This window comes from Telopea speciosissima, chromosome 3 (assembly GCF_018873765.1).
Source record: "Telopea speciosissima isolate NSW1024214 ecotype Mountain lineage chromosome 3, Tspe_v1, whole genome shotgun sequence".
Taxonomy (NCBI): domain Eukaryota; kingdom Viridiplantae; phylum Streptophyta; class Magnoliopsida; order Proteales; family Proteaceae; genus Telopea; species Telopea speciosissima.
In genome coordinates this window covers 4,427,626-4,499,714 of record NC_057918.1, presented here as the reverse complement: position 1 = coordinate 4,499,714, position 72,089 = coordinate 4,427,626, and the positions used below count along the sequence as shown (strand labels likewise).

Here is a 72,089-nt window from a genome sequence, read left to right as displayed (position 1 = left end):
AGCGCATTTCATGATCAACCGTCACGATCTTCTGACGGTCGTTAGCAAACAACATCTCTTCGATTGGAATCTGATCGTGGGGTTTCACAACTGAAATCGGACCGTCGATCAATTCTTCAACTTCAACCCTGATTGGACAGTGTACTTCAGTTTGATCGTCACTATCGTTGTCCACATTTTCTTAATCTGATCTGACTTCTAATGATTGTATCATGCTAGACATCTTATCACAGAAGTTGTTAATATTGGCAAGCTCCCAAAAACCTGTCTTCAAATTAGAAAGCTCTGTCTGCAGTCTATGGAACCCATCACTAATCAAAAGGATTAAATCGTATTAATCAACCTCCATGATGTAGTGGGTTTATGATAACAATGGCAGAATTGTAATTTATTGGGCTGCAAACTAAAGAGAAAAAAAAAGGCTAGTATAACATATTGGTGGGGAGTGGTAAACTTGGAAGAAAATAAAAAGAAAGACAAAATAGAATAAGAATTGAAGGGAGGAGGCAATTCTTGGAAAAAAAAATAGAATGACAAGTAACTAATGAATAAGTGGGAGAGGGGGTTAATTCTGGAAATAGAGAAAATAGGTTATATTAGAGTAAGGGGGAAAAAAAGGGGGGCGCTAAATCAAAGAAATATGACACAAGGTAACTAAGATGTAAGGAAGGGAGGACGGGCAAACTTGGAACAAAACAAAACTAAAGCAGAAAAGGAGATAAGAGAGGAAGTCGGGCATTTTGGGAAATTAAAGAAAGCAAAACAAGAAAAAACTGAAGTAGTGAGTGGGCTGGGTGGGTACCGTAGTCGACTTGAAAATCAGCAAGGTTTAAAGTTCGCAGAGTTTTTTTTTTCCATGCGATTTCTGTGGAGAATATGATGGAAGACTCGGAGCAAGGAATTCAAGTCGGACAAGGTTGGGGAGTTCGCCTTTCACTTGGATATGAAACCAGCAAGGATGTCGGCGAAGGAAAACCCTGCGAGTAAGATGTGTTGAAGCCGACCGGCAAAGACCAAGTTCGAGTTCAAAAAGGAACCAGCAGCTGGAGATGGAGTTCTAGCGCAACCCAGGTATGATTTCTATCTCTTTGTTGCTCGGTGTCTCTCGTTCTCTTCTTTTCTCTCTCACTTTTTTTTTATTGCTGGCGGACCACTGGGCCGAAGGGGGAAGTTGATTGCAGTTGTTGGGAAAAGAAAGGAGGTGATGGGGTTTTCTACTTGTCTCTGGAAATTGTGGAAGGGGTCGAAGAGTGTATGTTTGCAATAGGTTTGGGGTTTCAGCGGTTGCAGTGGGTTGGGAAAGGTTCTTCTTTTTCTTCTTTTTTTTTTTTTGATAGTTGGATGTGAGAAGGGAAGGAGATGGATCCTTCGGCTCTGATACCAAGTTGGTGGAGGGCCAGTACGAAGAAGGGAAAACCCTAAGAAGAAATCAGAGTTGCAGGGTAGAGAGGAGATCGCAATAGAAAGGGGGGGGGAAGATCATACACGCACACAGCCACGCAGGCTCTTCAAAAACACTTTTTTATTTCATTCTTCAAATCTGTGATTTCATCCTAATACAAGCTATTTAAAAGAAAAAAACCCAACTAGCAAAGGAAACCTAGTAAACTTGAAAACAAACTTTAACAAAGAAACAAAATCCTAAGATTCCTAACCAACTCTAACACTTGCAAACGTATCCCACTTTCTAAAATTGACTGTATAAAATATTATCTACCTAAATAAAATAAATTCCTAATATCCTACAAGACCCAAGACTCGAACTGGACCCAGTTCATCTTGGTCTGGGTTCTCAAACAGGTTCGGGTCAATCCATGGGAGTGCACCTGCATCACCCAAAACCAAAAGTGACAAAATAATAATGGATGCCTAAGTAATTTCCATCTTGGAAGACGCAGAAATTCAAAGTAGCAACCATAGATAATGAGAACACAAATGAAATGAATGGACGATGCAGTTGCTCTAGCTTGGTTGGACAAACTTGAACCACTTTGGAAGCCCAAACCAAGGACTGGTTCTAAACCAGTTTTCTGGTCTGGCAAGGGCTGGTAGTTTAATTAGGATGCAATCTTTTATTTTATTTTATTTGGATGGGTAGATACGTAGGGGATTTTTGCTTGGGGTTATTTAGTTTCTATTTCAGTTAGTTTCTTCTTTTAGTTGGTTTCCAATTTATTTAGATTTCTATTTTTATGCAAGAGTCTTCTTTTTAGTCACTGTAATACATAGGAGAACACAGACTAGAAAATTGAATGAAAATGAGATTGATTGGATTTGCTCAGAGCGTTGAGTGTTTGCATGCTTTGCTGGTCGAATTGGTCGATCATTGATAACCCTCCTTTCTCCATTCTTCTCCTTTTACCTCTGGTTTTATTTTCCCCAATCCCGAGTTCTGGCATGTACAAACAGCCCTCACGTTTGTGGGTTGTTGTCTCTCATCTCCTCCTATTTCTTCCTAATATGTTGGTCATGGATTGTCTATCCATAGGCGCCATCACAGATCCGAAATCTTTCCCTGTGGTGAAATATCAAACTGCGATCAAATCTGATCTATGTTCCATTGGCTGGCTTGGTTTCAGCAGCCCTTTACCTCCTTCATAGTTGCTGCTTGAGTTGTTGTTGGTATGTATTCAAGAGAGTTCATCAGTATCGACTACCCCTTGAGGCAGCAGACTCAACTGAAGCATATAGAAGTAGTTCCCTCCTTGCAAGCTGTTGGATTTCTGCCTTTCCAGTTCCTTCCCAAGGTAGAAGACGATACTCTTTTTTTTCCCCTTTTAATTAAACCGTTTTATAGCTCAAGTTCCAAAATTACCCATCCTTTGTTCTTATTCAAACCTCTAACCCTTTAATTTCTTTTCTTCCAAGTTAGTCATTAATCTATAAATCAAATACCTTTTGTGTCCTCTCGTTGTACCTACCCAATAGCCTTTAAAATTCTGTTTAATTACAATTCTGCCACTCCCTTATGGACTTCAACTTATTTACAGAATTGCCACCCTTTTGTAAACATTGAATTATTTACTGTTTTGCCATTTAACATTGGATTTGAATGTTTCCTTGCTTGGGTGGGCCCACAAGCAACCCAATAAGAGTTATTCCAACCCAGGTTTGCACCAATGGACACCAAACATGGGTGCAAATTGCAACGTGCAATCACAACAAGCACATGCCAAAAGGCAGCTCTATGACAACAATCAACTAATTTGTCAAATAATAGGCAACAGTTTGCCCAGTTTAATAAAAGATTTATATAAGGTGACAGCTAACGAATGCACCAGTAAGACAACAAAACAAAAAAGTTTGCTGCATGCAACAATTTAATAATTCCAAAAGCTAACACGCGATACATGGCAACAAATTAAGTGATTATGTACCAGATAAAGCAACTGCTTATTAACGCATTGTAGACCATGAATCCAACATCTGAGAATTTTCGCTATGTCAACAGTGGGGTGGGGATATGGAACCTGAGAACTCTGATCCATAGCAGCAAGCAAGGATGAACCAGAAATGCGGTACCTGGTAAGGAATATTATTTATAAGAGTAAAGTACATAAATGGTATTATTGAAAGGATGGATACCAGGAGGGAAGGAGGATTACCTATGCTCACGATGGGCAATCAGATCCTCAATTGGGCCTGATGCAAGAACTTCATGTTGACCCGTAAACAGCAGCAGTAAAAGTTAAAAGATGATTAGCCAATAAAGTGTTAAAATCTGAAAAATCATAGAAAGATACCACTATATTTGAGAAATATTTCTGGTAAGGTGCCTATCATTTTAAGAGGTGCAAAGGATATTTGGATAGTTGACATTCTAAAAAGAAGACATAAACATCCCAATATTGGATTAATGAGAGGTATGACATGAAACAAGATACAGATCAAACACTTCAGGTCTAAGTACCTCAATTAAGAATGCCATAGGTGATTAGCAGTCAACATGACCATGTCAGAAATTTGTCGATCAGTCCCGGAGCTGATATCATTCTCCGGAAAGTATCTGGACGTGTTCAGACTGACCAATCCACACAACGGACCCTCCAATTCAATGAGCAGAAGCCCAATATTGCCAGTTGATTGGCCAATTCACCGTGTATGATAGATTGGATTAGCTCCATTCGGAACCAATCAAAAAGGGGACCAGGAAATACCTCATTCCACAGAATTTTATCTTATTTAAACAAAGACTTGTAATAAAAAATTTACTCAAAAGTAAGTTTCTCCAAGTATTTATGGCGATATGATTATAAACCACAAAGGACACTCATAACCACAGAGAAGTATTTGTGCCATGCATTGCAACTTCTCTTGGCTCAGTCAGACGATGTTTTACCTAGAAATTATCCCACGTATCAAAGAATGACTTAAAACATGCTTTTTATTTAGCTAGAGATAGAAGAAGATCCCTAAACCCTCTATATGAGATGTTACATTCATTAAAGAAAGATTATTATGATGTCTAGACCCTCTTATAGGTCCTGTAATCTGGAGTTTTCGTCATAGAGAACTGAAATCATTTGGCAATGTTTCCGAACAAATTCTAATCATTTGACAGGGCCATCCATAGTAAATTTTCATTGGAAATCCTCAAATAAATTATATTTTAAAATTGGAAATTCCAAAATATAAATTAAAAACATTAAAAACCAACCCAGGCTGTTGCATACAGCCCTTCTCTTTTTACGATGAAAACAGGAACTTTTCAATTCAATTGCTCTAGCCTTAACAAAGGCAAACTATTCCTCCACAGCAAACAAAAGCTTGACTTGTCCACATCATCATCTCAGTTCTAAAGCATTCTGCCATGTGGCAATATATTCTTAAAATAGTTGAAAAGACAATTTCGCAGAGAAAGGTTTGGCGACTGCATAAAAAAGGGGAAGTTTAACACATGGTGGACCATGCAGCTGAGATGGGACTCAAAAATTGTCACGTGGCTATTTCAGAGAATAACATAACTATCAAACAATAAAATGGTCATAATGGCTCTCCTTGTGGCCTAAACAAGTGCATCATGAATGCTTGCAAAGTGGAAGGACAACTATAAAATTGGGATTGATAGGTGTTTTCTTTATCAAATTCTTCTAAGACCCATTTATAAAACCCTTCAAAATTGCAACCATCATCAATTACTAACCAATCACTGGGAAACCAAAATCAATCAACCTACAAGAACCCAAGATAAATCGATCTCTGTATGACAACCACCTATTTTGACTCTTAATCAGATTCTGGCCTTTTAGACATTTTCTTGATACCCTAATGACTTAACCTACCATAGTGATTTTTCCATCTAACAACCATAAACATCTGAATTCATAAAACAACCAATGTCTGAACCCTGTCCCTCAAACCAAATTACACCATAAATCCCTAATTACTTTGAATATTAAAGATCCTAGATCACATCCCTAGCCAAAGGAGATGATTGTCTAGGAGACAAAGTCCCTAGCCAATGTTTTCTTGCAGATACAAAATACTAACGTATCAACCTATATTGAAAGATCGTTGCTTTAACGTTTATACGGATAGTTTCCAAAACAATGCTTTCTTCAATCACCATTCATGCAGCCACATGGAACATATGCAAATCCATACAAATTAACCCATTTACCAGGCCTCACCAAAGTGATCAACTTCACAAGCCACCAATCACACAAGCAAAGGATCAATATCATATCAAAGAGATTATTTAATCTCGGGTCTGCAAGGTAGACTAAATCCATATTGATATAGTGATGTTCAAATAATAAGCTAAGGAATCAAGGATATGAAAAACAAACAGTGGACAAAGAGCAATGGATTTGCACACTTACTCTTACAAGCTAATAAGGACTCCCATAGGCGAGTTGCCTTAGAAACTAAATGTGAGATCTGACCCAATGGGCTAGAGACACAGTCATCCCATAGTTCCCCGTCCAACTTTGCTTTATTTATCAAATCCTGCAGTTTTTCCAGCTCTTGCTGCAAATAAGCCTGACTTGCAGGATTGCAGGAAAATGTAAGAACCGATATATCCAAAAACATGCTGAAAAGCTTGTACCTCTAAAACTTTAGTTCCTCAAAGGAATATGAACAAGTTACCCTCTACCTTTTCAGCACAAAGACCGCGAAACTCAGCAGTCATTTCATGGGCCAAGTTTGACCACATGGTTTTTCTATGGACATCTGTTTCTGCTTTCTTAAGAAACTTCCTTCGTTCAAGCGCTATCCTAGCCTGTTTGACATAAGAGAGTCAATGCAAACTAATTCGTGTTCACAGAGGTTCGTTAACAATAAGCCCATGAGGATATTAAATAAATATAAGGAATCATTGAAGGAAACAGCAGAATATGCAGCACAACACTCTTCCCCCTCCCCACCACTCTTTCTTCTGAATCATGCTCTGATCACTACAACAGCATGCAAGCAGGGAAACCATACAATCGGAATGAAAATACAAATCTGAAACAATCAGTCATTTGTACATTATCTTAGAAGGCACTCAACTTAAAACTAAACGGGAAAAGTTTTGGAGAGGAATAGCTCAAAAGTTCCAGCAAAACCAATGAATCCGTAACCACCGTAAAATGATTTTTTTTTTTTTAAATAACACGAATAGTACCTACGTCACCGGAAGTAATGTAGCTGCATGTGAAAATGCTACATCTGTCAACGAAGCAGGCAGAGGGTTAGAAGCTACATCAGCCCCAAAAGTTCTTATGTGAACCTCTCGTAGAGCATGCAAAGAAAGTTGCCATAAAAGTTCAACAAATCTGCAATAGCGGTATTAAAAAAGTGCTTCAGTTCCTCGCTAATCACCATTCCTCATACAAAAATTAGAACTTGGATTGTCTGTGTTATTAAACAGAAAAATACATCAAATGACCAAGGGAAACATTTTCATGTATTAGTAATAATGCAATCTTACAGCACAAAAATTCAAAAAAACAAGAGGCAAAGGTGTATATGAACACAAGGGTAATATATATATATATAGATAACAATTGGTCACAGCCTGTAATAGAAACTTTAACATGGAATTTCTGTTTAATTTATATATTGTGAATACTCGCGACAAACCTTTGGCATAGGGAGGGAAAAAAGTGATTGGGGGGAGGAAATATTCATCCACTCTAAAAGATGAAAGAAATCAGAGCTCTTTAGCACACCCTCAAAATCAGAGCTCTTTATCCTTCTCTTGGAGTAGGCATCTCAATGATTTTCACTGAACAGATGGAAATCATGAAAAGTGTCACTGAAAGCCCTGATGAATAAAAGAATAAAAATGAGGTATCAATGATGTTGCGGTGTGCACTTAAATGTGTGACACTGAAATCCACATCCACTCTTGAACCCAGGAGAATGAAGAAAAATTTAGACGTTATTTGTTACACAGCCGGGGTTTCCATTGCTGCAAGTATTGTATAACATCTTATTTGCATGGTGCAAGAGAAGCATTCCTGTCAATCCAAGTTGAAAATAGAAAGCAACAAATGTAGGCAGCCCTAAGCTCAGAGTTCGATGATCAGTTGAGAACCTTATGACATCCTCACATGACTGATCAGAAACCCTAAGGCAGTTTCCTAGCGTGCAGTTATTTCTAGTAACAGAAATACCTGGATACTTGAAAGATGAGACTCAACTAGTAAAGGGTTACTCTGGGGTTCCAAAGGACAAATGCAAGATGAACTTTCATATAGCATATGGCAGAGGTCCAGCTCCATAACTATACACAGATACTTTCAAACAACACCTAATGATCCTGAAACAGGCCTCAACTCTCATTCTGAACCAACAAGATTTTACTGGTTTCCAGAGTAGTACAAATGTCTCTTACATAACTCGAGGAACGTCTATGATGAACTATATAGTATACAATATTAATAGTTTCACCTACACCAAAGCTATTTAAACGATTGGCGAATTGGGGAAGAAAGAGAAAGAAAAACATAAATTGAAACACAATTGAAATGAAATTGAAGATAGCACCAACCTTGGCCCGCAACAAGTCGCAAGGGAAGAAACCCTTGAATGGCTTCTCGGGAGCGCCCCTTGCGATTCGAGCTCATTTATGATTCCCTGGACAACCTAGAAAAGCATAGAGAGAGAGAGAGAGGGGGGGGGAAATAAATGAGAAAATCACCTAATCGAAAAGAGAGGGGATGAAATTCGACATCATTCAAATCAATCAAGAGACAGATAAAAATCAGCAGGACTCATCTTACAACAATAATATTTGAATTTACCTTCCGGAAGTCGCGGGACTGTGCAGAATCGAAGATCGGCCAAACCTTATCAAAATCCTGCGATGTCTTGGTCATTTCAGAAGAGCATGAATCCAACAAAAAATGAACAAAGAAGAGGGGGATAATATGTGATCCGCAGGAACATGAATGTGACCTTTGCAGATTGAATTGGGCCTCTAAGAGAAGATAAGATGAAGTAAAGAAGCTGTTCGCCTAACTTCGGATTTGAATGGCGAAAAAACCCGAGTCGAAGGGCACCATTGTTGCCTCCGACGCCAATAACCGATGGATCAAACCCTAGAAACAAGCAGTTTGTGTACATTGCGCTCTCAAGCTCAAACTCTCTCTCCTTCTCTCTGTCCATTGTCATCTTTCTCTCTCAATTCTCCCCCTCCCTGTGCTTCTTCTTCTTTCACCGGCTGTGGAGTCTGTGTGAACGCTGTTTAGTTTTTTTACTTTCTTATCTTTCCCGGTTACAGTCGCTGCTAGTTGTTTATGTTATTTTATACTTGGTTCAAGCCTTCAAGGGTTTCAAATTTCATCATTTCATATAGGCCCTTAGAGAAACACCAAATCACAACATGGCCCACAACAGTAAGGACCGATATATAAATTGAACGGTACTGGAGTGGCACGAAACAAATTATTCACGTTTGGCAACCAAAGAATTTGAAATCGAAAGAGGGAAGCGGATACCAACGTGCAGGCGTCAGACTCTCGACGTTGTAGACTACGACGTGCTGACGATGCTAAGGCTACGTTTGGTAAATGTCTGAACAAAGAACGGGCGTTCTTGACTAAGAACGTTCTTTTGCGTTCTTTGTTTAGAACGGCGTTCTGAGACAAAAAATGACTGTTTGGTAACGGTCTCAAGAACGCTGTTCAGAACGAAAATGGTGTTTGGTAAAACCTGTTCTTCCCTATTTGATGTTAATTACAAAATTGCCATTTCCTTCTAAATTACACCAATAAATACTTGTAAAATTCTTTTCTCTCTTACCTACCTTGGCATAAAATTAAAATATCTCATTAACATAACCAAAGTAATTATAAAAATATACCAAATTTAGAAAATGCCATTAAAATTGGGTTCTTATGTGGATTAGTGTCATAATTGACAATGCTATGAACAGTTGAATAAAAATTGGGCCTTGGTGGATTGAACCACATCCCCTTGGAACATGGTCATGTTCCAAGTGCTCTACCAATTTGAGCTAAAGACCCATCAAGTACTCATTGATTAGGGGACACGGGATAAAGTATTGTTAATTAATTTCTTGTGTTCTTCCCATGAGTACTTCCAGCTATTTTTTTGTGGTAAGGTGGTACTTCCCAGCTAGGACCACCAGTCTATACATGCAAAAAACATACAATCTGGTCGGCTTGTAACAGAATGGATCCATCACAACCCTATAATTCAGAAATCACTAATGATGGTGGCACTGCTGTCTACAGAATGGATCCATCACAGCCCTATAATTCAAAAATCATCTATTAGGCAAGGAAGGAAAGATAATAAGGATTTCATACTAGTATAGTAATGAGATGAGCTTATAGCAATTTATTATACTGAATTTTATGAAGCAGACCAACATAAACCCATGCACAGTAAGTTTACTTTTCATATCCAACGAGTTCATCAAAACAAGCAAGGAAAGATAATACAATGTAATATCCAACCTGAAACTCCATGAATTCCACTGAACAACAGAGACCCACAATCTCAACTTACAACATAATCAAGAGATCATCTGCTCAAAAAATTTAAATGTTCTTTTTTTTTTTTTTGAAGAAATAAAAAAGCAAATAGAGAAGAACACGACTCTGCATTACCATAGAAGGATAAAATCATAAGGAAGAAAATCATATACAAAATTTATTCAAAATCAAGAATACAAAGCAATTTCTATTCGGGTAAATAGAGAAAACAAAAAAAAAAACCCAACTAAATCGAGTAAACAGCCATTACAAAGAGAGAGAAGAGAGCTACAGATCTGCTACCTAGAGAGAGTGGGAGAGAGAGAGTCACCTTCACACTGCGGTTGCGACAGGGTCGTGGTAGAGAGGATCACGCAGAATCCTTCAAGTTGTTGCTCCAAATCTGAGACAAAAAACTGAAGTGAGGGAAAGAACGAGACAGAGAGATAATAAAATCATCACGAGAGAAGGAAAGAAGAAAGAAGCGCAAAGCAAAGCAATGGAATGACTCAAAGATAATAAAATCCCCAAAATCCATTATACCCATAACATCCATACCTAAAAAACAAACCAGAAAATTCACATTATGTATGAATAAAATCCCCAAAATCCCTAACATCCATTCCTAAAAATCCAGACCTAAAATCAATTTTCTCAACAAATCCATAATCATACCTTTCGGCTGAATCCTTCAAATTTTAGGGAATTCGGACCGGTGGATCATCACAAAATAACGATCGAGAGAGAGAGGGGCGAGAGAGAGCAGAGAGATAGCGAGATAGAGAGTGAGAGAGGGAGAGAGAGCGAGACACAGAGAGAGTGAGAGAGAGAGCGAGATAAAGGGTGAGAGAGGAAGCGATAGAGAGAATGGAAGAGAGAGCGTGAGGGAGAGAGCGAGAGAGAGATAGAGGGCATGGTACCTCGCAGTTCTCTTATGGGGTGGTCTCCTTCGTTTCCCCTTCTCTTCCCCTCCTCTTCGCAAGTTTCTTTCTCAAGCATCCGACGATTCACGGGTTTTGCTCGATATTTGCTCAAGCTTTCGTTCTTTGTTCTTTGACTGCGTCTCCAAGACGGTCAGAAGAACGCTTCTTTGGCAAAAATCCACCGGTTCGTTCTACAAAGAACAAAAAACGACCGGCAAGCCAAACATAAAATGGCGTTTTTTTGTTCTTTTTGAACAAAAGAACTGTTCAGAACACTGTTCTGAACGTTACCAAACGCACTCTAAGTCGTTAGAGTGAAGTGCCAGTGTCGTCCACGTGTCCTAAAACATCAAGCCTTGTCACCAAACCGAATTCAATCTTAAAAGACTAGCATGGCCCATTTTCAAAGGGCCAGTTACTATCACTATCCTACACTTAGTCTCTATATGTATTAAAACGGTCCTACTTCAAACTTTTTTTCTGGAACTACCCTGCTTTTAAACTTTTATATCTCGTTCTACAATTCTATCCTCATGTTTTTAAATACGCAGATTGCCCTTCCTTTTCACCTGGTACCCTACTAATCTATTTAACCTATCATTCTTTTTCTATTTTTTATTATTTTTGTCATTAAAATGTAAAAAATGAAAGCACCTATCTATTTCTTCTCTCTCCCATTTTTACTCCATTATTTTTTTTTCCCTTCAATTTTTCTATTTAATTAATTTTTTATTCAACATTTCATCCTCATCGTTCTTCTTCGAGTTCTAAGTATCGACGATACGTACCAGTTTTGCTAGTCACCGATATCGTGTCGATATCGTATCAGTACCACGATACAGAAAAGGGGTAAAATGACCAGAAAACTCATTTTTTAAGGAGATTCAAGGGTAATTTTGTCTGATATAGCCAATATCATATCGGTATCGTATCGGTTTTGCAGTTCCGATATCGTGAACAAAAACCATGGAACAGATCGGCTCTCTTCAAAGCACCCGACTTCTTCTCTCTTCCACTTTTTATTCAATTTGTCTTTTCGAGTTTTTTATTTTTTATTAACCTAGAATGCGATTCTCAAGTCGTCGCTCTTCTTCTCCATCTTCTTATTCGCAGAAGTAGAAGGCAACCCTCCCTCTCTATTACAATTGATCTCTACACGACCATCTTCATCTCTCCTCAACCTCACAGTCATGGGATAGAACGATACAAGATCAATCATCGGATTGTCTCTACCTTCTTGGCGATTTCAGTTGAGAATCCATGAAAGATGGATCGTTTTCAGAGAAGGGAATGCACCAATAACGGAGACGAAGGAGAAGAACTAGATCACGATCAGGATCAGGTTGATCTGTTCGTAGAAGAACGGTGAGAATGAAATGTTGAATAGCAAATTAATTAAATAGAAAAATTGAAGAAAAAACAAAAAAAATATTGAATGGAGTAAAAAATAGGAGAGAGAAGAAGCAGGTGGGTGCTTTTCATTTTTACTATTTTAATGACAAAAATAATAAAAAATAAAAGAAGAATGGTATGTTAAATAGATTAGCAGGTTACTAGGTGAAAAGGAAGGGCAATCTGGGTATTTAAAAACATGAGAGTAGAAAGAGATGTAAAGTTTAAAAGCAGGGTATTTTCAAAAAAATAGTTTATGACAGGATAGTTTTAGCAAATATAGACTAAGTGTAGGATAGTGATAGTAATTGAACCATTTTCATGGACGATTAAGTTCATGTTTGGTCTGTGTAGTACCTTAACCGGCCAAATCTTTTATGCTATTATGTTTGGAAGTCAAGAAAAGAAAATTTAAAAAAATTAATAAGGTAAAAATATGATGATGTAATAATTGATTTATGTGTTTTTTTTTTATTCAAATTCAAATTTTGTTCTTTTCTTTTCTTAGCTTCCAAGCATAACTTGGGGTCTAAATTCGATTTTTTATTTTAATGGATATATCCAACACAAATATGAGTATAAAATAAGGAAAAATAACCTTAACTAGTGTCGTGGTTCATGTGCCTAGACATAGGACAGACTAAAAATTCCTATTCGATCAAATGTTCTTGCACCAACTCTTATTGGCTCCTGTTTTCTTGCTCATAACAATAATACCCTAAATCTGTAATTTGGATCCTCTATTGTCGTATGCCCGTCCTGCAGGGATGTAATGACCGCCATACCCACTGCCCAAGTGCCCTGCCCAGGCGGGGTAGGGCCGTCATTGTGCCCCAAATTAGAATTCCCAAATAAGTGTCTGCTATGCACTGTCTCTACGGATTGGACAATAGATCTTATTAGGTTGAGTCCTAAAGAAGGATAGTGGAAGGGAGATATTAAAACCTTAGAAGTAGATAAGGAAAGAGAGGTAATTGGGGAAATAAATGAAAATTTTACTTAGGCTTGATTTGGTATGATTTATGTTCCAATTTCATTGGGTGATTTCTATTTCGGAAATTGTTTTGTTTGATTTTTACACCTTATTTCAGTGAAATATAAATCAAATGTAATAGAAATTATGAACCATCTCGTTCATAAATTTTATTAAATTTGATTTCTATCTTGCTTTTTAATGAGCATACATAATTTATCTCTCTATTCTTCTCGTTTTCTTTTATTTTATTTTATCTCCAGATTATTTTACACGTATCACCCAAAGAGTCAGAAACTTCTCCAACTGAAGAGGAATCCTCTCCAATGGCCCTCTCCTAAGTCCATGTTTCATATCAATTCACAGAGACTTACCTCCGTCTTCCCTTTTTTGTTTCACCTATCTTTTTTAGATTACCAGAAAAACCTTCTCTTTTTTAGGAATCATTGAGTTCAAAATTCAAATAAGTAATTAATATTATTACCTTAAAAAAACAGGTAATTAAGATAGGAACGTTTAAATCATGTCCAGCCGTTACGTACTTTACCTACAATTCATTAAAGTTTAATTTGAAATTTGGGGAATTATTAACGTGGTCTGTTATTTATCCAAACATAACAAGACATCTACTACCCTCTTAAAACTACAATTAACGATACAGTTGAACATAAATTTATAAGGATAATTGGGTGAAATCAGATTCATTGCTGAAAAATCGAAAAAACCCTGGAATTTTAACTAGATTTTGTTAACAAGGGTTAAAATGTAATTGTGCACCACACATTTTCCCCAAAATCATCTCTACAACATCTATCGTCTCCTCCGACCATGAACCAACCCAACCTGTTCCTCTCTTGTTTCCGGCGGAAAAAAACCAAAAACTCAAATAAGATTTAGTAACCTTTCCCCAAAATAATCTACCAGCATCTCTCGTATCTGCCGGTTGTGGAAACTACTGAAGGTAACGTCTCCTTCCCATCCCTCTCTCATGCCAAATTTATGATTTACCAGATCGATGCTATATATCTCGAAGCCAAATATTTGATATGGTGACTTTCTCATTGAAGGAATACAGAGCGCACAAGGAATTAATGGTGGAGAAGGTGGTCCAACTTTGGATTCGTTTCTAAGAGGATCGGTTCAAGTCCCCTGTACCATGTTCCCCAACAACGCTGATGCTTCTATTGATGACATTGCAAGTTGATCAATCTCAGGCTCAATGCTGCTGCTACTTCTTCGAAGGGCTGGTCATGCTGCCGTCGAAATATGAGTTGGACATGTTCCTTCAAGCCTTTTAACCTCCCTCTCCCACTCTGACGGCACCCCAAAATGAAGGGTTGATCATCAATGTCATGGAGTTGCAACTCTCCTCCCTTCTCTTTCTTAATTTGTAAACAAAAATTAAAATTCAGGTTTGAGTTGCCCGATTCGCAGAGTATCAACAAACTTACAATAAAGAATTGAGAATCAGCAATCAATTATAGAACCAAACATTTATCTAGTGAAGTGGATAATCTCTCTTACGGTCTTACTGCTTAGTACTGTGATAGGGCAGATCTTTCCAAAGAAGAGATTAAAAGAACCAGCAATAACAGAGCCCAACAGAAAGAAATCAGAAAACCTAGTAAAGTATAAAGGGTTCCAACCCTTTTACAGATCAGTGGAAGAAATTTCTACATTAGGCGAAAGACCCTGCCTTGTACATACATCTAAATATGTAAGTGAATAAGACCCTTCATAGTGGAACAACCAAAGAATAGTGGGGCTGAGAGGAAACCAACGTATGTTAAAAAAAAAAGAAAAAAAGAATAATGTTACCTGAAGAATAATCCGAAACCAAATCAATTCCGGTCCGTGCGATTTCTGTTGGTATGGCTTTTGGTGGATGTTCCATCTCTTTTATGAGAAGAAAAAAAACTGCCCAAATCCAAAGACACAACCAGACATCCACGATCCACAAAGCGAACAAACCGGAATGTTTAGAAGAGGGATGACTTTGACATTTGCAGAATAAGATCTTTCCATTCCTCTGTGCTTAATCCTCAGACTGCCATTGAAGCTGCTCGGGGTATGTTATGAAATGTCAAAAATGCCATTTTAAATATCAAATAATAATACAATCATGAGATGAAATGTCTAGTTTAGCCCCACCCAATTGATATTTTTATGTCCCCATTACTCGTTTCTTATTGGTCTTTTCACTATTTTGTTATTTTTTCAAATGTAACCCACCTTGTTACATGAATAACAATCCTTGAAATTTTTAAGAAGACTGTTTAACATGGTCGGAGGTCTTATTGCATCTTCCTTAATACATATATATCTATATAGCCATGGTTTGAGGTATCGTTATCATATCGCTCGTATCGGGGCGATATGTAACGATTTCGGTTGTGGCTGATCCCGATATTGTGCTAATATTGTATCAATGATACGGTACGGACAAGGAGTAAAATAGTCAAATATCCTCTTTTAAAGGGAAATTAGGGGCAATTTTGTCAGATACGACCGATCCTTGTCAATACCGTAGCAGTATTATATTGGTTTTGCAAATGACTGATGCCTGATCCAATACCATGCACTAAAACCTTGGGTTTTGGTTTTAGTAATCGATATCAGTCTCTAAGGATCCAGATCGGTATTTAAATTTTTATCCTTATTTGTATTGGTCCACCGAGACGGGATTGGCCAAGAGTCAGTATTGGGCTCAACCCTCAATTGATATTGATGCGAATCGGTCAATCCAAAACCGATTCTTCAAACCATGATCCCGATATTGTGTCGATACCGTATTAGTGAAATGGTACAGACAAAGGGTAAAATAATAAAAAACCTATTTTTTTAAAAAAATCAGGGGATAAACTTATCTATACAACCGATCAGTGTTGATGCCATATCAATACCCAATCCGATTCAAGTGACCAACACCAGATCCGATACTGTGCACTGACTTTCAGCATTAATAAGCACTCCAACAATAATTTCCTCACCACCCTGCAAGACCAAATCGAGAGAGGGAGAGAGATTTGAGTCTCATAAAAATAAAAAAAAAGAGAGATATTTGAGATTAGATTCCTAAAAATAATTACCTCACTGAAGTCATTCACGTTTTATGGATCCCTGAAAAAAAAGGAAAGAGAGGGCAAACAAAAATTAAAAAAAATACGGAGTTTGATCTCCGTGAATTGATATGAAACGTGACCTTAGGAGGTCATTGGAGAGGATTCAGACTCCTAGCTGATAGCTGATTAGTTAGGTCCCGGTTCTTCTTCATCTATATAATTCATTCTCTCACTTCATCACTTCAGTCTTGTGGACCATCAACCGATCTTGAGTATCCAAACAAATATGGAAACTCAAGATCGGTACATATTCTGTAATATTTTCCGGTTTAACAAGGACTATTAAAGAGGGTAGGAGGTGTTCCCGGCTATATCGATCTTCTTCTCATTCTGCCGGATTCACTCGATCACTGATGAGTAGCGGATTCAGCCGTCCTCAGTTCCTAGTTGCTGTTGCTACACTACTCTGATCAACAACAACAACAACAACATGCGTAGCAACAGCAGTAATGAAGACAATGATGTCACTGCGGAAGATGAATTGGGACGTTGCCATGATGACATTCTCATGGAGATTCTAATTCGCTTGCCACTCAAATTGATCTTTAGATCCAAGTGCGTATCAAAGAGGTGGCACCGCCTTATCTCCCACCCTTCTTTCCGTAACACAATAAGAAACAGCAGGAGGAAGAGCAGCAATATCTGCGGCGGCAACTTCTTTTTTCATATATTTAGTAGATCTATTCGGACATTCTTGACAACACCACCATCAAAAGTGTCATGTTCTGCAACTAATTCGAGTTGTCCTCCTCCTCATGACAAACTTGAAGATGAAGAAAAAGCAGATATCATCAACAGTTTGGAATCATCATTTCATAAAAAATTTCTTAAACGGTTTTTTCAATATCACTTTATCTCATATTTCAATGGTCTTTTTCTCTGCGGTCGTGAATTCTTTAATACGACATGTTACATCTTGATGAACCCTCTCTCTAGGGATTGGTACCAACTCCCTCCTTCTCCTAAGCAGCATCAATGGTTCAATCAATCGCCACGGCAACCGTGCATGGGTCTCGTTGTTACCACTGGTTATTATGATAGATACAAAGTGGTGCGTGCAGAAGCTGTATTGGCCGAACACACCCATTCTCATCCTCTTCGATCCAATAACAAGAAGAAGAATAAGAATATTATTGAGATTGAGATTTTCTCCTCCGAGACAGGAGGGTGGGGGTTATCCACCGTGGTTGTCAATGTTGACACGTATAACCACTTCTTAAAGTTAAACCTCGCTAATCAGAAGGTCACTGTGATAAGAGGAACCATTCACTGGATGAATCGTTTTGATCTTACCGGAGGCATCATGGTGTATGATCTCTATAATAATACAATAGAGATGATTAAACCTCCTCCTCCATGCAAGGATAGCAGCTTAGGCTACCTCGTCATCATAGGGGAATCTACGGATGGTCTACTCCAGATGGCAACAGCGTTTGATAAATATCCTCCTCCGGTGCCACACATTGAGGTATGGGTTTTTCATTCAAACTGTTGCGAATGGTCATTGAGATGTGGCCTACAGCTACAGCTACCGCCGCTACGGCCATATTTTGAACCTCCAATGACGACTTTAGTGGCCTTCCATCCTCATAATCCTGAAGCTGTGTTTATCAATTTCAATGGTTATATCTTCCTTTATCACCTCAACACTACTACTCCAATGAAACGAGTACTCGTACATCAGTTCCGGTACAATGACCAGCCAGGCTACGATATTGGCCTACAACCATACTTGCTCCCACTTTGGCCAATCTCTCCTCTCCCACTACCACTGCTACTAGCAGAAAGATATACATAACTAGCTAGACTACACAATTTGAGAGAGTTTCCCTTATAGCAAGATTCAAGCGAGATTTCATTATGTAGATTTAGACCTTAATTCTGCAGTCCCATCGACTACTACGTACTTCTGTATCTTCTTTCTGTTATATTAACCTTTGTATTGTAAATGTATGGCTTGTATTATGGTATGAAATTTTGGTGCTACCTAAGATCACAGCCAAAGAAATGGAATCTCAATGGGTATATTTGAAAAATACCAAAGAGGAATTGCATTATTTTATTTTATTTCTTTGGTTTAGTGAGATATATAGCAGGAAAGCTCAATCTTTTGAATGTAATTTTGATATATACAGGCATAAATTAAGATTCACTAATACAGGTCGCATAAGACCTTAGGAAATGTCCCAAACACATTATTATATCAAAATTGGGACCGATTCACATGGCAGATTCTAAGTCAAGTGTAGCAACATAAATGCAAGCATATATGGTATCAGCTGGTGCTTTTTGGTTATGGTAGTTTATCACAAATTTTGAAGTGTTCCATCAATTGATAGTTAGTTCTATTTAGGTATTATGTGATAATACTGCGACAGTGAGGATAATAAAAATATTTGACATCATCGATTTGAAATTGATCAATTTTAAATAGTTGAAATATGTGGTTCGATCATATGATACTCAAAGTCACATTTAAGAGATTATGCAATATACAGTTTTAATTATGACTATGAAAAAGCCTTCTACCATTTAGTTTTTGTTATCATTATTTTCACATTTAAGAGATTATGCAATATACAGTTTTAATTATGACTATGAAAAAGCCTTCTACCATTTAGTTTTTGTTATCATTATTTATATATTTAATGATCACATTAAAATGTACGTGTAATGACTGATCCCTACAAAGTTGTAGGGTAATTTTAGTTGGACCTTGAATTGACTATTGAGCTGATTTAATAAAGTCATCAACCACATTAAGGTTTGCTTTGAGAAGAACAATCCATTGTGTGGTTTGAAGTACCTTCAAACATTTTGATGCTCCATTTTAAAATAATTCTTTATGGTCATATATTGGTTTGAACATATAGGTGACATCAAGTGGGAGAATGAGAGCTAATGCAGCCTATTCATGCCACGTAAACATTTATTAATAGTGGCGTTGAGAATAACTACCCGATAACCATCTTGATGGGAGAGGTCATCGGATAAGAAATATAAAAAGTGACCACCACCGACTCGCCACCGTCATCATCGGAAAAGAAGAACCCAAATTTGAATTGGACTACCTTTCGATCCTGAACGGAGGTAAGTCCACAACCTCCATTTAGTTTTACAGGTTCATTAGAGGGATAGAGGGATGATAGGTGATTATTATCGGTCTTTACGAGGGAGCTGATTAGGAGGGTGGCCAATAGGGCAGACATAGTTGAAGAAGTTCAAGTTAAATTCATAAATTTATCTCATAAACTTATCATCATCATATCTCTCTCTTAAAGCATTCTTCAATTCTTCTAGCCGAATAATTATCACCTCTATTTTCTCCAATTCTTATAATAGAGGGGAGTGGACCCCATTTTGGAGCAATGTTTTTAGACAGGGGTAGGATGGTCATTTCTACCGTGTGAGGAATTGGAGAAATTGGAGGGAGCAGCGAATTGGAGGGGATATAGGTTCAATGATTCAATCTCTTAAGAAAGAAGAAAAAATTAAGATTTGTCACATAGTTGTTATAAATAGGGTAATTGGTGAGTAATTTCACTTTGGGAAAAACTCTTAAAACAGACGAGAAAGGATTGAGGGAGACGTAACTATCATATACACCAACTAAATGGAGTCGGTTACATGGATCTGAAGAGACTATGATAGTAAAAGAAATAAGAGAAATAAAAAAAGTACAAGAAATAAAAGAGAGAAGAATTCTCTCTTTCTCTTTTTTAGAAAATTCTTCCCTCTTTTAAAAGTACAAGAAGTAAATGGAGAGATATTCCAAGAGTCAAAAAGAAAGATTTTAAGAGCTGATAGACGAAGTGAGAGATACGATAGGATAGTGGATACGGCCCAAGGTAAGTTTATTTTGGGAAGTATCATAAGATACGGCCATAGATAAGTTTATGTTTTATTTTAGTTTTCCAGCGTTAATAAATTCTAATAGTAGTGGAGAATGGAGAGAGAGAATGATTAGATTAATTAGGAAACTAACGATTTAATTGTTAATAGAGATTTAATTAAAATAGAAAATCTATAGTTTAAGATATTTGACTAGGAAATAAAGTAATAGCGGAATATTAAACTTTAGAAATAGATAAGGGGAGGAACGAGAGAGAGAGAAATTTCGCAAAGAGAGTTACCGGACTTGTTCTGGTTGGGTTCATCCCTAGTTAATAGCTTATTAGCTATCTGCTTGACCCTGTTTATTCTTCTTCTTGTATCCCTCTCCATCACTTCAGTCTTATTATTGAGTACTCTTGAGGAGGAGGTGGTGTTCCCGGCCATCTCGATCTTTTTCTCATTCTAGTCTCTCGTGTTTGAACTGAAATCTGCCAAGATCGACTTACTCACTGATGATGAGTAGCAGCAGTAGTGAAGACGGTGACGTAGCCGTGGATGAAATGGGACGTTGCAGTGATGACATTCTTATGGAGATTCTAATTCGCTTGCCACTCAAATTAATCTTCAGATCCAAGTGTGTATCAAAGAGGTGTGGCACCACCTTATCCCACACCCTTCTTTCCGTAACACAATAAGAAGCATCAGTAGCAGCAGGAGCCGCAATGGCGGCGACGACGGCCTCTTGGGCTTCTTCCAATACCGGACATTAATCCACTTTCATATGGTATATGAAAGTAGATCTGTTTGGACATTCTTGGCAACACAATGTTTTGCAACTAATTCCAGTCTTCTTAAATTTCTAGAAGAAGAAGAAGAAGATCGAAAAAGCAGTTATCAGTTCATGGAAAATTTCTTGAAAGGTTTTTTCACTACTACTTCATCTGTTATTCCAATGGTCTTTTTCTCTGCGGTCGTGACTTCTTGGATACGACATATTACATGTTGATGAATCCTTTCTCCAGGGAATGGTACCACCTCCCTCCTTTTCCTAAACACCGTGCTGATGCGCAACAACCGTCTTCATCCTCCTCTATCCAATAAGAAGAAGGAGAATATTATTAAGATTGAGATTTTCTCTTCTGAGACGGGAAGATGGGAGTTATGTACCGTGGCTGTCACCATTGACACGTATAACCACTTCTTATGGTTAAACCTAACGAGAAATCAAAGGGTTACTGTGACTGTGATAAGAGGACTGATCCACTGGACCAGTTGTTTTGAACCTACCAGTGGCATCATGGTGTATGATTCATACAATAATATAATGGAGACGATTAAAGCTCCTCCCTCTTTGTACCGCTTCTATGGCGACCCGACCCTATCAACATAGGGAAGTCTACTGATGGTCTACTCCAGGTGGCAGCGTTTGATAGATTTACGCTAAGACCGCACATTGAGGTATGGGTTTTCCATTCAAACTGTTGCGAATGGTCTTTGATTCAGACATCATTTTTATCAAAAAAATAAAATAAAATTGTCATTGAGACATCGTCTTCAGCTACTGCCATTTTTTGAACCTCGAATAACTGTAGTGGCCTTCCATCCTCATAATCCAGACATTGTGTTTATCAATTTCACCGGTTGCATCTTCCATTATTACCTCAACACAACTCCTCCAGTGAAACCCGAAACCACAGGCCGGTACTAGTTCTTCGGCTCCCTGACCAACAAGTACTTGGGTTCACCGACCGTGCCAGCAACGTTATTGGCCTACAACCATACTTGCTCCCACTTTGGCCAATCTCTCCTCTCCCACTACCACTACTATTAGCAAAAAGATCATAATTCTAAGTCAAGTGTAGCAACATAAATGCAAGTATGATATGAGGTTGTCTCTCATACTTTTTGGTTATATTTGAAATCATCAATTAGAAATTGATCAATTTTAGATAGTTGGAATATGTGGTTCATGATACTCAGAAGTCACATTTAAGACATTGTGCAATCTACTGGTAGTGATACTTAAGATCATACTTATCATTGCTCTATACAGTTTTATGATTATGAAAAAAGCCTTCTACCATTTAGTTTTTGTTGTCATTACTTATGTATTTAATGATCACATTAAAATGTGTAATGATTGTTGAACCTTGAATTGATTATTGGGTTGATTCAATAAAGTCTTGTCTACCACGTTAAGGTGTGTTTTGAGAAGAACAATCCATTGTGTGGGTTGAAGTCACTACGAACATTTTGATGTTCCCTCTTAAAATAAGTTCTTTATGGTCATATATTCAGTTTGAATTTATACGTGACACCATAGCCATGTGGGAGAATGAGAGCTAATGTGGCCTATACATGCCATGTAAGCATTTAATAGTGCTGTTGGTAAGGATCCAATTCCTCTACTTCTGCCTGTGTACTGTCGTTCGCCTTCACATACAAGCACAACGGAAAGTATTGGCAAGGAAGGCGCTCGGGCAGGGGGATAAGGTGGTACATTCCGCCTTACTTGTGTGTGGGCGGCAATAGGGGCAGGCGGAAGTAGGGGAGTCGAATTGTATTGGTTATAACTAGCCGATAACCACCTTGATGAGAGGAGTTATTGAATAAAAAATATAATAAGTGATAGGTCAGGTAATCCAAGGCATACACTCATAGAGCAGCCATTCAAAAAACCTTAGGAACCAGAAGCACCAAAATCACCACCACCGCCCTGCCACCGTCATCGTTGAAGAAGAAGAAGAAGAAGAAGGCAAAGAAGAATTGGACTACCTTTCGATCCTGAACGGAGGTAAGTCCATAACCTCCATTTAGTTTATAGCAGTTCACTGGAGGTGATTATTATCAGTCTTACGAGGAAGCTGATTAGGAGGTGGCCAAAAAGGGCAGACATTGATCATCATCATCTCTCTCTATCTCTCGCTCGATCTGTTACGAAACAAGCAAAAAATTAGGATTTGTCAAATGGGATAGGAATTTCACTTGGGAAAACCTCTTAAAACAGATATTGAGAGAGACGTTACTACCATATAAGGATAGATATTCTAGGAGAAGGGAAGGAGAGATTATTGGAGCTGATAGAGGAAGTGAGAGATATGATAGGGCCATAGATAGGAGAATTGGGTTGGGAAGGAAAGATTCTGGGAGCCGATCCGGACTCGAGACGTGACAGAGTGGAGGGAGAGGGAGAGGATGATTAGATTAATTAGGAAACTAACGATTTACTTGTTAAAAAAAACCCTGTAAGAGTGTGGGGAAAAGGAAAAAACAAAGTGAGAGAGAAATGGGGGAACTAAAATTTTAGATAGAACTTTTATGTATGTCTCGAATTCTTGGACCCGTTTCGAAGAATAACCCGCTCTGATATTTTTGGTGGCGACCCAAATGGAACTTTTTCTGAGATCTGTGATGGTAGTAGAGGGCTTGGGCCGATCCATCCGATGGAGGAGTATTTATGTTCCTTACCCGCTTTATTGTAAAGAGAGAGGAAGATTTTGGAGTTTTCGTTCTAGAGTTTCTGAGAGAGAGCAGCAGCACCGATTTGGGTGTTCTTGAGAGTTTCCATTGTAATTTTTCTCCGATTTGCTTAGTGAATCATTTTCGTCTTCGCCCGTGGATGTAGCACACCATACTGGTGTGTGAACCACGTTAAATCTCTGTATTCTTTTGCTTGGTTCTTGTTTCTTTTCGTGATTTTGTTGGTGTTTGCTATAACAAGAACTAAAATAAATTTTAGAGAATTTTCTCGGTTGGAATCCGCCAGACTCACTCGATCACTGATGAGTAGCAAATTCCACCACTCTCATAGCAACTGCTGCTGCACTACTCTGATCAGCAACGACAACAACAACAACAACATGCGTAGCAACAACAGCAGTAATGAAGACGACGATGTCGCCGCCGCAGATGATTTGGGACGTTGCAGTAATGATATTCTCATGGAGATTCTAATTCGCTTGCCATTTAAATTAATCTTTAGATCCGAATGTGTATCAAAGAGGTGGCACCGTCTTATCTCACACTCTTCTTTCCATAAAACAAATAAAACAATAAGAAGCACCAAGAGCAGCAATATCGGCAGCGACGGTGGTCTCTTGGGCTTCTTCCAATACCGGATATTAGACGACCCCTTTCCTATATTTAATAGACGGAGCGGGGAAAAAGCAAAACAACTCATCCAATGAATAACAGATGAAAATGGATGCATTTGTGACTCGAACAATTTAATCAATAACACCAAAAAGTGACAAGATGAGGGACAGTTAGGACCAGGTAGGGTGGATGGAGCTTTTATATATTCGTTGGTGCTGTGGCTTCAGGTCCATTTCTTGTAGGAGACACTGTTCCAACCTATGAACTCTTTGTGTTTGGAAAGTGTTTTGAAAGGAATAACAATAAAAAAAAATGCTAGACTATTCTATGAGATACTGGTTAGACAATCCACTGCAATAAGCTTGATACGTATGCAGAAGAAATGAGTTCAATGCAAATATGTTGTTGAACTTCTTTAGTATAGTTGAAGGAATTTATTTATCTATAAATGAAGACTAAAGGGTTTGTGGTTGTGAAACAAGAAAATCCATATGATTAAACAGACCATGTACAGTCAATGCCAGGTGGGGCAATTTTGGTGATTACAGACTGGAATTTTATGTATATAGGAAAAAAAACCACTCCTACCCCATGAGCAAAGGTGCACTAGTTGCCAGAACTGTCTTGTAAAGTTGTACTTGGGCTTCACTCTCAATTAATCATCTTCGCGGTGAGCAAATCTACAATTTGTATGGCATGTACATCTATTCACATACCAATGACGGTATATCAGTTTCACAGAATATTGCAAAAGAAATAAGAAAGAAAATAACATAAATAGAGAAATAAGCCTACAATGTATTACCTCTCCTCGCAACAACAGTAAGATAGAACATCTTAAACAAAAAATGTAAAATACGCAATACAAAAGAAACTTACCCGTTGCACAAACAAGCAACCTCGGTGTTCCGCCGCCATAGGATAGGTACACTTTAGTGTGAACCCGCTAATCTAGGGTAGCGTTGCAGGGAAACTTGGAAAAGAAAGAAAGAAGAAGAAGAACTGTTGCATGCAAGAAAATAGGTACGCTTCAGTGTGTACCCACTAATCAAAGGTAATGCTGCAGGGAAACTTGGAAAAGAAAAAAGGAGGAGGAGAAAGACGAAAGAAGAATATATTCCAGTTTGGCTTCTCTACTTTTTGGCACTATCAATTGGCTCAACCGGTTTGGGTTGAATTTGACACCCTTGTGTAGAGTAGACTCGAAGCCCGATATCAATACAGATTGAATGGATTGATCAAAATGTGGATGAGACTGGAAAAAGATCTTGTCCAGCACTCTGCCCAGGTTGCATGTGCAGCGTAGCCAGGACAGAATGCTGCACAGGAGCCAGGTCCGGATTAGACCAGCCAAATCTGCCCCGATATAGGCCCGATTCCACTCATTACAGCCACTGTGTGATTGTTTCAAGTTAAAAAATTTCCCCCTAAGATGTGTGTAAGGTCCTCCACCATATTGATACAAACCACATCCATCTATGTGAACCATGCGATGTTTGTGATAAAATCTGTGTATCACCAATTAACTATGAGATATACATAATAGTTATGCATGGCCGCGCATGTACACGGTTTGCATTAAGTAACGTTAGATAGGCATAAATGCTCATCCAAATTACTATAAACCCCCACCCCCTATTGAATGGATTGATGCACATAATCTACCGTGCACGAAAACCTTCCCCAAAATTCAACTAAAGCCTTAAGCTATGTTAAATGGGAATACCCAAGGAAGTGAGGAACCCAACCATCTAGGAACTCTTAAGCCATATTCAACAACTTAAAATAAAGGGTATAGGTTAGGCATGCTGGCGTTGTGCTTAGCCTCTCTCTCTCTCTCTTTCTCTGTGGAAATGACCCCCTATCCTACTCATCCCACCCTCTCAATTGGGCATAGCCGCTAACTCTAAGAAAGCCATCAACATCCTCAACCCTCTCCCAAATTTTTTGGAAAAAGAACACTACGTGGTCACAGAACCTACGTCCATCCAAACACAAGAAGAGAGTGTGAAATTATCGTCCTACCCCATATAAAATAAAAAAAAATCTCATTCATGTTGATACTCGGCCTTGAGCACACAACCAAACAATAATCTCTTCCCATAAAATTTTTATTAAAAAATCAATGTAGTGTTAAAATGAGCTAATGAAATAATTGATACAATGAGGTGCAATGCAATTGGATAAGTTCGCTGGCTTGAGGTCCTATAGAATTTTTATTTTTTTTGATGAAAGCATAATCACACAAACCACACACCAATCCCAAAAGGTTAACCTGCATATAGTAAATAAAAGATGAAAAAACAATGAGAAAAATAGTAAAAATTCAGTTTTTATCACGTCTATATATAATCGTGCCTTTCAACCGGTGGGTAGGAGACTGGGAGTGGAGAAAGGGGGTGGGGGCAGAAATGTTATAACACATTCCTCTCTCCCCCATCCAATGGTTGAGGCACAATCACGTACACACAGGGCTATACATAAAATCTTTTGTCAAAAGGAAATGAAAATGGTGTTTCATGGTCTCCACTTACATGGTCCACTTTAAATATTTAAAAAATGGTATAAAATCAAATACATATCAATTTTTTTTTTTTAATTTATGGGAAAAAGAACGGTCACGTGGTTTTTGCGGCTATGAATTTATCGTCCCACCCCCTATGAAATAAAAAAATCCATTCATATTGATGCCTTTGTGTGCGCTCTCATTTGCCCCCAACATATGAAACCAAGTATAATTAAAATAAATAAAAAATATAGCAAAGAAAATTATCAAAAAATAAAATAAGTCATAATTACAAAAATATCATCAAAACCTAAATGCATAATAATACTTACATGTTTGTTAGTTTCCTCCAATATGTCAAAATTGTTCAATTTTCCATATCCATAGAACTCTATGATATCTATATTTTAATATCCATACGAGATCATCCTGCTTTTGTTCGACACCGACAAAATTCTCAACTGAGGGTGAGTGAAGGAATGTGCTGGTAAGGGTGTAGGAAACTCTCCTTGGGACGTGAAATGCGGGTTCTGATGGTGCTGGTTTCGATCGAAGGAGGATAAAATTGGGAATAACTTTCTCTTCTATTTATATAATCTACACATAGATGGCTCCTTTTAGAGGATTTAATAAGTAGTACTCCGGTTTGGGATGGATGAATTAATACTTGGAAATCAAATATGTGTGTTTGGGGAACGAACATGGATTGTGCATGATATAAACAAAATGTACATTATGTCCATAGGTGAGGAACATATGTTAGTTAGAATTTCTTGATGAGGAATGCAACAAGGATGTTCCTGATAAGAATTTGGTAGATCGCAACTATGAATTCAAATCTGTCTGAAACTAACCGAATACGAATATGATAATCCCCCTATCCGATCGATTATTATTCGATTCGTCTAGCAATCCGATAGTAGTAAAATATTTGAAATATATCTCTGTGTTAGTCTATCCTTTTAAGTTATCTTATTGGATTTTGTTATCTTAGTTTTATAAATTTATAAGTAAAGATAATGTGATTATTTTTCTAGATTTGCTATTGCTTTATATATATTGTTTTATGCAATGTGATACATGGAATCAAATATCTATTAAAATAAACATAAGATAGAATCAAAAGTAAAAGAACATAAGAAATTAAAGACTAAAAAAAGAGTATAAAAAATGATAGTTGTTGAACTGTCAAGTTTCAATCTTAACCCTCATCATAAAAATGGAAAAGATGTCAATGGATAGTAGAAATTCGTATTCGATCCATCTTAATATCTATTTACGAGAATCTGTATTCAAAAAATTACTATTCGGAAATTGTCCGAATCCATCCGAAAATCAATATGATATTGTCAGAATTTGTCAGAATAACATCGGATACGAATATGATAATGCCACTATCCGACCGAATTCGATCTGTTTACATCCCTACTTGGGAGAAAAAAGCCTCAACATTGTTTCAAGAATTAGGAATCGGATCAACGAATTGGCTGATTTAGATTGGAATCAATTGAAACCAATCCCGATACAACAAGATTCCTTAGAATCGACGAGTTTTCAGATCAAATGGTCGATTCCGGTTTAATGTCGGGATCGGGTTGGTGACGTTTGTCCGTACAGTTGCCAATTGACGCATCTTCCGGTCTATGCACTTAGAAATAGTTATGGCTGAAGAGGGGTAAAAGAGAGAGCAGACGCGCAAGTGGGGGGCTGGGGTGAGAAGGGAGAAGGCAGAAGGGAGCGTGGCGTTGCAGGTTGCAATTCATAGCATTCGAAGGTAGTTGTCTCACGGGCACTGAAGCTCGCATCTAGCAAATCCATGGCCCCGAAAACGAAGGAGAAACCTAAGCCTTCGTCTTCATCTCCATTGCATGCACCCGCTGCTATCGAAGATCTCTTCTCCTCTCTGAATCGCCATATTCAACGATCGGAGTTTGAATTGGCCGTAAAAGTTGCCGATCAAGGTTCGCACATTTCCCCTGATGTTCCATTTCCTATTGTCGTATTGTGTTATTTCGGCAAAACTTTACTCGCTTTTTTATCCCTGAAACTTGTTTTATAGTCCTCGCAATCGACTCCGGCGACGAGGATGCACTTCGTTGCAAAATTGTGGCATTGATCAAAGCCGATAGCATTGATCTTGCGCTTTCCACAATTCAAGCTTCCGAGAAGGCGAAGCTCCTGACTGATTTTGGTTTCTTCAAGGTAACATACAAAAATCACAGTGACATCTTCGTTTAGTTTTGGACATCAGAGGATGTACTGCATTTTAAATTCGTTTTCTTATTGAAGTACTTGTTGATTAAGCTCGACTATTATGTTGCACATTTCACTTCTACTTTTGTTACCATAAATTACAACATCAACTTCTAATTTATGAAGAATCCACAAAACAGCGGGGAGGGGCCTTTACCATTTGCCTTAGTTCCGTGTTGTACATTATCAGATGGAGAAAAGAGGGTCATTTTAACGTCGAGCAGTTTAACCGATTGAATCAGTGTTATTAAGCGGACATCTTGCTTGGGCAAGAAGTGCACCAATAGCGCTTACCAAGGCGTCCACTTTGTACACCACCGTTTGCCTTTTCTGTATTTGTTCTTATTAATGGCTAGGGCCGCTTTATTCAAGCAAATGAAGCATAACCATTGTTAACCATCACAGTCATAGTGACTGTTCTGCTTGAGTAAATAAGGCCCACTATAATTTTAAAAGATTTAGGTTATATATTTTATACTTTGTCATCTTTTACATTGGTTATGTATCTGTCATTAACTACTTGTAATGTTATACAGTTTTTTGATTTTATTGTCATAGTCTGTTATTCTAGTAAGTTATTTCATATTTTCTTTGTAATGTGAGTTTCCCTTGCATTTTACTGTTGTCATGCTTTAACCATGGTTGTATCTTTTGACAAGGCGTCTCTCATTTATTTTACATGTAGGCATATTGCTTATATAGACAAAACCAGTTAGAAGAAGCTTTGGACTCATTGAAAAGCCAGGAAAGGAATTCCACTACTATGCTTCTAGAATCACAGATTCTGTATCGGTTAGGAAGAATGGATGCTTGTATGGATGTTTATCAGAAGCTTCGAAAGTTCAAGATTGAATCACTAGAGATAAATATTGTTGCTGGTTTGATTTTGGCTGGAAGGGCTTCTGAAGTCCAAGGTACAATGGATGCGCTCAAGGTGAAAGCAACTAGCAGTTTTGAGCTGGCATACAATACTGCTTGTTCTCTGATAGAAAATAAACAATACACAGATGCAGAACATTACTTACTCTCAGCCCGAAGGTAACTTGCATAGTTGGAAGCTGGAACCTACTAAGATTTTTTTCCCAATTGCCTGTAGTTGGCTATATAAATCCTGTTGACTTGACTGCCATTCCACTCTACTTTGGGCATATTAGCAGCTTTGTCTTTCCTGTCACATTCAATGATGCTTTTGCCATCTTATTCCTAATGCAAAATTTATTTGCTAAGATTTTGGTGTGGAGAATGTTTCACACAAGTTTTTCCTGCTAAATCATATTCAACTGCGAATTATTTGTTCTTGCTAGATACATGCATTTCCTGTATTCATTTCGTGGTTGTTTATTCTGACATAGAAGTCATGGGTATTTGTGTCTTCATGAAAATTTGATGTCGGGATTGACTTAGAGAAAGCACATGCTAAGATTCTTATAGAGGTCATCTGGTGGGTTATGGAAAGTTGGGTCTCAAATACACAACACAGATCAAAATGCAAGATCATTTCCCTTAACATTTAATCTTCAATTTCCTCATTTTGTTTTGATCCAACGTTGGGAGGACATGTCGCATGGAGAAAGAGCTATGGATGAGATGTATGTATGCATCTAATCTTTATGATGCAGGAGTGTGAAATCAAGAATTTTGCATAATAGAAGTCTCACCAATACATTATCTATATTAACAGAATCTCCCATAAACAGACGATTCTATCTGTTTGAGATTTTTTTCTTTCAAATTCTGTTTGTATTATTTTTATTAAATTCTCTTATCTACTTCTTTTAGTTAATTGCAATTTGCCACTTTCATGAATACCAATTTTCACTCTTTGTAGTAAGCTTAAAGTAATTTTTTTCGGTAATTCCTATTTTATTGTTGTGACAAAGTTTTCTTATTTAGGTTAGATTACGTGCTAGTTGAGTCTAAAAGTTGAGCACACATATGTGCTTGAAATGAGAAAAGGAACATTGAATCAGATGAACAAAATTTGATTTATCTTGTTTGGTGTCTTTTCCCTCTATACTCCGTGCTACAAAGACTTGGCCATAAGTTTCTGTTTGCTGCTTTATTTACTGGTTTATTTTCATGCTTTTCCCTATTCCCTTACTTCAAAACCTTAAGGTAGTTCCCACTCTTAATTAGGCCCATCGCTTAGAATATTAGGTGTTTGATTGCCCATTTTCATTCTTGAATCATATTAACATAGTTAAGGAGGCAGATGCACAATGGAGCTGTATTTGGTTTGATAACAGTTGAGGGTAGACGGGTGATATTGGTATAAGCATACCAAAAAAGATGGAATGACAAAAAGTCTTTTTTTGCTTCTATATTTCTATTCCTTTAACCTGCATTATACAGATATTTCTTGATTCCAGCTCAACCATAGGAGGTATGAATCCTCATTCGTCTAAAAGAAAAAAAAGGGGTTTTCTCTTGGGATTCCTCTTCTCTATATTCTTCCACATTCTTATTCTGCTCCTTATCTTGTTATCCTATATTTCTATTCCTTTAATATGCTGTAAACAAATATTTATTTTCCCATCTTTACCATCCCTAAAATCCCAATAACTACAGCTGATACCAATAAGATTTCTATTTGCTGCACCTTGGTCAAGTCATGATAATCCTTATCTATTTATGGTGGCAATGGGACGAGCATAGTTGTCAAGGTATCGCCTAGGTGTCCAGGCGCTTTGGCCGCATTGGTTGCCGAGGCGAGGGCCCTGGATCGTCTAGATGCCATGACAATTATGGGATGAGTTATACGGGTGAGTCAGTGACTCACCTACCCCTTTGGTGTGTGTTTGGTTGACCTTTTCAGGATTTGGGTCATGTTTTTGGGTCAATATCGTCACGCCTCATTAATTTCATTGAAAGTGTTTCGGTAAATTTTTGCCATGAATTGCTCTTTTTGTGATTTGGGTGGGTAGCAGTTGTGGTTAGCATCACTGTCAGGCTGTCAGCCAAAGCATGTTTGGATTGCCCGTGCTAAAACAACCCTTCTCCATTCCTATAGCCTATAGGTGTATTTGCGAGGGCCTTCTTTACCCAGAAGTCCAAGAGGCACTTATGTGCTGATTCCATAAGCATGTAAATTCGAGAATCTCTGGAATGTGGTTTCGTGTACATGTAGGAGATTGCCATCACAAGTAGCTACAGAAAGCTGGAGAATATCATCCTGGACCAAGGCAGGGGCAATATGCTAGACCTTGCATCTCAATGTCAGTAGTCACTTGGCTTTAACAAACACAGAATAACCTACTTAGTTGCTACAACTTTAGAATTTCTTTAATTAGCTTTGTCTGAATCTTCAATTTTTTTTTCTGGTCCGTTGTTACTTCTTGGGGCTTATGTTGCCATTATCATTTTCCTGCCTTCTGAATTTCCTTTTTTATGAATGACGGTATATTATCTAGCTATGGAAGTCACATGATATTAGTTTCAGTAAACATCCAGCTTATTTATGCATTTAGTGGTTTCGTTCTTGTGAAATGAATTGCTGTGATATGCTTCATTTGCAACTTTCATTGCCACAAACTCCTCTAAATGGACAAGTGATTGCTGACATACCCTTCTTGACACGACATGGCAAGGCCAGGGCTACATCTTCTGGCAGTCAGTATCTGCTCACCACTATCGCTGTAAGAAGAAAAGGAAATATAAGAAAATAGAAAAAGAGGAATAAGTAAAGGTATTTACCTGGTCACTGGTGCTTGCCAGTTGTGATTGTCGTTGCAAGAAGAAACATGAAAAGAAGAGAAGAGGAACTGGTTGGCTGTGCCTCCGCAAGACAAAGGCCATGCTCCTCGCCTTGAGCAAACACAAGCCCTAATTTTGGGCTCTTTCAATGCATTACTTTGTACTTCAAAAATTTTATATTTGGATATTGCATTTTTTGTTTTATCATGCAATTTAGAACCCTTATATCACAATATGTTTATTACTTTAACTATAAATGATTAAACATATTTACACTCATAAACACGCAACACATGCTAGTACCCATGTCCTAGTTGATGGGATTCTGGTGGAGTCGACACCCGGACACTTACCAGTAATGGTCACTTGTATTTTATTTTATTTTTTGGGTGCAATGGTCACTTGTATTTAAATCCATGTAACATTGCCCATATAAGTAAATGTGGGTCTGAAAATAATTGTGTTATTTTGCAGTGCATTAGAGTTTAGAACCATAAACAAGGTTAGGTGATGAGAAGCTATTGTTGCTATCTCTCTGGTTCAGTTCCGATATGCTTTATTTTATTCTTAGTGCTAGTTGGTGATATTGAATAAATTGTTTGTCTTTTGTGATGTTTCTCTTCTTGTCTTTGAGGCATCTGCTATAAAACCTCTCCATTTAGAAAATCAAATTCAGCAAAACCCATGAAGCATGCATTTCTTTCGACAGAATTGGTCAGGAAACACTAATGGAGGACAACTGGGCTGATGATGAGATTGAGGTTGAACTTGCTCCGATTTCTGTCCAGCTGGCATATGTTCGGCAGGTTTGTCTTATGGTTTTAAAAATTTTCTTTTAGGCAATATCCATTGAACTGCCTGTAATACAAATTGCTTCTTTGCTTCAGCTACTTGGACACACACAAGAAGCCGTTGAAGCTTACAAAGACATTGTAAACAAAAATCTGGCTGATGACTCATCACTTGCAGTGGCAATAAACAACCTTATTGCATTAAAGGGTCCGAAGGATGTCTCTGATGGTCTTAGGAAACTTGATCGGCTAATAGAGAAAGGTAGTGAGGGTCAGATCTTCCAGCTTTCTCGTGGACTGGACTTGAAGCTTTCATCAAAACAAAGGGAAGCATTATACACTAATCGAGTGCTTCTACTTCTCCATGCAAATAGGTTGGATCAGGTCTGTGCTTGTGATCTTACATATCTCTTTCAAATCACGTAGGCAAGATTAGGTGATAGACCTCCTAGTCTCTTGGGAACAGGACAGGCCAAGCTTCGGCCCATTTTTTCTTGATTGCTTCTATAGTTAAGTTTATATCAAAATATGACACCTACAAGGCACAGAACAATCTATGTGAAGAATCTGATGGGTAGAGCTTGTGGCTTGTATACCACATGATGTGGGTTCAAGTCCTACAGAGCAAAAGAGAAATCTCTCTCTCTACCGTCTACCCCCAAATCTAACTAAAAACCCAAAATTCATGCAACATTAAGCCACTGGTAAACTCACAAATCACAATTCACATCCACAAAATATATGAGTTGAAGATCTGGATTTTAAAATCTTAACTTATCTCTTTGATTAGTTTCTAGAAGCCCTAAGGTTTTAAGACCAGAAACACAATAGTAGACCAGAAGTGTTCGGCTCAGGTTCTCGTATGAGAACAGAGGCAAGCCATCAAGATGGAATCCAGAGGAGAAGTGGATTCCATCTGGATGGCTTGCCTCTGTTCTCGTATGTTCTCGTACGAGAACCTGAGCCGAACCCCACAACGAATAACTAATGACCAGAATTCAAGAATATTTAATAACAGTAGATCAGAAACTCAGATGGATGCAATATTCTGATATGAAGTTGATTACATGGCAAGAAACAACTCTTCAGAAGATGGGTTCGATCCTATGGTTGGATCTCAAGAATTAGCACTGTTACAGAATTAGTAATTTAAGATCCTAAAAACCAGGAACTCAAATATCTCAGCAAACAATGAACTGATAGAGATAAGATTCTGGTCAACAGAAGTTCTTAGGCTATCAAACAAGATAATAAACTATCAAGTAAATCCGATGGCTAGATTAGGAGTTGTGAATTTATCTTACTTGAGTATTGATGGAGAAGGAAGAATGAAGAAGAAGAAGAAGAAGAAGATATGACTAAGCATCCCACCTAGCTTCAACTGGAATCCCACCAGCCACTAATGGTATCCCACCACATAGCACTGCATCTCATAGCAAATCTGAATCTCACCTGAGCATCCCACCTAGCATCCCACCTAGAAGAAGATATGACTAAGTATCCCACCTAGCTTCAACTGCAATCCCACCAACCACTAATGGTATCCCACCACATAGCACTACATCTCATAGCAAATCTGAATCTCACAGAATAAAGAAAAGGCTCAAGCCAAAATCTCAGTAATCAAATTCGTGTACAAGTCTGGACCCCCTTACAAACTTATATAGAAGACTCAAAAACAGATTCAAAACACTAAAAAGGGAAAGCCTAAACCAAATTCTTAACTAATAAGGTAACATTTTTATTTTCAGCTAACGAGGGAGGCTGGACCTTCGGCCCAACTAGTCCCCCGAGCCCGCACATACGCCCCTAGACACACACACCAGGTCAGCACTGGATTCCTTGAGAACCATTGAAGCCGTGGGGCTGGTAAGGGGAGTTGAATTCAGGACACATGTCGATTTAGGCACGCTCCCTTGCTAACTAAGCTACACCCATGGGTTTACCGTTTACTAATAAGGTAACATAAATTGACTCGGAAATTAAAATAATGAAGGAAACTAACTCAAAACAGGACTAAACTTATAGAATCCTAATTCAACCTAACTAAAACACATACAATTAAAATAAAGAAATAAAGACACTTACTTAACTAATCCCATATACCTATCCTCTGCCCGTATTATAGGCCCATTAAGGTGGCCCTTTACAATGAAAACACATTGGTCGAAGGCCCAACACATACATAATAACCCAACCAAAAGTTTATTTCTAATAAAATAAGCCCCATTAGATGATTTAACTGCACCACTCTTTTTCAACATTAAATCCATAAAAAATAAATAAATAAATCTATATGCCCATACAAGCAGTCCTTTGACTATATAAAAAAACTCAATACATAAAAGCAGTATTAGTCCAAAGAAATAAACTAAAAGTCCTCAATCTTCATTAGGTTTTGAACTTTAATTCTGTCTCTAGTATTTTTATTCATTATGGCTTACTGGGCGGTTTACCTAGCCAGAAATAGAGCCTAGGCACATGCAGTTGCCCAGGTGGCCACCTGGAAGTCTAGGCGCATGCCTAGCTCAACCTCGCTTGGGCAAAGCTGGCCTGGACCTGCATTCGTTTCCCAGTTGTTAGGCATCACACGAGCATTGACATCACTGCTTGTAAGATTGGTAAATGATACCAACTACAACCCCCCCCCCCCCCAAATAAAAAAAAAAAGGTGGGGGGGGAGGGATAACTAAATAGTTGGATAGAGGGGTGCATTTTCCAAAAAAATGTTCTGTTTGAAGAATCATTTGTGGCATGGTAACTAAAATTTTCAGTGGGATGAAATTTACTGAAAATTTGGTACTGGGTCTTTCATGTGAAGTAGCAGATATCATTGTTGATGTTGTATTATGAATTCATCAGCTTGATGCTCTCTAAATTTCGTGCCACTTTTGTTTATTTTCGTTTTTTAAAAATTTTGAGAGATTGTCTTTTGATTATAGAAAAAACTGTTGTTCCTAAATGCGACTGCTCAAAGTTTACAACTCTTCAGTAATCTGTTTCATGCTGGTGTATCGTACAGGCTAGGGAACTTGTGGCTGCACTTCCAGGCATGTTCCCAAGTAGTGTTATGCCCATGCTGCTTCAAGCTGCTGTTCTAGTGAGAGAGAACAAGGCTGGAAAGGCCGAGGAGATCCTTGGGCAGTTCGCTGGCAGGTTCCCTGAGAAATCCAAGATGGCCCTTCTTGCACGAGCACAAGTTGCTGCTGCTGCGAGCCACCCACAGATTGCTGCAGAGTCCTTGGTGAGGATCCCAGATATACAACACATGCCAGCCACTGTTGCCACCCTTGTCGCCCTTAAAATGCGTGCTGGGGACATTGATGGTGCAGCTGCAGTGCTTGATTCAGCAATCAATTGGTGGTCCAATGCCATGAGTGAAGACAACAAGCTCAACATCATCATGCATGAGGCTGCATCCTTTAAGCTCAAGCATGGGCGTGAGGAAGAGGCTGCAAGCCTGTATGAGGAGCTAGTGAAAAGTCATCAGAGTGTTGAGGCTTTGGTTGGGCTGGTAACTACGGCTGCTAGGGTGGATGTCGTGAAGGCTGAGGCATATGAGAAACAGCTGAAGCCTCTGGCAGGGTTGAAGGGGGTTGATGTGGACAGCTTGGAGAGGACATCTGGTGCATCACGTGTGGAAGGTGGGGGCCGTGTAGTGAATGTAGAAGCAGCTTATGAGGAGGCAAAGGGTAAGGTGAAAGCAAAGAAGAAGAGGAAGAGAAAACCAAAGTATCCAAAAGGGTTTGATCCTGCTAACCCAGGTCCACCACCAGATCCAGAAAGATGGCTGCCCAAGAGGGAAAGGTCTAGTTACAGGCCGAAGAGGAAGGACAAGAGGGCAGCTCAGGTAAGAGGTTCTCAAGGTGCAGTAGTGAGAGAGAAACATGAAGCTAGTGCTGTCAATACTATCAGCAACAGTTCAAATTCAAAGTCAAGCCAACCCGTGGCGGCTTCTTCAAAAGGGTCATCACATAATGCGAGCTCAGAGCAATCAAAGCCTTCTTCATCCAAGTCATCTAAAAAGAAATCCAGAAATAACTAGGCAAGAAGTCAAAATTTTGGTCGAAGAATTTTGAATTCTTTCAAATTTAAACATCTTTTCTGTAGCTTCTCACAGGGTTTTTTTTTTTTAAAAATTTTTTTTTTAGTAATATCTCTGAGGCTTATTTTGAAGGGTGTTTTTGCTTATTTTTCTGTCTTTTGGCCCTCTGTTAGCGAGATTTATTGAATTTGATACACTTCAGATCTATTGTATTTTCATCTTGTGTAACATTCTTTATACATTTTTAGATTCCAGGGAATTGACTCGGTAGGTGGTAACAGGCTTTGGCCTTTGTGCAAGGTATTCTAATGGCATTGTTGGTTGATACTATAGGCTGTTGCAGTGGATCCTTCGTTTTGAATGCAAAAGATGCGTGTGCTTGCCTAGTTATCAAGATACCAGAGCACAACTACCCTGATCACATCAAAGGTGTTCTCCCCCTCTCTCTCAATTATGGAAAAATAAAGACGAAGTATGCTTTGGCTAGCCATTTCCGACCACTGGTTGAGGTTGGTTTTCCAAGAACGCAACCTAGCCAGACTGAGTTTCCTAACCCCACGGTCATCCCCGCCACCCCCTCCTCCCCCCCCCCCCCCCCCTAATACTTGTATAAATATGATGGCAAGCATAGCTTGACTAGTGGAAGAGTTAAAAATTCACGTTTCTTGTGTTTTAAAGCAACAGACATGGACCTTTATCGCCTACGGTTCCCTGTCCGTATAGTTCCTATAATTCTCTAACAAAGGGAGGCGAAATGACCATTCCACCCCTTGACCAAACATACTATCGGGGTGGAGTCCACCCCCCTCTTGTTAGAGGATTGTAGGAACCGTACCGGGCAAGGAATCGTAAACAATAAAAATTCTACAAATAAGATATTGAAAGCTTGCTAGCTGGCTATTTTTTTTTACCAAAAAACAAGCCTGCTAGTTTTTTGTAAATTTCCTTTTTCCTAAAAGATACTATTTGCATTAAGGGAAGAGGGTTCTCTGAACAAGCATTATTTCATGTGAAGAGAGAGAGGGTGCTAGAGCACCTTCCCAGTCGGCTCAGGAACCTTGCATTAATTTATAGTGAAAGGTCTCATCGGATAATACTTGAAAACAAATTTCCAATGATGTATGACCCGCCTTCTTCCATCTCCAATTCAAGCTGCATAGCCTTGGCCATTGTAATTTTAGTGGGTCATATATCATTGGAAAAAGTATCTCCTCCAGTTTTCAGCCTGGCCTAGCTCCCCAGTTGAGGGCCCATAGGCCAACTACGATCTACAACTAAGTGGGGGGGGGGGGGGGAGGGGGCGAGGGGGAGAAAGGTGCCTTTTTTGCACAAATGCAAACCAGGAGAGTTGAACTCAGGACTTCCTTGGGGGCATGCTCCAACTAGCAATACCACCAGCCAACCGAGCTAGCGGTTGTTTGCTTGCCCTTGGTTTTTACTATAAACAGTAAACCCCTCAAAACACAATTTAAGAAAATCAGAAAATCCAGAGAAAAACCCTTGAGAAAAGAAAAAAACACCTAAAAATCATTTAAATATCCAAAATACCCCTGGGGTTGGGATTCCACCGAGAATTCAATGAGTAACACAGAGAACGCCGACCCAATAAAATATCGAAAGGCGAAAAAATCTCACCCAATGATGCCAATACATGTGCTCTTTCTAACCCCGCACGCGTAGAGGCCACGCTCTCCCACAGGGAACTCCGACCCAATTATACAGGGAGATTTTGCCAGCATGAGAATTGAGAAGGAACTTCACAGAAAAGCATTACGATTCTAATCATCTTCTTGAAAAATAAAATTTATTTCTAAAACCCTTTTATTCAAGAACTGCTGTAGCGATTCTCCAATATGAGTTGGTATTAGAGTCGTAGTGCTCCTCCGTGAAGTTTGTCGGTGCCGCTTGCAAAACCCTTACGAAATTGTGTCTTTTATGTAACCTGCGCGTTACCGTGGGAGACTGGCCGACTGGGAGTCGTAATGGGAGAGACAAATAAAGAAATTCGTTTCTTTTTACAACGGGAAATTGTTTGAATGAATATATTCCTTTTGTAGGAAGCAAAGGTCAGTGCTTCATAGCTCTGATATTCGCTCATGAGAGTTGATGGTTTGATAGATTGTTCCTTGAAGAGAAGAAGATTGATGAGCTTTGATCCCATGGATGATGCAGATATAGCCAAGGTCATCCATCATCTTTAGTTTCTTTATTTCTTTCGCCATGAGTTAGGTTTTTATTTTTGGTTTTTTGTTGGTAACCTCTCTGTTTTTGTTCAATTCAGTTCATGTGATTTTGGGGAATTCGTAGATGCGGCATTTTATAATCTTAATCTTGTGATTTTGGTAATCGGTGTATGGGTTTTTCTTTTCCCCCCTTCCAATATTTAGAATTTTGATGCTATCTTTTCCATTTCTTGATATGGCTTTATTTGATTGAAGAACAATGTGTTCATCTATGTAATCGTGGTTAGTTTGCATGGACTTCGATAGGAACGCAGACTTGTTAGGAAATTTATGGAATATTGATGTTTTTCTATGGACAAGTACCTCTGAGCTTAAATTCCCTCCGTCCTTTTTCCTGGAGAATTTGTGCAATCGAGTTGTATAGGTGTTCGAGCTAGGAATCCTGTAGACTGTCCATACAGTAACCAACTTGGACTTTGATATCGATGGATTCCAATTAGCACTAGTATCGAATTACTGGTTACGAACTCCAGTTGTCTTTCATGGACGGATTTTTTTCCCCCCATGTTTAGTAATTTCATTGGCTGAGTTGTTACTGGAGAAGCGATGTCAAAATCTCAGTCTACATTGGCTACAGGAACTCCATTGAGGGGTTTGCTGGTGCTTGGAAACTGGGATAGAATGGAACTATTGAGCAAGTTTTGATAGTGCGTGAAATTGGATCACTGCGGACTCCACAAGATTTTATGGTGCGGTTCCTCCCTCTCAGTGATAATAGCAGACTTGAGAAAACCATGGAAAGATGCTGGAAATTTTGTACTACAGAGTGCATTTTAGGATGATTGATTTGAGCTAGAGATTAGGAATTACCCAATAGTTACAATTATTTAAAGTTTCTGTATGAGTAGTTTGCACTTTGCAAACTAGAAGTTCACTGGCAAGATGACAGAAGATTGGGGCTCTATTACCAGGATGCATAGTTGGTCTAGTCATTGTCTATTGGATTGTGGTCTCTAATCACTAGGATGCTTTTGAAGGAAAATTTTAGTGTGCTTTTCTTTATCTACCTCATACCCCATATTGGTGTTGTAAGCTAGTTTACGGGTTTTATTGGAGTTAGCAATCCGGAGGGTGGGGTGGGGGGAACAAATTTATTTGAGTTAATATACTATCTGGTATTTTATGCTCTTGTAAATTTTTTTTGTCTGAAAATGTTTCCTCAAGTTCACTTAAATATTTGGGGACAGCAGTTGAAATAACTCAATTTAGGTGATATTATATATTTTGGTTGGTGTTGCTTTACAATGCTCTGGTAGCATTTAGTTAACCATTTAGAGCCACAGTTGTTTCAATCCTTCTCTTAAATGCTAGTTGGTCAACATTGTCACCCCTTTGTCTCAAGTCTCAATGATAGGCATGAGCATGCAAATTTTTGCTTGACCAACTACTAGTGCCTGGTTAGACTCTCTTCCAAAACTTTACCCCATTCTAGTTTTGAAGTTGTTTTTCACAAAATATAACCCTTGTTGGTCAAATTCGCATGAAAATTCGTTAACATATAAACGTTATCTATTTCTGTGAATTGCTTTAAATGACAAGTGAAGATTAGTGTCTTATACATGACAAGTGAGGATCAGTGACTTTTCTTTTGCTTCTTTTCTAGCGGCTCTGTTGTAAATGACATTGTTCATTTAAATACTCGGCTAAATGTTTAGCAGTTGGAATTGTTTTTCACAAACATTCTTTCTTTTTTATCCTTCGGCCACTAGATAAGATGGATTTTATTATGTTAACTGTATCTTCAACTAAATGTCATGTGCTAGCTGGTGAACCTCTGTTATTCAATCCCTTTCCTTTCTTTCTGGTAGACCAAATTTGCAGCTATGGCAGAAGAACTTGGACGAGAAATTCGTGTATTTGAAACATCACCAACTTCTCTTGATGGATCTGTGACCATGACATCCAGTGAAGGTAAGCACCGCTTAACTTGCGCGATATCTTGAAACTTGAATAGCGGCATTCTATTTTTATTCAATCCTTTTGGCTGTACATCACTTCTCTATCTGATGATCCTTTCAGGATTTGTGCATTCCTGTATCATCTTTTGTATGGATTGGTATTGGATATTACTCTTTGTTTTGGCAGATGAGCCTGATGATTTCTATGAGTTCACAGCAGAGGATTATTTCCGGCTTTTGGCAACCAAAAAGGAAGGTACACTAGAAGCTGTCCCATCTTTAATTAAGACTCTTACAATTGATTAGTTGTCTCTGTTCATTGTTCTTGGATTTTATGTACTGGGTAGAACATTTTTTTGAAGGAAAATTCTATTGTTATCATCAGTGCCACTTTGTATGCCACACCTACTGTTCTTGTGGTTTGTTCTTCTTTATTAGAAGATTAAGCAGCCCCTAGGGTAATTTTTTTTTTTTTGGGGTAGCAATCAGATCAAGACTCTCAATTACAAAGGAAGTTGTCCTCGAGTTAATGTTACACATTCACTTCTACTGTGTTCCCGGGAGACCATTGGATGGAACCGCCATAAAACGTTTCTGGGAGTCATCTGATTGAAGGATAATCATCTTAATCGTAGAATCTTGCTTGAAGATCTCCTTTGTGGGAGTAACTTCTATGATGGTACCCTGAAGGTGCATTACTATATCATTTATGAAAGGCTGACAGTTTCTTCTTCTTCTTCCTCTCATTCTTCTTACGCCAGCTGCTCCTTTTGCCTTATGTTGATCGTTGTTAAAAATAAACTTTGATGAATTAAAAAGACTTTCACCTTTGGGAATCAGTACATAAAATGAAAAAAAAACCTGTATGGTTATATATGAATCTAAGGCATGATATACATAAAACCTCCTTCAAGGACTTTTCCTTGGCTAATTATGTTCACTATAGAATGCTGGATCTTGATGGCTAGGCCTCCTATGTAATGGGATATTCATAAATGACACAAGCTCTAGCAGACTGAATGTACTGAATACAGCTAACAGTTGCCATCCGGTCACCCTCTCTCTCTATATAAGATCACTGCTAACAAGTCCAATGGATGAAGCTTAATTTGGTAATCTTTTGAGGACATGTATTGGCACTGGTTTCACTTTGACCATATTTATTGGGTCATAAATAATGAGTGGAACCTTATCTGGAACATTCTTTCTTCTCTTTGACTATGTGTTCACAGCAAAGGATACATCTTGGATGTGTCAAATATTCCATTTCCTGCATCCTTATTAGCTTCTTAGTGCCTTCCCCCCCCCCACTCCGGTGCGATCCCGAGGATTGGACACCCTATTTGGGTCATGTATGGGCCCCTCCAAGTAGTAGAAGGCTCCAATCAAGAGCTTAGTAGCACAAACAGTAATTATGTGAAGATTATAAGAGCAATGGCAGAGTTGTAAGTGAATAGAAATTTATGATGAGTGGCAGTACCGTAATTTGCCAAAGCTTCAAGTTATAAAGAAGAGCAAAGGAAGTGGAATACAATGTATAAGGGAAAAGAGCAGACTTGGAAGAGAAGACAAAATTAGGATAAAATTGAATTAACCTGAAGAAGGAGGGTGAGTTTGGAAATTTAGGCTTAATAGGAGGATGAATAAAAGTAAAGAAACTAGGGGTCGGCTCCTACCTTCAGACGAGATTACCGAGAACCAGATTGGTGGCTGAACTCTTGAGGAAGTGAAATCCCACCCTAACAAGCTTCGATTGATCCAAAATTTCAGGTGAAGGGTTGCAGCTCAAAGCCCTAACGACTCCAACCCATGACAACCCCAGCGAGTCAATACCAATCTGCAGTCAATGTGCTGAAACTAGATCCAGTGACAAGAGAGAAGGCCTGGACTGAGTGCCAGTCGCAACTCCTTAAACATGCAGGTCTTCGAACTAAGGTTTTGCAGAAAAGGGTCGCCCTAAGGTGAGGATTCAAGCTGTCAGATTTGAAACTGGTAGGAGGCGTATTGAAGGCAATCTAGTTTTCTTTTGATGCTTCGATTTATCGCTAGAGACTAGAGTAGGGTAAAACAGTAGTAGCAGTAACCAAAAGAAAGGAAAGAAGAAAAAGGAAATAAAGAGATGGAGAAGACAGACGTTATCTGAGATGGGGGAGGGAATTTCAGAGAGGAGAAGAGAGAGATGCGCACACAACTCTTGGCAGCCAACGATAAACTAAGGCCAGATTTGGTATGATTTCTGTTTTTAATTTCGGATTGATTTCATGAAATAGTCAACAAATAGATTTTTGGTCAAAAAATTGAAATTGTTTTCCTTGTATCAATATGAAATATCCATTTGGTAGTTCAATTTCTGAGAATAGATTCTTGATATTTCTTCGGGAAGGGTGGTGGTGGTGGCTACGGGCTAGTGGCGGTGGTGAAACCATTAAGAGAAGAAGAAGGGTGTTGTTTTATTTTTAACATGAAATTACTACTTTGCTCATCAAATTAACCATCTGCCATTAAAGAGCAAGAGTGAAACCAAATGAAATAGAAATTCTGAAACAGCTCCTCAGCTATTTCAGAATTTCTATTCCACTTGATTGCTATTTCACTGAGATAAGGTGCAAAAATCAAACCAAACAATTTCCAAAATAGAAATCACCCCCTGAAATTGAAATAGAAATCATACCAAATCAGGCCTAAAATTTCATTCAATTTCAAAATTCTCCATACAATGGTGACACAAGAGTATTTAAAACCTCAACAGCCACAATCCTTGTTGAATTCTGAATCAGAATTCGACACTATCTGGTTAATAATGCACTTCAATTAGCATTCCAAGACTAATTCAAGTTGAAGCATCAATTCATTAATTTGCTTGCTGATTTCTTATGGCTTCTCCTGATCTTCCTCTTTGACAATTCTTCAAAAAACATCTTTATTTGACTTTGGTATTTTCTTCAATCTTTCTTGAAGCTGGTTGCATCTTAGGGACAGACAGGGAAGGTATTTTCTTGTTCTGCAAATTATTGGATTTTAGGCAATTTCAAGTTTCAACACCATTCAAGCCCTTAATTTAAGGCTTCCTTAATAAGATACTATTTGTTGCTGTCAGAACAATTGTGCACACTAGGCCCATTCCTGCATCACCCATAAAAACCGGTAGATTGTTACATTGATAGTTACTCAACGTTCCACCAATACCAGATTGTTCAGATTAACCACGGAACTCCCTCAGAGAAGTTTAGCATACAAGAGGCTATGAGAGGCAAAAGGTGGCCCCAGAGTCCACTGCAAAGCAGAATGGATGAGAAAAATGGTTGGTTGATTTGCGATTAAAAAATTAAATTCAACTTTTGATGGAGTGGGGATCCTATTTCTCCTTTTCTCTTTTGGGTGTTGACTTTTGTATGGTTTACTTCCTGAGCATGAGCCTTATTCAGTTACACCTATTTTTTTTTGTTGTGTGGGGGGGGGGGGGGGTTGGTTGTTGCAAGTTACCTTTGAAGGATGGAGGAGTTGGGGCTTGGTTGTGGTTAGACTCGCCCTTCATGTTCTGTTCAAGTTCATGAAATAAAAGCATCCTCCAGGCAACCACTTAATGAGGTCATTTCTTATAACTCAACTTGCCTGAAATCCCTCCAAAGTTCCACCCTAGGCCTTTTTGTGGAACTATTAGAGACTCATCTAATGGCCTTTCCTTTAGAACTCAGTGGAGAATAAGGTGGTGGACATCAATAAATTGTGTAGTTCCTCTCCATTAAAGGCGGCCTGTGGCCTCACCATAGTTCAAGAACTCACTGAGATCTCGGTAATATATCGTTTTTTTCAAAAACAGAGACGACACCAACTCGGTCGAGTCGAGATCTCAGTTCGAGATTTTGGTTCGACCGAGATTTGGACCATGCTTTAGTTTAAAAGTTACACATCTCAACCGAGACAGTCGAGATCTCGCCAAAACTCGACTGTTTTGGTGAACTCGACAGGAAAGTGAGGGAACTATGCTGGTGAGCTGATATTTTATGTTTTTCCACCTTGGTTTCGACGGACAACTTACCGGAGACATCAATTAGTTACAAACTTGCAAGATTTGTTACCAATCTCTCAAATTTGAAGTAATTTTGAAGGTAAATTACATCCATTGCTTTTTATTACTAAATTATGCCTATACTCCACAGTGGCGGGAGCCTCGTGCACTGGGTACGCCCTTTTTATTCTGCAATGGGCTATCAGAACCAAAAGAAAGAACTTGGTTTAAAATTTCGACTGTGGTTTTCATATGATTTTGAATTTTGTGATTTATTTTGCCTCTCTCTGCTTGACTGTGTTTTTTACATGATATTGAACATTAGGTTTTATTTTGACATTGGTTTTCACAGGACACTTGGGAATCATTGGTTTTTACATCTGTCTCAAGATCATGCCAATTGATTACGGAAAAATTCCATGTTCTAGAACCTTACAAATTGCACAAGTATAAAAATGGACTGTTTTCCACAACTCTAAAATAATAGCACCTTATAAATTTTAAGCAAACGATAACATCTTAAACAATACAGTTAAAATTTAAGGTGAAGAAATAAATGATCACAAACCAGAGGATATACACCACATGCCACCATGCAATCAAAAAAAGGCTGGGGATACAATCTTTAGAGAGTGCATTTTCCAATAAGCCACTTCATATTTAAACCATAAGTGGGATAACATAACGAAATATAAATACCTTATGATGCTTGTAATTATCTTCATCTTCTTCCTTGTCACGAATTCTTCCTAGTTCCAGTATGGTGATAATTTTCTAATTTATGCATTTTTGTTTTATTAAACAAGTTTAATTGGCTTTATTGACAGACAAATTCCTGAAGACCCGCAAAATTCGAGAAGCAGAGGAGACAGCTCGTAGGTCAAGAATAACTAAGGTGCTGGCTGGCCGTTTCTTTCATATGATTCAATTTTTCAGAACATTTTGGTCTGCAGTTTTAATCATTTTAAATCGAACCTTCGTGAACTCCTGACTTTATTTTGAATTTGAGAAATATCCCCCCTTTGTTAGTTCAGTGTCTGCAAAATCAGGAAGTAGCATGTTCCCTCTTTTCCTCCCAACTCATTTACACTATGCATTGCAACCTTCTTGTGCCCTTTGATCTGTAAATGGTTCTCAGAACAAAAAATAAAAAAAATAAATAAAATTGGCCAATGAGATTATGCACAGTATACATTAAGTGTTGTTCTTAGATAAATATAAAATTATTGGCTCCTGCGATTAAATCAAAATCTCCTAATTAGGGATACAATTTTAGTATGACTTCTTCAATTATCCACTTTGCTATTTCTTGCTCTATCACACAGAGTATGTTATTTGACTGTCTCTTTATGCAGGCAATAATTCGGGTCCGCTTCCCTGATAATTGTACATTAGAGGTTAAGTTTCATTCATCAGAGGCATTACAAAGTTTAATTGATCTTCTGTTGAAAGTGGTTGCTCGGCCAGACCTTCCATTTTATATATGTAAGTATTATCTTTAAATATGTGAATACCCATTACGCGTTCTTGTTAATTATGCTAAAGGCCTGACTGATGCTTCTCTGTTAGATACAACTCCTCCAAAAAAGCGTATAGTGGACTTGTCTCAGGATTTCTACTCTGCTGGTCTTATTCCTGGTGCAATTGTATATTTCTCGTACGATGTACAGAAAGGTTAGTTCGGACAATGATTGGTTAAGTTGGGCTGAGTATCGACGGGAAGGCCTGTGTCTGCTCTCTAAACTGTTCTATATTTTTCAATATTTACGCTTGCAAATTCAATCCTAGTGTGCTTAAATCTTCACACGGTGTCGATTCAAAAAAAGAAAAAAAACGTGTCATTGTCTACAAATGATTCCAGCATGTATCAGGGGTGCACTCTAGTGCTATTTGTGTTGCCTGAAGCTGAGTACCTAACACTTAAAATTCGGGAACAATTTTTATCCTTGAAAAACTTTCTTTTCTTTGGAAAGACTTCTCTTATAGGATTGGAATGTTTATGCTGAATCTAGTTATTTACTTTTAATGTCATAAGGAGCACATTGTTATCGACTTTTTGGATAAAAAATTTGACAAGTAGTGGGATGAAACATACGTGGTCCTTTATTTTCATCTGCTTGGTGTCAATTCATAAAATACTGTATAATGTTGCTTGTAGCATATTTTGTTAATGCTTTTCTGTTTAATCTTGTTCTGACATTTGACTGTTTTAGGATCAGGTCATTATTTGCTGTTTCATGTGTCATCTTATTACTTCAACCACCAAGTCATTTGAACATTCCGTTGTATCTTTGAAATATGCATTTTCATACATTTTCAATGCTTCTAGATGAATAATCCAAATTATAGAGTAAACTTTGCCTGTTAAATCAATATATTGTTGTACACATGCATGCGTGGCCTTATGTATTTTTGCTTGTATCCATGTGGGCAACCTGGGCCTGCAGCCTGCTGCAATCATTGTTATCCTTAGCTTTAGAAACTTTTGTTTCTTGGCTTAGATTTTTTATCTTCATTTTCTGCAAGGTCTGTCCATTTAATGGGAAGTGGATGCTAAAGTTGCAACCATTTTTTTTTATTTATTTAAAAAAAAAGCAACCAGGTTGTCTCTAACAGGTTATCAAGCTTTAATGGCAGAATTTTTCAAGGTTTAGTCAGATTTTACAGCAAATAAAGGCAATGCTAGTGGAATTGATTGGAGGTCTTGGTGGATTGGAACATGATCTAAATACAATAGAATTAACGTGTATTTGGATGTACTAATAGTTGATATTATTTTATTTAGATTTTATCTGGGATAAATCTGTTTATTAATGGATTGGATGTGGATATACCTTTCTTGGTCTGGCAATTTTCCTTCCAATTATAAATCTTGTTTTTATTGAATCTTATCCACAGTTTATCTTTTAAAAATATTTGTAATTATATAGTAGCTTAGGTTGTTTTTCTGTTGAGTTGACAAATAAAAAGTTGAAGGCTCAAAATCATTAATGCCATTATTTATCTATATTAATAATTAAGTTGGATATATCTAATATGATCCAATTGTGAGCTATTTGTACTTTTTGATATTCTTTATATATCTTTTGGTTACTTTAGATGACCTTGAAGATTTATTCTATTTAGTGTATTAGTGGCAAGTCTCTATTGTCTTCCTGATGCTTTATTTAGATTGTCATGCATCAACTCAACTTTTACTCAATCGATGTGCTCCCTCCTATTTATCTGACCATTATGTGGAAAAAGATTATTTATCAAATGTGCTTCACGTATGGCATGTTTAGGGGACAATGCTCCAGAAACTTCAGTGCCCTTTCTTCGAGATGAGATTATGTGCCTCAAGGGCCTAGATGTACTTCTACAGCAGGCTGAACCTGTCCAATCTGCAGTGGAACCTGTAATGGCGGAACCATCACCTGTTGTTCAAGAACGTAAAGCTGTTGAGAAGAAACCTGTTAAGCCAAAATGGCTCAAAATGTGAGACAAGCCTATTGCACAAGTGAGATCCCTTTTCCTATTTTTGACTTTATTTGTTCTAGTTTTCATATCTGTCCTTGTATTTTGGACACCTATTCTGTGGGTTAATCTACATAGCTAAGCTTAGTTGGATGGCCCTATTTTCTGCCACATAGCATCTCAGCTGGCACTTGGAATAGGGTCCATGCATAAGCCGCACGTCACCTCTACTTGTGAGCAAAATTACATCCCAAAAATACTTCTAATGTAGTACTGATTTAAAGGTTAAAAACAGAACCGAAAACAGAGGCATAAAATTCCAGCAATTGGAGAAAGTATATAGAATGAAATCAAACACTCAGATCAACATAAAAATCAGGTTGAGTTCTCCTCTTGGTAGGTGTAAACCTTGCTGAAAGTTCCAACAAGATCCAATGGCGAGATCAGGTAATATAAAGGATTCCTAGTGACACTTGGAAAGGGGCAAATCTGTCAAACTAAAACTCAGATTAAAGAACAGATTGCAAAATTTATAAACCTCATATGATATCAGTATATACTTTTAATTTCAGAACCAACAGAACAGACTATAGCATGTATCGAATTCAGGGTTTCAGGTCTTAAACAGTAATCCTACTCGAATTAGGACTCTATCAAATACTCAGCAGAAACAGTATTTGAAAACAGAATATGCAAGAGTACAGTATTGATAGAATATGAATCAGAACTGAAATCGACAAATTAGTACACCTTCAAATTAACTGTCCTAGTGAAGGTAGGATTGCTATGTCAGAGGAAGCTAGGACTGAACAGAAATTGCAAAGATTATATGGACAGAACCGTACCTTAATTTATACAAGAGCAGGATGGCATCCAGGCTTCCCACCACATGGTGTTGGTGATTTCACACCAATTACACCTTGATTCACACAATGAAGATCATACCACGATAGGCAGCAAAGACAAAGCTTCTCATTAATCAAAATTCGCATACAATGTTGGACCGCCTTGCAAACTTATATAGAAGACTTAAAAACAGACTCAAAACACTAAAAATGAAGGGCTTAACTCAATCTTTAACTAATTAGGTAACATAAACTGAATAGGAAACTAAATTAATAAATGAAACCGACTCAAAACAGGACTGGACTTGTAGAGTCCTAATGCAGCCTAACTAAAACACTTAATAACAATTAAAATTGTTAGATATGGGCCAGAATACCGTGGGGGGTATTTTGGACTTTTTTCCTCTTTATTTATTTAGTTGTTTGTATGTGGTTTAGTCCTACATTGCTCATGTACATATGATTATTCTTTTGTTACTCTTATAAATAAAGAGGTGCTTGGGGTGACTCAAATCATCCAAGCCTTTCCCTAATTTTAAATCTCTCTACATGGTATCAGAGCAGATTTCGAATTAGGGACCAACCCCATCGATATTTTTTCCCCTTCTTCTCTCCTCCATCGTTTTCCCCTTCTTTTCCCTCCTTGTTCTCCCTTTTCCCTAAGGGCAGCACTATAAGAGGTGGTCGTATGACCTAGTTGCTGCCCCTCCCAACCTCTTTTTCTGGTTTTTTATGATTTAATTACTGCTCGATAGCTGCTGGACTCTACCTGCCGTATTGAAGTCTTCAAGGTTTTTTGAAGATCAGCCCCTACCATTATTGCAGGCTGTTCTTCACTTATTGGAGCTTCTTCAGCACCTTTTCCAGCATCTATTCAGCATCTCTTCTCACTCATTGAAGACCTCCACTCCCAATCAATCTCCATCTTCAGGGTTTCCTCCAAAACCCTGACAATTGTTGACTTTGGATGTGGGGCTGCTTGTTGCTGCTGCACTTTGGTTCTGCTTCTGCAGGGCTGATTCTACACTTACCAGGAGACACTCGACTGCAATTTTGGGCTTTCACAGTTCAGTTTTGAAGACCTCTCTGAGATCGATACACACTTACAGGGTTTTTTCAAAACCCTGACATCTAATCGATCTTGGGGCTGCTGTTGCCTATTGGACCTAAGTTTCTGCAGGTTTTTTTCTCCATTATAAAGGATCAATCGACTTCAGTTGCAGCCATTTATCTGCAGTTTTTGTCCCTCTCTTGTCCCTTTATCGATTTCCACAAATTCAGGATTTTTTCCAAAACCCTGACAATATCGATATAGGGTTCTTCCTGTGCTGCTGGTTCTGATTTTTGGAGAGGTGATTCAGCCTTTAATTTAAGGTTAATGTTGGATTTATTTGCTGCCAATATGGGTGATTCGATCAACTCTTCAGCTACTTCAGATCAGTCAACTAAAGATGGTCACAACAAGACAGACTACCACAGCTTCCCACCAAATCCTATTAAACTTGATGGCTCGAATTACCTTCTATGGTCCAGATCTGCCTCCTTTGCTATTGCTGGCTGTGGTCTCACCAGCCATATTAATGGCACTTGTGTTATGCCCACAGACCAAGGACCCGCTCAAGAAAAGTAGCTTGCCAATAATGGTGTTCTCATGTCTTATCAGATTGGCTCTATGACTTTAGATTTACAGCATAACTTTCTTCTTCTGGACACTGCCTCTCAGATTTGGGCTGCATGCAAGGAAACATATGGGCAGCTTGGCAATGATGACCAAGTATATGAACTCCAGAAGAAGGTCCTTCACACCACTCAGGGAGACTTTTCAGTTTCAAAATACTATGCTACTCTCCGCAGTCTATGGCAATAGTTGGACCATTTCTCTGACTTCCACCCTACTACAGTGGCTGATATTGCTTCCTATAAGAAGCACGTGGACAAGATCAGAGTATATGATTTTTTGGCTGGCTTAAATGTGGAGTATGATCAGATCCGTGTTCAGGTGTTGGGCCATAAGCCTTTTCCCACACTTGAACAATCTTATGCATTGGTGTCTTCTGAGGAGAACCGGAGGGCTGCTATGTTGCACCCTCCTATTATTGATAGATCAGCTCTCAAGGCTGCTGCCCTTGCCATTCTTGCTCCTAGTGGCACTGCTTCTCTTGGTGATTCTACTATAGGGACTGTTGTTTGTGAGCACTGTCACAAACCCTCTCACACCAAAGAGAAGTGCTGGAAACTTCATGGGAAACCAGCTGATTTTGAAGCTAAAAGGGCTGCCAAGACCAAGACTAAGACAAAGACCAAGGCCCATTAGACTGAAACTGTTACTGCAGCCCCTGCTACTGACCCTGGTCTATCCCAGGATGATCTACAGGCACTCCTACGTATGCTAAGGTCTTCCGCTGCTGCTGCCTCTACTACATCACCTACTGCCAATTCATCTGCTCCTTCAGGTTCACACTTTGCCCTGTCAGGTATTCCATTTGGAGGTCATTGTGCCTCTGTAGCTTCCCATCCTTGGATCATAGATTTTGGAGCTACAGATTATATGACTGGTTCCTCTAGTTTGTTTCATAGATACTCTACCACTTCTGGGAAAGACAAGGTCAAAGTGGCTGATGGTTCTCTTTCTTCCATATCTGGAAAGGGAATCATCAACTGCACTTCCTCTCTTCCCTTGTCTTCTGTTTTGCACATTCCTAATTTTACTACTAACCTTCTTTCCATTAGTAGTATTACTCCTGATCTTAACTGCAAAGTTACTTTTTTTCCTTCTCATTGTGTGTTTCAGGATCTGGCGTCTGGGAAGACGATTGGATTGGGTAAAGTGCACGGTGGGCTGTATCTGCTTGATGACGGTCGCTTCTCTCCACCACCATTACATTCTCCGCCGCACCAGAACTCCATGGTCTCTTCTGAACTCTACCAGTGGCACTCTAGGTTAGGTCACCCCCCTTTAGGAATCTTAACTCATTTATTTTCGAGTCTGGTCTCCCTTCGTACTAAGGATGACTTTTTTTGTGAGGCTTGTGTTCTGGCCAAATAGACACGTTCAAATTATCCCATTTCAAATTAAAGGAGTTCTTTTTGTTTTAATTTGGTGCATTCTGATGTTTGGGGCCCCAGTCGTAAACCATCTATTTCTGGCCATCGTTGGTTTGTCTCTTTCATTGATTGTCATTCTAGGCATACTTGGGTATATCTTTTGCACACAAAAAATCAAGTTTTTTCATGTTTTCAACATTTTCATAAAATGATCCAAACTCAGTTCCAGGCTACTCTCAAAGTATTGAGAAGTGATAATGGAACAAAGTATACAGAATCCCAATTTCAAAATTATTTAGCTAATCATGGCATCCTTCATCAAACCAGTTATGTTGATACCCCTGCCCAGAATGGTGTGGTCGAAAGGAAAAATCGCCACTTGTTAGAGATGGCCAGGGCTTTGATGTTTGCGAGGAATGTCCCATCTCAATATTGGGGGGATGCGGTTCTTACTGCGGCCTATCTCATCAATAGGCTGCCTTCTAGGGTTCTTGACTCTCGTAGCCCCTCTGATATTTTAATTGGGAATTCCTCCTTTATTGTGCCTCCCAAGGTGTATGGTTGTGTCTGTTATGCTAGGGATACTAGAGATCCTGGTAAACTTGAACCTCGGGGCCTCCGTTGTATTTTCTTGGGTTATTCTCCGACCCAGAAATATTATAAGTGTTACCATCCCCCTTCCCGTCGTACCATGGTTAGTATGGATGTTATTTTCCATAAGTCCCTTTTTTACTATTCTTCGCCACCTCTTCAGGGGGAGAGTTCTAGTGAAGATGTGCCTTTTGAGATTCCTCTACCGAAGGTTCCTCAGGCTGCTGCCCAGCCTTCTTTACCACCACCCACGGCTGCTGCCCAGCCTACTTTGGATGGTCTGGCAGTTCCTCCCTCACCTTATGGGAATCCTTTACAGGGGGAGACCATAGAAAATAGTGTTGTTAATGTTCCTATCCAGGGGGAGCTGACTCCTGTCCAGAGAACTATTGGTGAATTTCAGAAGAGAATTGACAACCCTAACATCATCACCTATACAAGGGGTAGATCCAACAGAGGGCAGCTGCAATCCACTTTAGTACCAGTACCCATCCAATTGCCGTCTCCAGGCCCGGATCCTTCATCTCCTGGTAACCCCTCTTCTTCCGACCTACCTATTGCTCATCGCAAAGGTACTAGGACTTGCACTTTACATCCCATATCTCGCTTTGTTTCTTATAGCTCTCTTTCTTCTGTCTCTATTCATAAAAATGGGAGCTGAAAATATTTGGATTGAATGTGACTCAGAGGCGGTCGTCTCTTCAATTCTCTCTAGAAAGATTCCTTGGTATCTAATGAATAAGTGGTGGAAGGCCTCATCTTTCCTTGACTCTATCTAGTGGCATCTCACTCATTGCTATAGAGAAGCAAATGCCGTAGCAGATGCACTTGCAACCCACGCAGCGAAAAGGAAATGCACCACTTGTTGGACTAGTCCACCCCATTTTATTATGTTGACGGTCTATTGGGAAGCGCTAGAACGACCTTTCTATAGATTTACTTAGATTGCATCTTGGGCTAACGTTAAACTAAGGGCTATGCCGAAGGTTTCACGTTAGAACTCAGGATTGTCTTTTTTGGAAATCATGAGTCATTCCTTGTACATATTCTCCCATTTTAACATATACACATTGCTGACCTTTAGCAAAAAAAAATATATAGCTCTCTTTCTCCGTCTTTTCGTGTTTTTGTATCTTCTCTTTCTTCTGTCTCTATTCCTAAAAATTGGCAGGAAGCATATACAGATGGAAAGTGGAAGGCTGCAATGTTGGAAGAAATGAGAGCACTACACAAACATATTATGTGGGATCTTGTGGCTCTTCCTCTAGGGAAAAAACCAGTGGGATGTAAATGGGTCTCCGTGGTCAAACAGAAGGCTGATGGTTCAGTGGATCGATATAAGGCACGTCTGGTTGCAAAGGGGTTCACTCAGACTTATGGAGTTGACTATCAGGAGACCTTTGCACCAGTGGTAAAACTTAACACTATCAGGGTGTTATTATTTTGTGCTGTAAATCTTGGGTGAGATCTTCAACAGTTAGATGTCAAGAATGCCTTCCTCCGTGGGGAGCTTGAGGATGAGGTATATATGGACATTCCACCAGGCTTCTCTGATGACAGGACTAAAGGCAGGGTCTGTAAGCTAAAACGTGCTCTCTATGGGCTGAAGCAGTCACCTAGAGCCTGGTTTGGCAGATTTCGTAGGGCTATGATTTCAGCAGGTTATAAGTAGAGTAATACTGATCACACTTTGTTCATCAGACGAGTTGGTGACAAGGTTACTCTTCTCATAGTCTATATGGATGATATCGTGGTGACTGATAATGATGGTGCTGCTATCAGGGATTTATAGCTTCTCCTTGGCCGTGAGTTTGAGGTCAAAGATCTAGGCCCTCTCAAATATTTTCTAGGGATAGAAGTTGCTCGCTCTTCAAAGGGCATCTTTCTTTCTCAAAGAAAATATGTCCTTGATCTATTTATTGAAACAGGGCTGCTAGGTTGTCATCCTTCAGATACTCCTATGGATGCTATTACAAAACTTAAGGAGAAAGAGGGTGAACCTGTTGACAAGGGTGGTTATCAGCGGTTAGTGGGCAAACTAATCAACCTTTCCCACACAAGACCTGACATAGCAGTTGCTGTAAGTATGGTGAGCCAGTTCATGCATGATCCCTATTCCTCTCATAGGGATGCAGTCCGTCGTATTTTGAGGTATTTGAAGTCTGCTCCAGGAAAGGGAATCCTCTTATCTCCCAATGGTCACCTCAAGATTGAAGCTTATACTGATGCCGATTGGGCTGGTTCTACTGATAGGAAATCTATCTCTGGCTATTGTTCCTTTATGGGTGAGAACCTTGTCACATGGCATAGCAAAAAGTAGAATGTTGTGGCAAGGTCTAGTGCTGAAGCCGAGTTTCGTGCGATGGCCCAAGGCATTTTTGAACTTCTATGGCTTAAAGGATTATTGCAGGATATTGGTGTTGCTGTCCATCTTCCCATGATGCTTTATTGTGACAATATAGCATGCCATAAACATTGCTCATAATCCTGTCCAGCATGACCGTACTAAGCATGTAGAGGTTGACCGACATTTCATCAAAGAAAAGCTTGAAGCCGGTCTCATTTGTGTTCCCTTTGTGAAGACTATTGATCAACTTGCTGATGTGTTCACTAAAGGACTGAGTAGCAAGCTGTTTCATCCTATCTTAGTCAAGTTGGGCATGCATGATATATATGCTCCAACTTGAGGGGGAGTGTTAGATATGGGCCAGAATACTATGGGGGGTATTCTGGACTTTTTTCCTCTTTATTTATTTAGTTGTTTGTATGTGGTTTTGTCCCACATTGCTCATGTACATATGATTATTCTTTTATTACTCTTATAAATAAAGAGGTGCTTGGGGTGACTCAAATCATCCAAGCCTTTCCCTAATTTTAAATCTCTCTACAAAAATATATAAATGACATTAAGTTCCCTGTCCCGCTGCGTAGTGTACGCTAGCGTCTTCCGTCTCTCTTTCTCTCCTCCCACTGTAGGGGGCAGATATGTCATTTGATAGGAGGGAAGAGAGAGATATAGACATAGGAAGGTGCTAGCGTATGCTATGCAGCCTGGCAGCGTTCTTTTCCCCTAAAGAATTAAAGACACTTAAACTAATACCATATGCCTAGCCTCAACCCATATTATAAACCCATTAAAACAGCCCATTACAAAGATAACACATTGGATCAAAGGCCCAACACATACGTAACCCAACTCAAAGCTTATTTTTTAATAAAGTAAGCCCATTTAGGTGATTTAAGTATTTAACTGCATCAACTTCTTCAAGTGATGATTCAAATCTGAAAATTTGTTTGCTGGCTGATAATGCAATGGAATGATTCCTATACCCCTATACCTAGGGCAAATGGGTGAGTTGTCTATAGAATTTATATTTGGCCTACCTAGGAAGTGTTCTAGGATTGAAATGGCATTATCATCTCTTCATGTGTCTCAAGTAAAAGGGGTAACTACACTTTGCTAGGCCACCTAAACAACTTCGGCCCATCCCCCACCCCCACCATATTTTTCCCATGTAGCTAAGTAGTGTCTTAGCTAAACCTGCATTTTTATATTCCAATTTAAACAGCAACTCAGCCTTATCCCAACTAAATGGGGTCGGTTACACGGATCCTTACAGTAAGAATAAAAGACATAGAAGACAACAACCACATCTACAAATCAGTCTAAAACAAACTAACTGGGTTCGGCTACATGGATCCTTGCCCTCCAATCAGCTCTATTCGACGTCGTTCTAAAAACCATACCTAAACTATGCTTTCCTCACCACTTCTCCTAGGGTCATTTTAGATCTGCCCGTAGCTCTTTTAGTACCTTCAATCAGAATCAAGTCACTGGGCATCCGGTAGCCTCCGTTGAACATGACGCTGCAAGTTTTTATTGGGGGGAGGGGGTTGTGCTGAGAAAAGAGCCACTAGAGTTTGCATGTGCAAGTCACAATTGAATTGAATGCTAGAGGGAGAAGGTATATACATCATATAACTATGGCAATGTGTTTCGTACCTTTGTGTATATGGTGAAAGACATCCTTGTGCATTCTTCATGACAGCATAATTTGCTACAATTTCAATCACCTCGTGACAGTATGGGAAGTTAGCCACGTTTTCTTGCAACAATGGGTTCCAGGTTGTTATTGGCAGTAATGATAACTGTATTAAATAGTTCAGTGTCACCCTGATATGCAAATCCCCTCTGTACTTCACCGGAAATGGATGTGATGTTCAGAGAAAATAAGATCATCTTGGCTGAGTTTACGTAGGGGATTAGTTGTGCTTTGTCATATGTGGGTTGCTTACGAAGGGCATACCCAGTGCACGACGCTCCCGCCACTGCAGGTTCTGGGGAGGGTCATATGTACGCAGCCTTACCCCTGCTTTCGCAGAGAGGCTGTTTCCAGACTCTAACCCGTGACCACTTTGGTCACAATGGAGCAACCTTACCGTTGAATCAAGGCCCACCCTCTTATGTGGGTTAGCTTACACCCCTAACTTATTTCCTGTTCCGTGTTTTGTTTTCATTCATTTATTGTGAACTTCCCAGGGAATGGCAAACTGAACTGTACGAATTTTTTCAACTGTGACAGGGTATCGGAGATGAACTCTATAATATGCTTCTCGTAGCAAAAGTAAAATTTACAATGGCTTTTGGTTGAGAAAGAACTACCAGGAAATCGAAAAATGTGTAAACATGATGGGTTTTCTTTTTATCTTTTCTTAGTTTCCTTAGTGCCTGTTAATTTATATCAGACCTATTTGATGTTCAGGTGGGGACTCATTAAATCTATTCACATGTATTTTCTGGATGGATTTATGGGTAACTGTATGTTCCTTACAGAAGACTATACTAAATTGCTAACTATTTGTTCAGGCCATGTTCCGTTAAATGTTTATTTGTTCGGGCCTCCTCAATCATAAACTCTTTTAAGTTAGAAATGTATGTGGACTGAACCCACTTTTCTAGTGGTCACCCTTCTGTAGTTCTGGTGCCAATTTTTGGTACAGGTTCCCCTGTTCTTTTTGGGGTCCCAGAAGTGGGCAACATAAAAAAAAGGCTGGCTTGAGTTCTTTTGTTTGGACCATGAACAATAGGGGTGGGAGTTAATGACGAACCAGAGTTTAGTCATTGTGTCACATTACCATTGATGAAGAGATTCCCTCTTCTACCATGGGTGAAAAAACTGAATCCCCTTGGGACATAATTTCTCTTAACCTGTGGTAAAGAGAGAATCTCCTCATCCACAAGATCTGACCCTCTAATTGGACTGGAACAATGTTGGGAGGAATGATAATATTCACATTTCGTAGGATCCAATAAGCGCGTTGAATCACATACGACGAGGAAGAAGTAAACCTTTTTTTTTCTTAAAACCTTTTGAACGTAATTAGGTCGTGTGTCAAATTTCCGGATTAAATTCAATCAACTATCTTCCTGTTTGTACATGAGTCCATATATTCTTTCGATCATCTATGTATCTTTATGCACCGCAATGTAGTTTATAGCTTTGTTTTAGCATTTGGTAAATTCTGTTTGGATTGAAACTTAACATGTAAGTAGAGGATCTAATGGATCATCCATCCACAACAAAATTTGGGTCTCCTCCGATTTGCCACATAACAGATATTTTGGCCATTTTGATAGCTCCAGATGAGAAAACCAAGAGATTTTTTTTTTTTTTTTTTTCAAAGAGAGAAAAGAAGCCGTAGTATTCAGCAAAAGAGGATAGTGATGGAATGCAAACAAGGCTAAAGTCACAAGAGACAAGAGAGGTACATGGCCATCGAGAAACCCAAGTAGGGTTGGCCATGCACCTGTCCAAAGTGTGAGGGTTTCTGCTTGTTAAAATAAGGGATAATGTTCTCTACCCGGGCCGGAGGGTGTGCCATCACCTCCCAGTCCCACTCTCTCTGCGTCTCTCCCCCTTTACCTCATATAAAATGACCTGTTTACCCAAATGAGAGAGACTGCACCCTCCCCTCCCAGACGGAGAACCCTTCCACCATAAAATAATGTCTTGAGCGAAACAAATTTTTTTTTCATAGTACAGTTGACTATCAGATGGGATATACCACGTGTCAAACTTTGAGTATTCTTAGAAATTAGAATTAAATGGTTGACCCTGAAATGAATTTTAGGGCATTGAAAAGATTATATAATACATGTAAGGCATGAAAAAAAATATGTAATACAGAGATGTATAAGAATAAGAAAATAATTGTTTCAGTAAAAATTAATGCTTTGATACAACACCCAAAAGAGTAACTAACACCTACCCCCTTCACCACCAAAAATAAAAAAGAAGAAACTGAAAAACCCAAAATAATTATTAACTAATTAGTATCAAAAGGTTGAAGGCATGCAGGTTAGCACGTATCAGTTAAAATAGACAACAAAACCAAACCTAAGTTCATTACCAGAAGAAAAAGAAGAAAAAAAAAAACCTAACCTAAGTTGGTTTTATGAAAAATTATATACTATTAAGAGCTGTTACCCAATTGAATATTTGTCATGAGAGGTTAGAGGTGTTTAAGTAGGATGAAGAGAGGATCTCTTAATCGATGGTATCTGACTCTTTGACTGGGCTGAGAAAGGACAGCTCAAACTTTGAACAATGGAGGGCAAGAGTTACTGGTGACATTCATTCTTCTAAGAGTCCAATTATAATGTCAAATCATCATGAAGAGATTCTATTTCAATGATGGGGGTTAGAAAATTCACTCCCGAGCATGGTTCTAAGTAGCAGCATTTTATTGGCATATTGGCTGATATATATTGATATCATCGGAGACCGATACTAATATTCATATTGATAAAAAGTGATTTATTTTTTAATTTAGACCTGATACGACATGATACATCCCAATCTACATTGTATCAATATCAATATCAGCCAATACCAATACAGACACTGATACCAATTACCAATTGAGTTTAATTGAAAAATCCAAATCAAACTAATTTCCTATCAAGCCGGTTTTAGTTTGGAGTATAGGACAACGGTTGAAAATTAGACCACAATAGACCGACACTCAATGGCAAGGGTGAAACCAGCTTCGGTTTCATCTTTTCTAAGCCTATCTGATTCCAAAATAATCTGAACAAAACCGGATCAAATCGACCGTTTGACGGCCCTACTACCCTGCGTATACTTTTTTTTTTGTCAATCATACCCCTACCTATACCTTGCTTCCTACTTGGCTAACCCACTTTCCGTTCAACAAAAGATTAATTAAAGGTTGTCTTGGTTTGACAAACGGATGAGATCTCTCACCTACACCCTTGGCGGTTGGTCAGCTACATAGGATGGATAGAGCATGACCCACGAGAGGATGAAACGGAACGGACATTCTTAATAACCATCGTTTGTTGAGTAAACGTGCTTAACTAACGCTAATTACATACCTTTAGAGTTTAATTAACCGCCATTGTAGTAGGGCAATTTTGGTATTACAACAAAAGATGTCTCCAAATAAGGAATTGAATTCAGACGGTCGTTGGAATATAGTTTTCTCGTTAGGTTAGTAGGTTAATTACAAAGGTCAACTTTTTGCGCGAAAAGTCCATAGTTCCCATTGAACTCATGAGTACCATGCTGTAGCACTGCGTGGCTTTGGGCGTTCCACTAATGTACGCCGCAAACCATTGTTTATTTAGCCACGTATCTTCTAGAAAAAAACCCCAAATCTGAGCCTTTTTTGTTGACAATTTCAACGGCAGTGATAAGCCCATGAGGTAATTCGTTGACTTTAATTCCAATCTTTCTGTAAGGGTGTCAATTTAAAATCCGATACCGAAAACCAAAAACCCAAAAAAACCGATTGGGTTGGATTTAGGTTTGAGGTTATGAAAGTTATTCGATTTTGATTCAATTTCAGTTTGTATGTATTGTATCCTAAACTGAACCGAAATCAAATTGAAAATTCAGATCCGAACCGGTTCACCGTTACGGTTTCTAACTACTGTATGTGTGCCGTGCTTCACGCGTCGTCATCAGGTATGTACGATTTAAGGTCAACGTGATCTTTCCAAGGTCTCAGGCAATACACAACACTCCACTAGTGATGAACTGATGACGTGGCATCATGGAAACCCTAAACATCGACGCCTCGACGGCGTGACTAGTGCGTACTTCGCACTGCAAGTTCGTTGGATAAGTTGGGAACTCTGTTTCATAGAATGCTATGAGGACAGCTGTGGTTCCAAGGTCTGAACCGTCGGACTTAAATGCCCTCAGTTTTAACATAATTTCCACGGATGGAAAGTTCCACGTGGCCGCAAGCGGCTTTCTCTGTAAGAATTCATTCAATAAGAGGTGAGGCAGAGACAGAGACACAGACAAGGACAGAGAACGGGGAGAAAGAGTAGGTGATGAACGAAACCAATTGAAATCCAGAATCCAATTCCTCCGCCTCTTCTTCGAACGTCGGATCTGCAACGGAAGAAAAGAGGTGATCCTCCCTTTTCCATTTCAATCTTATTGCTTCTTCAATACCTTTCGAAAAATTCTGGTTCTTCTATAGCTGCACTCTGTCTTTGATCGCTTCATTCTCGCTTTCTTCCTCTTGTGGTTCAATCATTTACATCGCTAGGTTCATGGTTTCTTTCGATCTCTGTTTAATTTGTTCCGAGTTCCTAATTAGTATTTGACTTTTGTACTCGCCAGTGATTTCTATAGTTTTGAATTACTGATTTGATTTTCATTGGAAAAAGGAAATCATCGAAAGGTTGAAGTGTTATCTGATGCTCTACTTACCAGTTCTTTTATTTTTCTACCCTCAATAACAGCATACAGATCAGGTGGTGTCATTAACCATACCAGCAGAGTTCTGAGATAGCTCTTCCCAATCAAACCTGTCCAAGAAGATGGAATCGAATGCGGCTTCATCAGAAGGGAGATCTAGTTTCAGAAGTGAGTCCTTCTCAGACACAAAAGACCTAGACTTTGTTTCAGAGACTGGCTGTCTCTCCATTGTTGTGCTTGGTGCCTCGGGTGACCTTGCCAAGAAGAAGACATTCCCAGCACTTTTTAATCTTTTCCGGCAGGTTTGTTGGAAATACTTTCTTTTTTTAAATCTTTGTTAATATAGCAATTGAATTATCACTTGTTTGGTTTTGGAAAATGGAATCATTGAATTAACCAAAGAATATTTGAATTATTTGCGGAAAATTAAGAGAAATGTTCCCATGCAACTGTGGTCAGAATCTGTGTGCGGATTAGCTCCCAATTTTCTAATTTATTAATAAGCCACTATATGTGGTTCATCATTTTTTTCTAAGCACAATAACTGCATTAGCCTGGTTGATAGCATCTCCCATATTCGATAGCTCAGACTCTCTAAGGCCCATCTTATGTTGCTATAAGCTAAACATGGTACACAATGATTTTGTAAAAGATTTTTTTTGGTTGGGGGGTTGGGATTGTCTTGGACATACCTTGGTGGTTTCAGTATCAAGCTAGACTTCGAAATTCATTTCTATTTGCTATTGTAGATTCCTATTGCTAAATGAAGAAAACAACATTAATTTTATCAGTTCTGTTCGACTGACACAGGGATTTCTTCAACCAAATGAAGTTCATATTTTTGGGTATGCGCGATCAAAGATATCAGATGCTGAGTTAAGAGACCGCCTACGTGGGTGAGATTTCTTTACTTAGTATAATTTATATAAAGATCAAAATATTGTAGAATGTTCCACTGCCAGACAGTTAAGTTATTTTTTATGGATCTCTGGTTTATAGTGTAAATTTCTTTGATAGAAACTTGATTCATGGCGTTTTAATCAACCAGCTCAGGCAACCTACAATGCATATTTATGTTTGCGAAAAGAAGAAATGAACATTCAATTACTGACTTCAAAAACATTGTGATGAGGAAGCTTTTAGTCATTCTTGCTTGTTCATTTAATATTGTCTGTCACTCCAAAAATTCAGTCACATACCTGTTCACTTCTAGTGTTGCTTTTATTTACGTCAAAGCCAATGAATATTAATTAACATGTAAACATTAACTGCAGGCATCTCGTCAAGGGGAAGGCAGCTTCCTCTGATCTCTCTGAAGACTTAACAAATTTTCTGGAATTGGTAAATATGGCCTTTCTCCCTATGTTATTCTTGTAGTATTTATCAATCATTTACTACCCACATAACTTTTCATTGCTTCTACTCTTACTTTTGGCAGATCAAATATGTTAGTGGTTCTTATGATTCTGAGGAAGGCTTTCGTCTTTTGGATAAAGAAATTTATGACCATGAAATCGCAAAAAACAGTCATGAAGGATCATCCCGGAGACTTTTTTATCTTGCGCTTCCTCCATCAGTATATCCACCTGTTTGCAAAATGATCAAGCAGTGTTGCATGAATAAATGTAAGTTTCCCGAGTGGACTCAGATCGTCAAACCCATTTTTCAACACATTTGATTAGCTTACTCTACTCATTCATCCTTTTAGACACACCCTATATTCACAGATATATCCTTGATCTGCTTTTAAAGAGAACACAGTTGTTTGCACAGGGGACAGCTAATGCATTGGAGAGACATTTTCAAAGTTTTAATATGATCAGAGAAACTTATTTGTTTCTCTCTTATTGACGTTAATGCATGATGTCTTCCTTTCAGTTAAGTTGCATATAGGTTATTCTCTTTGCTGTACTAAGACTAATCGACCAAACATCTGTGGAGGACCAGATTATTTCTGATGGCATTATATGACCCTGCATTATTGAGTTCAGTTTGTATGTATGGCAGATTGAGTCCCTGCACCCCCAGCAGAATCATTTTTTGGATGAGTACTGAGTAGAGAGTTGCAGGGAATCTCAAAATATCTTTTATGGATGCGATATTTTCCTTTTCAACTGATCTTGGTGGACTGAAATCTCAAATAGATCTCTATGATTTTTTCAGCTGATCTTGGTGGATGGACTCGAGTCATTGTTGAGAAGCCTTTTGGAAAGGATTTAGACTCTGCGGAGGACCTTAGTGGACAGCTTGGGGGGTTATTTGATGAACAACAACTCTACCGTATTGACCACTACTTGGGAAAGGAATTGGTGCAGAACTTGGTAATATGAACTGCAAAGTGTTCAGTTTTTGCTTATCCCTTTATCCTCCAAAAATTTTCTCTTCAACTCTGTGCTTATCAAGTCTCCTTTTGTCCCGTTTAATTTGCAGCTGGTACTTCGTTTTGCTAATCGCTTCTTTTTGCCTCTCTGGAACCGTGACAACATTGATAACATACAGGTGAGATTGAGCTTCAATAGTGGAATATTTCGGTCATTACTATATGCTAGCCATCCTCTAGAACAGTGATGTTAATATTTCTGACTAATATTGGCGTGGAACTTTTACCAGACTATGTTCTTTGATGAACCTTGCTAACTGTTATTGTTTGCGTATAATTCTTTCCTTCTATAGGCATGGTGTTATTGAGTAAATTTAGGGGAGAGATTATAGAGTAAACTGTCCATTATTAAATTGAGTTCCGTATTTTTTGCTTGTCTTCTTGCTGTATTATACAATATAGTGCAATTCTCATGGGAAATTTGTTACTTCATCAATTGCCATGGTTTTAATTGTCTACATGCTTGTTGTATGTTGGTCTTAAAGGAAATGTGTTTATTGAATAAGCTTTAGATATTTATGGCGTTTTCCATAATTTACAGGGTTGCTCCATTTTTTATCTTTGCTATTGAGACTATATAGCGTATGAGTCATTTTTTTGTCTAACCTAAGAATTATTTATTGTATGCTCAAAACTTGTTAAATGTTTCATTATTTATCTTTACTGTGTCAGATTGTCTTCAGGGAGGATTTTGGAACTGAAGGACGTGGTGGATACTTTGATGAATACGGGTATGTTCTCTTGATGCTTATGGCTATCTTGTACTTGTAGGATGTATAATGTGTAACTTGTTTACATTTGGAATCCGAATAATTATGTACTTTTTTCTTTTTCTCAGATAATTAGCGGTTTTCATTTTCTGCCTCTAGGTTGCTGTACTACTAGCTAGGTTTGGTTGTAACTCTTATATTGTATTGGATTAGGGAATTGCATATAGATGTTAATGAACCCTCTCCTAACATTTCAAAGCATATCTACGGCTGCATTTCTTTTTTTTTCTGCTTTTTTTTTGGTTAGTTTAAGAAATAACATTGGGGATGCTGTGATGTTATTGCAGAATCATCCGTGATATCATTCAAAATCATCTGTTGCAGGTAGTCTTCACACCTCTTTTTGCGAATCTATTTTTTGTTTTCGATGAGGCAGCAGCAACTGTTTAAACATTATGTTTATGCCAACTGTAGGTTCTCTGCTTGGTTGCCATGGAGAAACCTGTTTCTCTTAAACCTGAGCACGTCAGGGATGAGAAAGTGAAGGTCCTTATCTTAATCCACTCTCCCAATTCATTTTAGTTCTTTATCATCAAGAATACTTCACACCCTTCATATTTTTACTATAATTTTGATGTTATTACTTTAAAGCCTATGCCAGAAGAATTCATCGTCCGAAGATCTTCATTTTCAATATTTTTAAGATATTGCCTGTCCATGATGATCATGATGTGAAATTTCAGGTTCTTCAATCAGTCCTCCCTATAAAATCAGAAGATGTGGTCCTGGGACAATATGAAGGGTACAAGGATGATCCAACAGTTCCTGACAACTCTAATACCCCAACTTTTGCCACTGTCATTTTGCGTATTCACAATGAGAGATGGGAAGGTAAAAAAGTTTCTTACTATTCATGATTTTCTTTTATGCCATTATAAATTTCATTTCGAAATGTTTTTTGTTAATAATAAAACTAAATCTATCAACCAATTCAATGTTTTGTCTTTTGAATGTTGTATGTCCATATATTCATTTTAATTTCTTATTCATTTCCCAAAGATTTAACATTTTCCCCCTCATTTTCATTATTAATACCTGAAACTCCCCCCCCCCTTCTTTTTCAGGCGTTCCTTTTATAATGAAGGCAGGAAAAGCATTAAATTCAAGGAAGGCCGAAATTCGCGTTCAGTTTAAGGATGTTCCTGGTGATATCTTTAAATGTATGGAAGCATCACACATTTATTTGGTGAAATGAAGTCCAGAGACATTTTATAGGATTCTAAATTAAAATGATTCCAAACTGTAGGAATGTTAGCTGATATACTAGGTTAATCATATTTTAGAAACACTATCATGCATTAAACCACGGGGAATTTGTGTAACGTATAGCTAAATTCACTCTTGTGATTTTTTTTCCTCACATCAAATTACACCCTGTAGTAGTTAACCAGAAGAAAAAAATTATATTTTTCTAGTAGTACAGATACAATAGTTCAAGATCACCTATGCATGTCTACTCTTTAAATGCATGATATTAGATGCAATAATTCTTGACCTACCTCCCAAATCCATCATTTTTTTTTTGGGTGCGTGTGTGCGTGTGTGGGGGGGGGGGGTGTTGGCTGAAAACCTAATTTAGGTTCAGGTTGAGCTTGAGATGTGCAATTCACGACAACATGAACTGGTTCATTATGTACTTGACTTTGTCTGGTTAAGGTTATTTCAGTCACTCAGTTTTAATCCAGGTTGGCAATTATATGCGATTACCCAAGCCATTGCTACTCCTGATATAGATCATCTGTGTAGCTTTTGAATCATGTATACCAAGGCCGATCTCCTCTTGGATGAGTTGGCAACAAAGCTGCCTCATCCCAGAACAGACTCAAGTTTGAGTTGCTAGGGCTGGCATGCCACTCTGGGTGGAACCCCCAAATTATAGTACCCAAAATAAAGAATCATGTATATCTCCGATGTTTTGTACTTAAAGTAGGGACTCAATGTTCAAGGTTCCATCAACTTGTAGCTCATCATCTCTTAAACTAGGAAAATCATTTATTTATTATTATTTTTCTGGTTAAATGGCAATTCTAAGACCGAAATAATAGCTTGTTATTGATTTGATACAATCCGATGTGGTTGTTCCATAGATTTTCACTTCAAACTACAGTAATTCAATGAACTTTGCCTTCTGTTCCATGAAAAAGGTCTCATGATACAGAGTTTTGTTTTGCCTAGGTAAAAAACAAGGGAGAAATGAATTCGTAATACGGCTGCAACCATCAGAAGCCATGTACATGAAGTTTACAGTGAGTATTTGATTATTATCATTTGACTGCAGGAGATACTGTTATACTGTTTATGGTTTTGTCTAAAGCTTTCCAAATTAAGTATGAAAGGTCAACATAGTATACTTGAGAAGCATAGCATGTTTATTCTCCTTTTTTGCGTGCTTAAAGGTTGAGTTATGATCATTTAATAGTGATAAATGTGAGGGGGTTAACATGTTCCACATATTTGGGAAATTGAAATGAATTGAAGATTTTGGTTCCAAACGGGCCTGATCTATTTAGTTAATTGTTGTAGCTTATTAACATCAGCTGAATTGTTGTTCATCTCAGAACACAGCAATTTTGTACAATTGCTATTTTTTGGTGATCCATCAAAGTGCTCCAAGTTTGGGGAACATTATTAATTGAATTAAAGAGTTTGAGATTTAATATATTTTTATCTATGCACATTATAGCAACTACCTTAAAATGTTATTTCAGTATGGTACAACTATAACTCTATAAGCTTATTACTTTATTGGTAACTTTATTCCCTAGCAAAGATGCTTTGGAAACAATTGCGTGTAAAATGAAATCACCTTGTAATTCATAATGCGTCCTACAAAAACCAAATCTGTTCTAACTCGTTCCTAAGATATCTTTGATACTTTTGAAATTATGGTGAAGTTTTGAGATTTTTCTCAAGAAAAAGGTAGAACTTTGGAATATCTTGTGAGGAGTTTCCCTTTTTAAGTTTTCATACCTTCAAATAAATGTTTCTCTAAGTTTTCTACTTGAGAAAAATAAAAAGGTCTTGGAAGATGTCTTAAGATTTTTCTTGAGAACTTATTGTATACAATTTAATATATTTGAAATGCAAGTTTTTTTTATATAATTTAGGCATGTTCCTCATTCTTTAGGGTTCGCTTCAATCAGGGTGTATTTTGTTAATCAATGTCAGGGAATTGTCACTAGTGGTCTTCTACATACCCATTACATAACATCTCTCATCTTTTTTCTCACAGGTCAAGAAACCTGGACTGGAAATGTCAACAATACAGAGTGAACTAGACTTGTCCTATGGACAACGTTATCAAGGGGTTACAATTCCTGAGGCTTATGAGCGCCTTATTCTTGATACGTATGGCTCCCACTTCCCATGTCCCTCTTTTCTTTCTGAAGTTCCTACATACAATCTATAGACTGTATCATAATTAAGCTTGACTGCTGCGTCTATGCTCCCTATTGAATGTGTAGTCCAACTTTGGTCGAGTAATTGTACAGGAAAAGGAATATTTAAGATTGAAATCATTCCAACAAGGAATAAATAGTTAACTAGACTGAGTTCCTTTTGCAGAATACGGGGGGATCAGCAGCATTTTGTCCGAAGGGATGAGTTGAAGGTAAATGCATTTTATACCCGGATTAGTTATCAATCCACAAGGTAGGTTTGCTTGCAAGTTGACAATTTGATGTTATGATCACCAGGTTGCGTGGGAGATTTTCACTCCATTGCTGCACAGTATTGACGAAGGGGGGATGGAGCCAATTCCATACAAACCAGGCAGCCGAGGTCCTGTAGAGGCAGATGAGCTTCTAGCAAAGGCTGGCTACGTGCAAACACACGGTTATATTTGGGTCCCACCCACATTGAATTAATTTATTTTTGGGTGGTTCAGATGAATAATCTCTTATCCTCAGTTGCTTAAGTTGGATTGAGGGAGGGCACAACTTTAGAACACCTGTATGGGTAGTAATGCAGCAAATAAGCCCACCCTCTCTGGCAAATAATCTTCTCCACTGCTTTGCATGCCATTTCAAATCAATTGGTATACGATATTAAGCGTGATGTATACGGTTGTTCATCCGGAAGAAATATTTTTATGGTGTTTATATGTAAGAGAAGTACTGTGTGATGCAATGACATTTTGTATTTTGAGGAATTGCAAATGAGTTTTATTTTCATACAAGTTTTGATCTCTACTATCTGATCTCAATTGATTGCTTAATTGTGTTGCTTCAGCCACCAAAGTACTTTTACCTTTTGGGTCACACACACACACACACATATAGACCAGTTTTTCGAAAGCAGTGTGCTTGAAACCGGTCAAACTGGACTTGTTGAATTGGTTGACTCATCATCCTGTCCCCAAGCTGTTGTGTGGTCTTGCTGTTGAGTCAATTGTTTTGTATTCCTGTTGAACTCATTTACTGTCACCCAATGCCAAAACGTTATGTAAAGTTTCAATATTTATCGCTTAACAATTCATGGGTTAGTGGGTTAAAGGAAAGATAAATTATATTCGGGTCCTGTGAAGTGTAGAGCTTCACAATTTGTCGTTTAGACAGTTCCTGACTTATCCATGTGACACAGGATCCCACATTTATCTCGGTGGTTAAATTTAGCCCAAAATAAAAAAATAAAAAAAAATTAAATCAAAAAAGAGAGAATGTGTAAGAAAACATACACTACCAGTCGTATGCATATCATTTTTCTTATTGTTAAGGGTGTCAATCAGGACAGTTCCAAGTTTTAGGGATGGATTCATACCGGTACTAGTACCAAAGGTATCAATCCTAGAACCGTCCTATTTAGTTGACCAAACTTGGTCTCAATTATTAATAGGATGGGATGGTACCAGTTTCTAAATGGTAGGATGGGATGGTATGAGTTTCTAAATGGTTCTAGGGACCATTGGAAAAGGGTGTAGATCTTTAATGGTTCTTAATGAGATGGTTCCATTATTATTGTCATGGATCTTGTTACTATCATGAGATCTAAAGTGTCCTTTTTAAAAAAAAAACAGTTTAGAATACGAAACTATAATGAATTTCATGGATGTATTCCTTCAAACTCTCTAAGATCACATGTAAGTTTCTTATCAAAATGATAATTAAGAACTAATGATTATTAAAATGATAATTAAGAATTAATGATTATTAAAATAATAATTAAGAATTAATGATGACCAAATAAACCAATCCACAAATGGTTTTAGTGCCACACAAATTTATGAAAGCAAAAATAAAGATCCATCAGATGAAACCTCCATAAGAGAAAATGTCACCCAAAAAAATCAAATTACAATCGTAAAACTTGAACATAAGAATAAAAAATATACCCTTTGAATGGTATTGATAGTTCTGGCTCCATCCAATGCCTAACCGGTATTTCGGTACTGGCATCGTTGGGAATCCTATCGTAGAACCATTCCAACCCATTTATTATTTGATATCAAAATTAGATCTCAATTATGACACTCTGTAGTGGCGGGAACCTCATGCCTTGGGTACACCTTTTTTTGGGACTTTTATGCCCTGAGGTTCGTTGACTAGTATGGTTGTGCAGTTCCTCTCATAGGGGGGGGGGGGCTGAAATGACCATTCCACCCCTTGATCGAACACACTGCCTAGGTAGGATCCACTCCCCTTTTATTAGAGGCACTAGGGAATCGTACCGGGCAAGGGAACCACAGGTGATAAAAATTCCTCCTTTTTGTACCAAAATGAGATCTCAATGCTATCTCGTTTATTAATGGGACGGTCTGACACTAGGTTTTTGAATTTTTATCACCTCCAATGCGCTGCCCGCTCCAATTCCTCACATAGGAACAGAAATGACCACCCTACCCCACCTTGGGTAGTGTGTTCGGACAGGGGGTAGGGTGGTCATTTCCGGTCCTATGTGAGGAATTGGAGGAAATTGGAGCGGGTAACGAATTGAAGGTGATAACGATGACGAGTTTGAGACGATTGAGCTTCATCTGAGAAGACTTTTTGGCTGTTACAAGCCTTACTGGAAGGTTTAAGTTTTGTAAATTTTAACTTTCTGTGGTCGATAATGATGGTTTTAAACTTTCTTTAATGTTAGTAATACATGTTTCTTCATTTAAACACATGGTAACTTGTGGCCATTTTAAGTTATACCTTATTAGTCTTTCTTCATTCTCTAATGGAATCTGATTTCCCACATTTTTCAACTAAACATTCATTAAAGTTGGTCTACATTCAAATCCAATATGCTACCTACCACCTAGTTGGGTTTTCCCCTCCTCCAAGATATCTCAAATGTATTCTTTATAAACGAATATTCCATACAAGTGGAATACAATAAACAAATGGTAAAAAGGATGACTTATAGGTAGGGCAACTGAAGAAAGCCTTGCAGTGGTAGGTTTTGCAAAGGAAGATGATGCTCTATATACCATTCAGTATTTCGAATCTCCACCACACATTCCTCTCTTTTTTCTTTATTTGATGTTTAAAATTAGGGATACTGTTCTCTGTGCCGCAGCGTAGGCTGCGCCCAGGGACATGGGGTGGATGCAATGACCACCCTATTCCTCTT

At 38.4% G+C, this 72,089-nt stretch overlaps 3 protein-coding genes and 1 pseudogene across 5 annotated transcripts; 3 read left to right on the top strand and 1 right to left on the bottom strand.

Moving 5' to 3' along the window:
- LOC122656170 overlaps positions 1–8,694 on the bottom strand; it is a 12,412-nt pseudogene extending 3,718 nt beyond the window's left edge.
- A 19,816-nt stretch (positions 8,695–28,510) lies between these two features.
- On the top strand, positions 28,511–37,628 carry LOC122656103 (signal recognition particle subunit SRP72-like). The gene is made up of 6 exons (XM_043850544.1): positions 28,511–28,738; positions 28,837–28,979; positions 29,716–30,068; positions 33,433–33,529; positions 33,611–33,898; positions 36,537–37,628. Exons 1-6 carry the CDS (start codon positions 28,594–28,596, stop codon positions 37,557–37,559), a joined length of 2,049 nt encoding a protein of 682 aa, XP_043706479.1. The 5' UTR covers positions 28,511–28,593; the 3' UTR covers positions 37,560–37,628.
- Positions 37,629–39,536: 1,908 nt separating this feature from the next.
- LOC122654464 (plant UBX domain-containing protein 1-like) lies at positions 39,537–58,517 on the top strand. Of its 2 annotated transcripts, none has more exons than XM_043848561.1 (8): positions 39,537–39,742; positions 41,611–41,713; positions 41,888–41,956; positions 46,537–46,604; positions 47,065–47,194; positions 47,279–47,383; positions 48,994–49,208; positions 58,230–58,517. In XM_043848561.1, exons 1-7 carry the CDS (start codon positions 39,656–39,658, stop codon positions 49,188–49,190), a joined length of 759 nt encoding a protein of 252 aa, XP_043704496.1. In that variant the 5' UTR covers positions 39,537–39,655; the 3' UTR covers positions 49,191–49,208; positions 58,230–58,517. The 2 variants fall into 2 exon arrangements, with proteins under 2 accessions (XP_043704496.1, XP_043704495.1); XM_043848560.1 differs by having other exon boundaries at positions 39,538–39,742; positions 58,187–58,517.
- A 3,427-nt stretch (positions 58,518–61,944) lies between these two features.
- LOC122654463 (glucose-6-phosphate 1-dehydrogenase, cytoplasmic isoform-like) lies at positions 61,945–69,706 on the top strand. 2 transcript variants are annotated; one of them, XM_043848558.1, is made up of 16 exons: positions 61,945–62,077; positions 62,434–62,686; positions 63,195–63,280; positions 63,659–63,725; positions 63,823–64,009; positions 64,548–64,705; positions 64,815–64,883; positions 65,437–65,495; positions 65,822–65,858; positions 65,949–66,020; positions 66,218–66,365; positions 66,599–66,694; positions 67,710–67,780; positions 68,767–68,882; positions 69,099–69,144; positions 69,230–69,706. In XM_043848558.1, exons 2-16 carry the CDS (start codon positions 62,507–62,509, stop codon positions 69,398–69,400), a joined length of 1,563 nt encoding a protein of 520 aa, XP_043704493.1. In that variant the 5' UTR covers positions 61,945–62,077; positions 62,434–62,506; the 3' UTR covers positions 69,401–69,706. The 2 variants fall into 2 exon arrangements, with proteins under 2 accessions (XP_043704493.1, XP_043704494.1); XM_043848559.1 differs by having other exon boundaries at positions 61,967–62,091; positions 62,436–62,686.
- Positions 69,707–72,089: the final 2,383 nt, after the last annotated feature.

What these genes read in the sequence shown, in the direction of transcription:
- LOC122654463 (XM_043848558.1), top strand. Translation starts at nt 62,507, where the DNA reads ATGGAATCGAATGCGGCTTCATCAGAAGGGAGATCTAGTTTCAGAAGT. An exon ending in GCAGTGTTGCATGAATAAAT is followed by an intron (nt 64,010 to 64,547) that starts GTAAGTTTCCCG and finishes TGATTTTTTCAG; the next exon opens with CTGATCTTGGTGGATGGACT. An exon ending in TCACAATGAGAGATGGGAAG is followed by an intron (nt 66,366 to 66,598) that starts GTAAAAAAGTTT and finishes CTTCTTTTTCAG; the next exon opens with GCGTTCCTTTTATAATGAAG.
- LOC122656103 (XM_043850544.1), top strand. Translation starts at nt 28,594, where the DNA reads ATGGCCCCGAAAACGAAGGAGAAACCTAAGCCTTCGTCTTCATCTCCA. An exon ending in CTGATTTTGGTTTCTTCAAG is followed by an intron (nt 28,980 to 29,715) that starts GTAACATACAAA and finishes TTTTACATGTAG; the next exon opens with GCATATTGCTTATATAGACA. An exon ending in TACTTACTCTCAGCCCGAAG is followed by an intron (nt 30,069 to 33,432) that starts GTAACTTGCATA and finishes TTCTTTCGACAG; the next exon opens with AATTGGTCAGGAAACACTAA.
- LOC122654464 (XM_043848561.1), top strand. Translation starts at nt 39,656, where the DNA reads ATGAGAGTTGATGGTTTGATAGATTGTTCCTTGAAGAGAAGAAGATTG. An exon ending in GTAGGTCAAGAATAACTAAG is followed by an intron (nt 46,605 to 47,064) that starts GTGCTGGCTGGC and finishes CTCTTTATGCAG; the next exon opens with GCAATAATTCGGGTCCGCTT. An exon ending in CTCGTACGATGTACAGAAAG is followed by an intron (nt 47,384 to 48,993) that starts GTTAGTTCGGAC and finishes TGGCATGTTTAG; the next exon opens with GGGACAATGCTCCAGAAACT.